Source organism: Bidens hawaiensis, unplaced genomic scaffold, assembly GCF_021521415.1.
Source record: "Bidens hawaiensis isolate Kalapana, Puna unplaced genomic scaffold, B.hawaiensis_p1.1 tig00000602_1, whole genome shotgun sequence".
Classification (NCBI taxonomy): Eukaryota; Viridiplantae; Streptophyta; class Magnoliopsida; order Asterales; family Asteraceae; genus Bidens; species Bidens hawaiensis.
This window is the reverse complement of record NW_027491037.1, coordinates 734,260-806,348: the sequence shown is the minus strand read 5'-3', so window position 1 is coordinate 806,348 and position 72,089 is coordinate 734,260. Positions and strand designations below refer to the sequence as shown.

Here is a 72,089-nt window from a genome sequence, read left to right as displayed (position 1 = left end):
GGGTTTTCGGCTGAGCGCATCGGCTACCACATTAGCCTTACCAGGATGATACCGGATCTCACAATCGTAATCGCTGATGAGTTCGTTCCATCGGCGTTGCCTCATGTTGAGTTCCTTTTGATCAAAGATATGCTGAAGGCTTTTATGGTCGGTGTAGAGGATACACTTAGTACCATAAAGGTAGTGTCTCCAGATCTTCAAGGTGAATACAACTGCGCCTAGTTCGAGGTCGTGAGTTGTATAATTCTTTTCATGAACCTTGAGTTGCCTTGATGCGTAAGCGATAACCTTGCCTCGTTGCATAAGAACACAACCGAGACCTTGGTTGGATGCATCGCAATACACGACAAAATCTTCATTACCCTCAGGTAGCGCAAGAACAGGAGCTTCACACAACAAACGCTTGAGCGTCAGAAAGGCTTCTTCTTGCTTCGTGCCCCAAATATACGGTTTACCTTTGTGCGTTAGAGCTGTTAAAGGCAAAGCGATCTTTGAGAAGTTCGAAATAAATCGCCGGTAGTAACCAGCTAAGCCCAGAAAGGAACGGATCTCGGTAGGAGTGGTCGGCGTAATCCAGTTCTTGATTGCTTCAATCTTGGATGGGTCGACATGAATACCCATCTTGTTTACAACATGACCAAGAAACTGTACTTCATCCGACCAGAATTCACACTTGGAGAGCTTGGCAAAGAGCTGCTCGGCTCTAAGCTTTTGCAACACCAACCGAAGATGTTGCTCATGCTCGGCCTTGGTCTTAGAATAAATCAGAACGTCATCGATAAACACAATCACGAATTTATCCAAGAAAGGCCTACACACCCGATTCATTAGATCCATGAAAACGGCGGGTGCGTTGGTTAAACCGAAGGACATGACCAAGAATTCAAAATGGCCATAACGAGTTCGAAAGGCAGTCTTCGGGACATCTTCATCGCGGATGCGCAACTGGTGATAGCCAGAGCGGAGATCAATCTTGGAGAAACAAGAGGCACCTTGGAGTTGATCAAAGAGGTCGTCAATACGTGGTAAGGGATACCGGTTCTTAATGGTGAGTTTGTTCAACTCGCGGTAATCAATACACATGCGAAACGTACCATCTTTCTTTTTAACGAACAACACCGGAGCACCCCAGGGCGAAGAGCTAGGGCGAATGAATCCTTTAGCGGCCAACTCTTGAAGTTGACTTGCCAATTCTTGCATCTCAGCGGGCGCAAGACGGTAAGGAGATTTAGCTACGGGGGAAGCACCAGGGACAAGATCAATACGGAACTCGACTTCACGAGCGGGAGGGATACCAGGAAGATCATCAGGAAAAACTTCAGGGAAGTCACGCACAACAGGGATATCGCGAAGCTTCTTTCCTTCATCGGGTTTAACCACATGGGCTAAAAATGCAATACACTTTTTCCGCATGAGCCTTCGGGCTTCGGCGCAAGACATAAGTTTAAGACACTGGAGGGTTTCTCGCCATAGATGTGAAGATCACCATTTTCTTGAGGAATGCGAATCAACTTCTTGGCGCAAATAACTTCGGCGCGATTATTCGAGAGCCAGTCCATGCCAATAATAACATCAAAGCTTCCAAGAGGCATGGGGATGAGGTCGATCAGAAAATCGTTTTCGTTAAGGTTAAGTGTGCAATCTTTAATCACTGAGCTAATTAAAACAGTTTCACCATTAGCCAATTCAACAGAAAAATTTTCTTTTAAATCGCTCCGCGGTCGCGCAAGCTTCTGCTCAAACGCGCGAGAAATAAAACTTCGATCGGCGCCAGTATCAAAAAGTACAGAAGCATAAAATCCGTTAAGCAAAAATGTACCATTAACTACGTCATTATTCGCTTGCGCTTGGTGCGCGGTTATGTTAAAAGCTCGGCCACGCGCCACTTGGTTCGAAATCTGGTTCACCGGATTCGCTTGCGTAATCTGAACTTGTAGTCTCGGGCACGCGTTCCGGAAATGACTGGGATCACCGCAGTTAAAGCACGATCTGGGTCGTGGGTTTTGGTAGGTTGGTTGTGGGTTCTGCGGGTAGACTGGTGGTGTTGGCGCAATTGGATTGGCGGGAAGAACTCTACAGTTTTCCGCCATGTGACCAGCGCGGCCACATCGGTGACAAAGTCGACACGGGATTTGGGTTGGGTGGTGAAATCTACAGGTTGGGCAAAAGGGGTGGTTCCCTGTGTAAGGTTTCTTAGTTGGCGGGGCAGGGAGTGCGGGATTGGTTAAGGCATAGTTGTGGACTATAGGAGGTGTTGGGTAAGTTGACAGTGGGTTAGGCGCGTAAACTGGAGGTTGATAGGCGGGTTGCTGGACAATGGGCGGGTTGGTAAGCGCATAGGCTTTGCGCCTGCGCTTGAGGTTGTTACGGTTTGAGGGTTCTGGTTTGGTTTCTGTTGGTTCAGGGGCAGTCTTGGTGGGTTTGGTCTTCTCAGCTCCCCGCAGGAACAGGGTTCCTGCTCTGACATGGTTGTCGCTGAGCACAGCGGCCAACTCAATGGCGTCAGAGAGGGTTGCTGGGTTTCTGGCCCATACAGAATCTTGAATTTCCATGGGGAGACCCCCAAGGAATTTCTCGATGGCTCGGCGGGAAGGGGTAACAAGGTGAGGGACAAGCAGGCTTAGTTCATGGAAGCGCGTCGCGTACTCGCGCGCTTCACCGCTGTATTGCTTAAGATTCCAAAATTCCTCCTCCAGGCGCTTAACTTCGTTGGGAGGGCAGAATTCTCGCGTCAGAATTTCCTTGAATTCCTCCCATGTCATGCTAGAAGCAGCTTCTGCGCCACGCGCATGAGCTACTCCATTCCACCATGTAAGCGCTCTGGATTCCAGGACACTGGAAGCATATAGGGTTCGTCTGTCTGAGGGGCATTGGGTGTGGAGGAAAGTGTTTTCTATCTTCTCGAGCCATTGGAGCATCACGGTGGCTCCTTCAAGACCTGTGAACTTTGGAGGGTTACCCGCGTTAAAGGACTTAATGTTATAACCGGAGGTATTGTTTTGGCTCAAAGCTTGGGCTATTGCGGCGGCCATTTCCTGGGAACGTTGCTGCGAACGTCTGCGCGAGGCTTCTCTCCTCTGATGGCGGCGAGATAGTGGAGGCATTCTATAAAAGTTTTAATTTTTAGTTAATATCTTAGCGCAAAGTTTAATCTTATAAAGCTTGGTTTCGCGGGGTTAGATACCATCAACAGCTAAAATAAAACATGAATTTGAATGCAAACTTAATACAGATAACAAATCTGAATCGAGAATCGACAATTCATGTATCACCATGACTTTCCGAATTCTCAATTTAAAATGACGAGTAAACGAGTATTGGAGATTGACGATTCATGTATCACCATGACTTTTCAATCCTCAATATAAAATATACTAGAAAATGAGTATTGGAGGTTGACAATTCATGTATCACCATGACTTTTCAAGTCTCCAACCTCAGAACATAATCGTAAATGGAAATTGAAAATCAACTATTCATGTATCACCATGACTTTTCGGATTTTAAATCCCAACAAACGAATATGTAAGTAAAATCAATAAAAATCGAAATTCAGCAAAAATCGAAATATCGCGAAATAAATCATAAAATCATATACTGCGTCTGCGCAAGCATATCTATAAATAACGAGTAATTAACAATAAGCGCGCAAACATGAGATTTCTCTCATGCGCGAGAAGGGACTCTTAGGTATTCTAGGCCGTTACGTCTAACCACCTATCCTAAAGTCAACGAGCTCTGATACCAATCTGTAACACCCCGACCAAAGGCGGATTATACATCGGGGCGCCACATATTGTTTCATTACTCGTGACACTATTAGGTGTCAATATTTAATAAATATATTCATTCGCGCACGCGCAACGTAAACACAAGACAACATAAATCAACATAAATCAATATATTATAAAACAAAATATTCGAACAATAGTAACTTGTCTTGATACATTTTAATCTAGGTCCAAAAGTGAAAACGTCCTACGTGTCCACAAGCTCCAAATGTAGCTACAGCAAACCTGAACATGTGTTAAAATAAAACGTCAAACACTTGCGTGTTGGTGAGAAATCAAGTTTAATACAATACATAGATAACAATAAATCTGCGCGCAACATGTGTATGTCTGGTTTTCAACAAGGGTGTAATCCGATCGGGACCAACTCTAAGACTCATAGACTGCCAGTGCTCACAATTGAGCTCACAAACAAGAAAGACTGTGCAAGTGTAAACAAAAGAGAAAATCATAAACGATTGTTCTCCCGTGTTCATCTAATGGTACCATGAGAACTGCGGAATAGACCGACAAGACGGTTAATGATCCACACATACAAATAAACAGCCAAGTCTACGTCCTCAACACATGGGATACTGCGCGACTAAAGTTCATAAACCGTTTAAGACTCTAAGTTTGTATGAACACATGAACATCCCAAAACATTAAAAATAAAAAGGGATTAGGTACGAGATTACTCACTTGATAAACGATGCGGTGTAAGATAAAGCAAGAACCAACTTTAAACAAGCACAAGTTAACCTATAAATAAGATTATTGTTTTAATGATTGGTTTTAAGTCTTGATTATAAGTTAGCATAATTAATAAGTAAATTATTATATATAATATATATTACCGGAAAAGCAGGGCAGAACAGGGAGGAAGACGAAGGCAAAGAGAGAGGAGACGGCAGAGGAAGAACAACGGCAAGAAGAAAGAGAGAACAGGAGAGTTTAAGTGCTTTGTGTGTGTAGTGTTAGGAATTAACATTATTATTTATAGGGAAACCCTAGGGAACACAATCCCTGGAAAAGGGGAAAATATCTCCAAAAAGTAAAAGATTCCAAAAGCAAAAGATATCAAAAAGCATAAGAAAACAAAAGCAAAAGATATGGAAAGATATGGCAGCTGCAGGGGACAAGGAAAAGCTGACAGGTAACAGTAAACAAGCATGGGCGGGTCAGATAAAGGTACTGGTCAAGCATGGAAAAAGCAGATCTCAAAAGATAATGTCAGTCACTTTTTCTGTCAACCAATGGGGTTGGTGCGCATGCTGCGCCGAAAGTAACTTTTCAGACATAAGATAGGTCAGGTCAACAGCACAGAAGATAAGACATCACAAAAGCAAACGGCTAGATTAAACAGAAGAAAACTCAAAGGGTTTAGCGCGAGAAGGCTCGAGCGCACGCGCGAGGGCGAAGGCAGACAGAACAGTCCACAGCGCGCCGCGGGAAGAACTAGAATCCTTAGCGCGTCGCGGGAAGAACTACCATTCTTAGCGCGCTGCGAGAAGAACTACAATTCTTAGCGCGTCGCGGGAAGAACTACCGTTCTTAGCGCGCTGCGGGAAGAACTACAATTCTTAGCGCGTCGCGGGAAGAACTACCGTTCTTAGCGCGCTGCGGGAAGAACTACAATTCTTAGCGCGCTGCGAGAACAGTTCGCCTCGCGTATCGCAGGAACAACTGGTCTTCGCGCAGGCTTCCTTGTAAGGAGTCTGGCGCGTGGAGCTGCGCATACATCCTTAGGCGGGAAGAACCAAAGGACAAGCAAAGAGTTAAGAGAAAAGGAGGTTCAAGGCGTAAGGGCGGAACGACGACAAGAGAGAGAAAGAGGCGGGACGGCAACAAGAGGGAAAAGAAGGCGGAAAGAGAGAAAAAGAGGGACGGGATGGCGGGAAGAAAAAGAGAGGAAGAGGCGGGAAGGAAAATATATTATTATTATTAAAAGTAAAGTATAAGTATAAATAAATATTAAATCATAAAAGAAAGAGATCGGATCGGAGAAACGGGTACCTGGGTCGGGTCGGATCCGGGCAGATGTCACAAGTTGAGTCATGATAAACAACAACCTGCTTACCCGAGTCATCACCACCACTTGCACCTGCACTGGAAGATGAGTCGTGCGCTTGTTTAGGCTCACCTCCTGCATCAGACTCATCAGGATCTTGGTCATCATTCTTAAGTTTCTTCTTTGCACGTTAACTGCAAAATCAGATCCTCCTGTTCTTTAAGTTTCACCCACTAAGACTCAACAATCGCACGAAGCTCCTTTGTCTCTTTTTGACAGAATGAAACATAACTCATCAGCCTTCGTTGATTCTCCATTAGAAGATCTTGATTTTGACGATCAGCGTTCATACAAATGGAGGAGATTCAAAAGCATGTCTGTCTGACGATTCTGTGGCATATTATACAATGAAGGATGAACAGGCTGGATTGGTCCCTGAGGCCGTGTAATTCTCATAAAAGAGACATCACTAGGGGGAGGGGGCTTCATGGACAGTGTTGGAGGAACAATAGACATAGTAGCAGAAGGCATTGGTATTTCAGCTAATGCCATCTGTGGAATCATACCAAGTCTCTCATGAGGTACCATCATCGTTATCAAGGTAAGCGCCAGAGTGCTAGTAGTAAGCGGCACTACCGGGCGTTGAGACATGGTTGTACGAGGCGGTGGAACACCAATAATTACACCAGCTCTAGCTGATACACGTCACTTGGCTGGAATTTCAGATGCCGGTGCTTTACCCTTTCGTTTCCATTCACGTTGAGCTGCAATTGTGGAAACTAACGTGGCATTGACTGCATCTTGTTGTTCTTGAAGAGCTGCATAACCAGCACCACCATTTCCATCATCATTGCCATCATAATCTTCATCGTTCCCACCTTCTCCTCCCTCACGCTCGGAATCCAAGTCATCGTGGATCCATCGATCCTCGGGAGGACATACATAATTAGGGTTAATGATACGACCAATCATACGTTTGTTCCGTGGCCTCTCCTTATGATAGATCGTCATTCTACGCACCGTGTCGGCCTTCATGTGTTCTAAATAAAGGAAATCTCCCACTAATGTTCGGTCAATCACCAAGTTCGGAATCAAGTCTTGAATTATCAATTGCAGAAATCGGGGATACATCAAGAACTTCTTCTTCTAAGCCGTTTGCTGAACTTGTTCTTTTAAATGATCGAAAACCATTTCTGAGTAGTTGAATGGTTTATTGAGAATAAGGGCCACGAATGCGGATTGCAAACTGATACGGCATTCATCAAATCCACCCCGACGACCATCCAAACAATGAATCAGTACGTGTAGAAGATACTTATAAGGTGGGCACAGTCCATTCTTGTTAAACATGGACTCTTCAACATCTCTACCACAACGTACACGTGTAAACAAACCCTTGATTAACTTCTTATCAAACTCACTTGGGTTATTATCATTGTCCCCAAACCGAAGCACCCTCCTAATCACTTCAACATCCACAGTTATGGGAGTTTGATTGATTGAGGCTCGAATGTGATTCTCGGCTTCAACAAACTCAGCAGTATTCTAGAACTGCCTAATAATGCTCAGATAAACAGTAGGTCAAGCAGTTATAGCATAATGTATCACCGAACGTCGTAAAATGCCAATACATCCCCAAACATAGCTACGTCAGCAACATCTGAATCAACATAGCAAATATGTTGTGCTTCTTATCATATGGTAGAAACTGTACATCAGCTTGTTCTTGAGGTTGTTCTTGATCTTGGGGTTGTTCTTGTTCTTGGGGAGCAACGGGTGGGTCTTGATCCATTTGATCGGCCATTTCACTGAATAAATATAGACTAATATAAGTAATGTGAAGGTTTAATATACTTTAGACATTAATATATATTTATCAGGAGATGGTGTATTTAATTTTAGATTTCGTGTGTAATCGATGTATAGACGCGTTTAGACCTTTAGACTAATTTATTAATTACCATATTTAGTTTAAATTCATTAAATAAATGTTGAAATGTCATTCGTTAAAACATCAATCTGATTCGTTAATGAAATATAACGAATCAATTGATTCGCTGTCAAGTAAATAAGTTAACGAAGAAGAAACAGCGAATTAACTATGAAGGATAACGAACTAATTTTTAGTTCGTGTCAAATTGACGAATCCAAATCTGATTCGTTAAATAAGTGATTCGCTGAACTAATTCGTCTGAATCCTTTACGAATTGGACACGAAGAAGTTCCAATTCTCAAAGGGTAACGAATGGTCAAACATAGACTTAATCTTTGACTCTCCTGGTCAAAGTCAAAATTGAATAAGAACACTGAAAGTAAACATGCTGAATCCAGGTTCGATTATTCCATAATAATCATTGAATAACCGAATCAACATTCGTAACAATCTCGGAAACACAATACGAATCAAATGGTGTTGATTTGAGGTTCAATCAATAGGAAATAAGTTAGGTTATTAGGGGTTTTAACAGAGCGTAAACACCTGAAATAACAGACAATCAATTGACCCGGCAATCTAGAATCAAACGCATCATAAAGACTACCAAGGGTTTCGGAATGATATTCCGATCACAATGATATCAAAATAAGATACATTAACACAGTATGATACCGATTATGCAGAGTTTTAAGAGCCGTAAAACCCTTATTACAAAATCTCACAATTAGCCTATCAAATTTGTAACATTTTTGACGAAAATCACAAAGAAGTGATCATCTATACCTTAACAGTACACTGGTATACTCAAAAGGTTAAATTTCGATGATCGATTAATTATGAAAAATTTGGGCAGAGTAACGTTAAGTGTAAGGAAGAAGATGAATAGTATACGACAGTTTGTATACACGCCGTCCTATATACTATGTCCTTACACGTTTCCCAACGCACGAATCAGATCTAATTCGTTTGAAATTTGAACTAACGAATCAACTAATTCGTTATTCAAAATAAACACGTGGTATAGCGAATTAGACTTGATTCGTGACTTGATTCGTTAAATATGCATAACAAACTAGAGGTGTTTCGTTTCAGAGTGCGGAAGCGAATTAAAAGAACGAACTAGAGTGTAGTTTGTTAAAAACACCTAATTCGTTATCCATAATTAACGAATTAGACATTATTTTGATTTTATCTTTTAAATTAAATGAATTTAAATTAAATTAATAAATAAATAAATAAATGAATTAAATAAAGAATTATCAAATTAGCTTAAAAGAATTACCGAGGACCGTTATCTCAATAATCAAATACTTTACACGTTTCACGTTTTTGAAACATAATATAAAGATACAACTTAAATAATATGTAAAATAAACAAATTAAAATGTTTTTGGTATTTTGTAAAAAATTAAAGAATGTATTTCCATAAATATCCAAACTGAAAAACAAATAGACAATCTTTTTGTGTTTTTCTATAATTTTTTCAAAAGCAGTACATATTTTTGTATTTTTGTTGAGTTTCAGCAGAGAATCATATTGACTAAAATGCCCTTCCATCACAGTTTTATATTTCAGCGATATTATGACTGGCGTTAAGTCGGTCATTGATATTGTTGTCCACTTAAATCTTATAACAAGCCTTCGAGCATTTTTGTGATATGATTTACAGTTCAATTAGCGCACAGAATATCAGAAACTATCAGCCCCTAATCTCGGTTCAAGCTTATTTTGATTTTTGCCAAATCACCCCAACTTGACTTAAACCGTTATAGTGTTGATCAAAATTTGAGATTTTTAGAATATTTGAGCAATGCATCAAGTTTCCTTTACTGTGAGTGAGTATGAACGAGTCCATCTCTGGGCTTACATACATTGTATTCCTTGGGGTCCGTTTCTTATTGGTATTGAGACGCGCAAGGGAGGAACAATGTATGACTAACAGCGGATTTTGATCAAGTCAGTAATTTGGATTGAACGAAGTACAACAGTGATCAAGTTTAATGACTTTGGGTTTGCTCTAAAAGCGAATGAAATATTCATGTTTACGAATACCCAGATGATTAAGCCACATAAAGACTCACAGTGTCCATAATCCTAACGCTTGTTATTTGCTTTATTATAATTTTGGGAGATCAACAGCTATAAGGCTTGAGTATGATCGGTTATTACATTTCTGCCATCCTCACCGAGACTTTTGCTAGAGACTAACACCTCTTTCAATTTGGCTTTTCTTTAGGTTTATATCACTTACTTTACTCTAACAGCTTGTTTAAGACCTATCAATGCACCAATGATTAAGCACTCAGTCTTTTAAGCTTATTTCTTTTTGGATTTGGGGTCAAATAATCAATGTACTATCATTTTCTCTTTTTGCTTCAAAAACTCAAAATTTTGAGGAGCATAATAAAATGAATTTAATCGCCTCAGTTACTTTGAGTCTATAGATAAATGGCTATCCTATCCATCTAGAAAATTTTGCTTTAGATCCATCTGTAGGTAGAAGGCTGCCGATACTATGATAATTTTGACCACTGAGTTTGAATACATAAGGAGCATTTCCTCTATTAATTGAAGAATCGATCTTTCCTCCCATGGAAGTAAATGAAAACATGGAGTTATAGCGACGAATGTTCTTCAAGAAGAATTTGCTTTTAGGATCCAAACCATCATAAAGAGACTTATAAGCTTGTGGTGGTTCCTTGATATCAGGAAGCTGAACTTTACCATAACCACAACACACAAAATAACTCGTATGATTGTATATATTTGATTTTCCTCTAGCGGCTTCAGATTGCCATAATTTTGCATATCGTAGTTCACAAATAAAGTTCTGATCACCGTGATCTAGGTAATCTGTATAGTATGAATGTAAAAACCAAAAAACAAACATAATTGTAATAAATATATTGTTAAAGATAAATATCTATTTACTTGAAGAAGTTGTAAAAATTACTAACCTTTTGATACAGTGTAAGGCCCCGTTACCGGTAGCCCTACTTTCGTGTTGGATTTACTCATAAACGCAGTTCTAAATATCAGAGTTAATTAAAACATTCGCAGAACATTAAAAACATTCAAACCATTACATTCCATAACCATAATTCTTGTCTTATCGAGCATTCATAGTCATTTAAAAACAAAACATAGTCTTTTAAAATAAAACATCATAGCAAAATCTTCAGATGCCAGCTTCGTCCAACTCTGCCATGTGTCCTCCTCGAGCTACCTGCCTCGTTCTACTCACCTGCATGCATACTAAAAGTCAGCTACGCTGAGTAAGTTCTAGTTAATCACATAATCATACAATACCTTCTTACATTTCATACTTAACCTCTTAACTTTCTTTCATACACACATAAGTGCATATACTTTCATTCTTACCTTCATACTTTCTTTACATACATAATCATACGTTTTAAAGAGCCTTTCGCCCTATAACCTCACAGATATTATAAGGGTCTGGTCCCTAACATCACAGATATTATAAGGATCTGGTTCCTAACATCACAGATATTATTAGGGTCTGGTCCCTAACATCACAGATATTATAACATCACAGATATTATTAGGGTCTGGTCCCTAACATCACAGATATTATTAGGGTCTGGTCCCTCTTCGTTACCATACAACCATGCCTTTCCTTCGTTTATTAACTTTATCGCATTCATACATATAAGTAAATACATTATACTTACCTTATACGTAACACTACAACCTGACAGTACGTGCAATATCCGAAGATCGTTCACGTACTAACAAGCAATCACTCATACATTTCACATCATTCATATAAGGCATACACTTATCACTTAGGATAAGTGTATTAACAAACATATCGAGTATGCACACAGCCCCGAAAACATAACACAAAAGTGGGGCTAGAAACTCACCTGAAGTTGGTTACGTTCACCGTTAATTGTTATTCCTTTCTTCAGTTGGGCGCGGCTAACTGTATAACAATTACTCGTATTAATTATCTATTACTAGCCATATCACTAGCTTATTTGTAATTAATTCATTCCTTTCTAAGTTCAGGGACCATTCTGTCCTTCTGTTAAACTTCAATTCGTTACTTTGGTCTTAGCGAATTAGACCTTCTAATTCGTTATCTTTGTTAACGAATGGTCTTAAAAAATCAAGGGTAATTCGTTACCCTTTTCCTTAACGAATCGGATAAAGAATCAAGCCTAGTTCGTTAGGCTTCCTTATGCGAGTCAGCTAAAGAATCACCCTCTGGTTCTCTAAGTTCCCTTAGCGAATCATCTAAAGAATCACCCTCTGATTCTCTAAGTTTCCTTAGCGAACTAGCTAAAGAATCACCCTCTAGTTCTCTAAGTTTCCTTAGCGAACTAGCTAAAGAATCACCCTCTAGTTCTCTAAGTTTCCTTAGCGAACTAGCTAAAGAATCACCCTCTAGTTCTCTAAGTTTCCTTAGCGAACTAGGGTTAGGTCAGGGAACATTCCCTGACACCTTTATCTTTTCCGGCGCCGTCATCGTCGGAAAACCGCGGTTTCGCCGGAAAAACGAGATCTCACTCGTTCTTCCACCGTTTTCATCGTTTTTCGTCCCGTTTGATCCAGATTTGAGCTGGGGTGATCCCTAAACTCATCTTAGGTCCGGTTTATACCCGATTCCACCCGGATGTTGTGATTTAAACGGTTTAACGGTGTCGGCTCGTCGTTACGCGACTATAACTAACGTTTTAGGCTCGTACAATATTAAACTAGCATTACCTTGGGTCGGTGCTCGGTTTCCTTCTTGATTTCGGCTAGAGATAAGGAAGAACTAGAGATAAATCTTAAGTGTGTGTTTTGGGTGGTGTATGGAATATGTGTGAATGAGGATTAAATGGATATTAAGGGTTTATATATTTAGGGATCATGGGCTTAAGCCCATGATCTTTCCTTCTTTCTTTCCTAACCCAAGTCCATAACCCATATTCATTTACCCAACACTAGCCCAACTCGTATTCTATTTATCTAAACCGATAACGACCCACTATGAAATAACGAAATTTATTTTTATTATAATAACCGAAAGTAGGATGTTACATACAGATGAATATATGTTTATATGTTGTGCATCATCAAGCTGTTGTGCAGACGAACCAATTGGATTTAACCGATTGAAAGAATTGTTTGTAAATTTTCTCCTCTGTTTAGTTTTGGAATTCACCATATCTTTTTTTGCAACTGAAGTAAATTTATAATTAGAAAAACAATAAAGAGTGGTATAATATTAAATGCTTACCATTATAATTTACAGAAACTGTGACAGCATCATTATTTGGTGAAACATGTTGTATTTGTGAATTAGATAATGGTTTTTGTCTTTTGTTCTCCAAATAAAGCTTCCTTAATAATCGCCTCTGTTTAGCATCGCTGTTTACCATGCCAATATTTAAGCCTGTATAAAATCAATGATTTGAAAAACAAAATTAAAATTGAAGTGTATACATACATCACATGTGTTATAATTAATCATCTTAAAGATATTTAATATCTTAAACACAAAGTGTAAAAACATACCTCTTGTAATGTCAGACAATGGAGTTGCAATCCTTTGACTGGTACTAACTCGAATTGAACATGTATTATAACTTGGACTATTAACGTCTTCTGAAGAATTTACGTGTTTATATCTCTTGTTATCTAAATAAGCTTTTCTTATCTTTCGGTTTTGTTTACAATCGCCAATGGCCATATCTAAATTTGAAAAAAAAAATGAAGTGTTATGAAGAAATTGTCTTCTAAGGTAACATGTTAATCTACTATGAAAGTATCAACAAATTTGTTACCATTGTAATGTGTACGCATTTCAGCAGATTTAAGGCTAGATGTAACACCCACGTTTTTTCCGACCAAAACGTCCTTTTGTCTTTTAGTATCCAAAAAATGTTTCCTCTGTTTTCGCATTTGTTTACTATCATTTTGGTAAATGGAGGAATTTGAAGCTGCAATTAAACATAAAATAATATTAATATAACTTTGAAGATACAAATTATATTAGAAAGCTAAATAAATTAAGGAAGCAATAAATTAGAGTAAAAAAAACAGCTCTAAAAAAAGAAGATTTTGTATCGACTTGTTAATTTCTATTAAATTTAGTTGATAACTTTTTAACATATGATGAAGATACAATTTTCATAAGACAGTAAGATTACATGTTTGTTTCACTTGTATAAAAATTATAAGTTAATTCTTGTAGAATTGATTGTATGCAACAACTTTAATGACAATATGTACAATTAGTACTTAATGTTGAAATAATTGTATCACTAATACTCTGCATTTTAATTGATTTAACACGAAGATTTTGTCATATGAAATAACATCAGTTTATAATAATTATATTATAATCAAATTCAGCTGATAACAATTTGTCAACAATAAACTCCAAACATGATAAAAACTGGAAATAAACCTTCTTCATTAAAAAACACTTGCAAATTAAAACATCCAACTTCAGAAAAACATAAAGATACTAAGTTCAAACAGGAAACAAAGTAAACGAAACTTGGAAAACATCAAACATAGGAAAACATAGTTTTATCAAATCTGCCAAAATGAACTTATTTTTCCAGCTTTGGAGTGAGGAGTCTCTTGACAAATACTTTCGGACCTTGATTGTCTTGACGATGGCCTTTGCTTGACGATTCAGCCGGGGGTTCATCAACATCGTAAGCATCTATCAAATTTCGCTTCAGATTCACTTCAGATTGAGAACCTTTTTCATCATAAGCTTCATTAGTCAAGATGGCCTTTCCAAGATAAGGGGGTGTCATTTTCACTTGCGCTTGAAAAGGTGTCCTTAATAAAAAAATCAAAGTATATTGTCACGATAACCACATGTATTACAAGTATATTAACATATAATAATGTAAAGTTTTGTATATATAAAAAACTTACCTTCATATTAGATGTCTCTTGGGATTGAAAATCAACAGATCTAACAGTGGTTGACTGGGACAGGTCAACCTAAATTGTAAAAAGCAATTGATTTAGTATAAAAAAAAGATGTAGGAATAAAACATATAACATGTAATAGATATATTACCTGATCAACCTCAAACTTTGATTCCAACTTAGATATAATCGAGTAATCATCAGTAAACTTCTTGATGGTAAAAGTGTTGTAGTTGTTAGTGATGTTGTAATCAGTAATATCGATCTTGAAGGCATACTTTTTTCCCACCAAGTGAATCAATTCAGGTGGAATCATGGAAAGACCATCCTTTAGAAAAAGTGAAAGTCATAAAAAGGAAATTAAAATAGGTTTCTTCAAATGAATTTTACATATCTAAAATTGGATCAAATTTTACCTCAATGAAGCTATCAAGTAATTCTCTGGCACACCTTTTCAACATCTTTCGAGCTTCGCGATCAAAAACAGTAAGAGAGGCAACTCCGGTGTTGTCTTGTAGCCTCAATGGAATCTTGAACCTAAAATTTTATAGGAAAAAACATTTTTGATAATTAAAATTAGAAATCATAATATAATATAAGTTAATAATTAACAATAACATATAGTATAAAATTAAGAGTCAACGTATAACCTTGGAATGGTTGACACTGATCTTTTGTTACATGCATCATTAGGACATTTGATCATTTGTTTTGGTTCAACCTTATCCGATGCGTCAACAGGATCACTAACATAAACAGTTTTGACCTTCTTGTTGCAGGTCTTGCATGCATTGTAGTACCAGTCAACACCAGGCATGAAACTTATAATAGTACCTGTTACAACAACAGACTTGACCTGCAATAATTATAATTATACTAATCAGTGATATATTTTACAAAACTAAATTTATTTATTAAAACAATCAATGATATATAACCTCTGCCTTTTTATTCACATCTGCTATAGTGTTGAAAACAGAGTTAGTCAAGAAATCATTTTCCAAACTGCAAGGCAATTCTGATGAAACCAAACGTCGAGTTGAAATAGATTGATGTCCTTCATTTCCAGTCAAACTGTTAATAGAGAGTCAATAAAATCAGTGATAAAATATATATATATATATTCAAAACTTGTAAAACAGAAAACGGAACACACCTGCTTCTGAAAGAAATTAGCTCCTCAATGTTATCATTAATGAACAGATTACTGCCCTGGAAACATGACGACACATAGGCCCTTCCTATATAATGAAAATATAAAATAAGACTTATTAAATATTTAAAAAAACATATCATAACATTTATTAGTATTAAAAGAACTTATGTATGTAAATTTAAAAGTTTGGAAAACAAATCTCTTACCTCCAGAAAAAGTATACTTTCCAAACTGTAGGATGATAACAGCGGTATCATCTTCACGTTTGTTTACCATGAAAGTATTCAATTGCTCAGCGTATGACTCCCACAAAGTAACAAATATGCTACGAGACCTAAATAATATAAAAATAGAAAGAAAAAAAGGTGAATACAGGTATCACATTGAAGAATTCAAATAAATAAATTTAAATTGTAGCATAACTTACTCTAAATCCCTAACTTGAAGGTTCATTTTCTTTTTGATTTTGCCTGCTTGTGTTTTGTAATCATACATGTCAAAGTATGTGTAGACATACCCAATCAAATCTATATAACAAACGAATAAACAATGTTAGCTAAAAGCTATGCTAAACAAAAATATGTTTACAATGTAATACACATTTATAGTTAATAAAAATATAAAAAGTGAAGTCAAAGAAGTTAATATTATTAGTTACCAATAACAGAGTCAGGCAGTACACCATTGTTGCGAAGCACGTCAAAGTCAGCAAGTGTTAAACCATAGAGAGATCCAACTTCCTCGTTACATTTTGTCACAGTTGAATCAAAGGTCAAAAATAGCCTATGAGGATGATTTGTGACATGGTAGGCAGACATATTGTCACCAATATCAAACCTTTGAATAAAAACACATGATTTCTCAACCAAAAACTTTTCATGCTTGATTAGGTAGGTACCATTTATGGTTGCTTGGATTTTTGACCCTATAAACATAATATAGACACATTGTAAGGTTCATACATATATTAACATAGTGAAATAGTTTTAATTGATAATTTGTAAATACCTCTTCATCCATAAGAATTACTTCAATTGCATGTGTACCATTAACGACTCTGTGGGAAGGTAGCCTCCATAGCTTAATAATTCTTACTTTGATTTTGACATTAGTCATTGAAGCATCCAGTCTGCTGAGGTGAGTAATCTCAGAATTGTCTGTTAACCTGTAAGTATTATGAAAAGTTAGTTATAAATAAATCAGAAAATGAGGTAATCACAAGTGCTATTAGAATTATAACATACCTTGAAGTCAGTTTTGAAGTCCCCTGACTCACGACTTTAAACATTACGAAAACAGAAACAAAAAGAATGCAAAATGGTATGTGAGTTACTAAACCCTTGCCACTTATTTATACTTACATACTGTTAAAACTGTCATATAAAACTGCAAAGAACATGTTTCCATGAATGTAGCTGATGAAAAAAAAATAACTGTTTTTATGTATAATTAATCTCAGTCGTATAATAAGGCAGGTAGTTTCTTAGATGAGTTTTTAGGATATATAAGATCACAATCCAAGTGAAACATCTTTCAACCAATAAGAGGCAAATAAATCAACCTACAATATAGGAATGACTGAAAATAACAATATATTTTACATTAATTATAAAACTACGAAAGATTGAGTACAAGTAAGTTGTTTTACTCTATTTTATAAATTCATGTTTTTAAGTAAATTCAAATATTATGTTACATCACCATTAAAAAAAAAGAAAAGAAAAGCATAAACAATCAAAACAATGTGATGTTGTACAAGCGTGTAAAAACTTCACATGAAGTTAACCTTAGCCTTCATAAAATAAGCATGTGTCACCTAATTTAAACACAATATATGTAAAGACAACAATTTAATATATGATCCTAAATCATATATACAAACTGAATAATGAAACTGTACCTGGAATACGTCTCCTGGTTTTAATGGTATGAAGCGGGAAGTCAATCTCCCTAATAATACGACACGGTCGGAGCAGAGATCGGTCAAGATTCTCAATTTTACTTGCGGCCAGGACAGTTTACGTCACCGCTTGAATCAAAACATCCAACTGGTTCAATAATTCCACCATAATTTTCTGAATTTCACGTGCCCACCTAAATGTGCACCATAATATTTGAATTATAAAATTTTAACCCGAATTGTAAGTAAATGGGCCAAAAGCTCATACCTTCTAAAACTTAGGGTTTCTAATTAATCGCCTTCGATAATCGTCGATGGATACAACAATAGCGGCTATCAAGATTCATCGTACGGGAAAACAAATTGAAACGGCGGAGACATTAGGGTTTGATAATTAGGGGTGGTGATATAACCTGCTATTTTAAATAATCTCGATTTTTAGTCGGCATCGTTATTTATTTATTTTATAAACTCAAATCTTTTAAATTTAAATTTAGATTTTAATTATCCACGGTATAAAAAGGAAATCTGTTTAGGCCATAATTGATATGGTTAACACGAAAAAAAGTAAATATTATGTTACATTCAATCTTAAAAAAAATATTAATTGGATTCGATAAAAATAAACGAATTCAAATAAAAAGAGTAATTATTAAAATTGATATTTCACAAAAAGATATATGTAAAATCAAGCTGAGAGTTAGTTGTGTCTTAAACATCAGACCTTAGATTTGGTTATGTTTAACAGTAACAATGATTATCAAATCCTTTATCTCAAAAATGTAATTTCACAAAAAGATATATGTAAAATCAAGCTGAGAGTTAGTTGTGTCTTAAACATCAGACCTTAGATTTGGTTATGTTTAACAGTAACAATGATTATCAAATCCTTTATCTCAAAAATGTAATTTGATAAACAATAACAATTTATTATGTTATAACATTAAAATATTGAAATCAAAACAACTTTCTTTATTTAAGAAATGCAATTTTTAACACGTGACAGTGAATACTAACCATGACAAGACCACTTCTTTTTTGAAACCGTCATACCAAAAACTAACATATCCACAAACAAACCTACAAACCATCAAAACAAAGTTTTCTTTGACATGTTCAACCAAGCAATTAACGCATTAATAACTTCAATAACACACAATACAACAAAGTAGAAACAAAAGTTTTTAATTGAAATAAGATGCAAATCTGAAGAGGTATGTACCCGCCTCAACACCGAGCGAGGCGGGTCAACCCACAAGATATAGACAAGAGGCTTGAAATCAAGACATTATGAAGGTACAAAGCCAATCAAGACATTATGAAGGCACAAAGCCAAAACCTATGCGCATGGCGCATATCACATATGCTCACGCATATCACATATGCTCACGCATATCACATATGCTCATGCATCACATATGCTCAGGCATCACATATGCTCACGCATCACATATGCTCACGCGTATCACATGCTCACGCATATCACATCTGCGCGTGGCGCATCCGCGCGTGGCGCATATCACATGCTTGTGCATATCACATCTGCGCGTGAGAATAAAGAGAAAACCTCGCGCATCCTCAGGATAGGCGCATATCACACATGCACATAATCAACCTCGTCCTTATCCAAATTAGGGTAAGGACAACCTTGATTGTGCACGTCAGACAACCTTCCAGAAGGTATCTTTTTAAGGAATAAGAATATGCTGACGTTGACAGCTGCCAATGAAAGGTGGACAACTCAGCAAAACCCATGTGCAACTAACCAATGAAAAAGCACCAGGTGTCCCAAGGACACGTGGCGCGAAGCAATAGGAGGAGGCCAAAAAGGCCCTAATTGGGTCTGAGCCCAATCATTGGAAACCCTAGCACTATAAATACCACATCAACTCCACAAGGAGAGGTATGCCTTATTACACAGTATTCAGCTATATTAAGCAATACACTCCAATTTCCTTACCCTCAGATTATTATCTTCTCCTACAAACTCTTATTCTCACACCGGAGGGTTACCCCAAAGAGGACCCCTCTGTCCCTTTCTGAGGGGTAAGTTTACGGTGCTGTTCATTTTGTAGGTGGAAGAATCCAGATCCCAGAGAACCATCGGTGAAATAGCATAATCACACCCGAGGAAAGTAGATCGTCTACCAGTGAGTCGATCCACGTTCCTTCATTGGCGCCATCACCTGTTACAACGGCAACAAAATCTTCATCAGTTCTCTAAAAAAAAAAAAAAAAATTCACCATGGTTTCTGGTGTTCGTAACGTCGATCAAGTTCTGGAGGATATTGAGCGTGAGGATGTTAATGGGGGACAGCAGTTTCTGAGGGTGCCGCGTGATTCTACGCGCACCACCAGTAACCATCCCTTCAACACAACTCCTCATAGCCAGACTGAAACTCCTCCAGACGATCTCACGTTCCAAAATCTTGCCGGCGCGAAACAAAAAAGGACCAATGGGTCCAGAAGATGAAACCAATGACCCTAAAGAATGGCTCATAAACGAGCAACGACGTCTAATGGTATGACAAACTGAAAATTTTTTCTTACTTTTTCAGACACTCATCACGACTTGACTCAAATTTTCGGGACGAAAATTCTTTAACACGGGAATGATGTGACAATCGTCAATTTCAGGTTAACTCCGTTAACGCAACTCCGTCAATTTAAACTTTAGATTTATTGAATCTATAACGCAAACTTCATTACATTTAAACTAGGGTTTAAATGACGCTTAACACTTACTACATGTGTAGTAGTCTTTCGGGATTTGCACCGAAACGCAAACGATTGTTGAATAAATGAAACACACTAAAACACTAATGATGTGATAATTATGTGTTAGGATTATGTGTTATGTGATAATATTATTGTCATGTTAATTTAATGTGCAAGTTATGATAGAATGTTCTAGAAAAAGGAAATACTTAATGTTAACTTAAGGTGCAAGTTATGATAGAATGTTCTAGAAAAAGTAATACTTAGGAGTTGAGGGGCCAAGGTGTAACATATTAGTCTATAAATACATGATAAACCTAAACCCTAACTCCCATCCCTTTTCCCTAACCCCAAATCGGCCAGCCATCCCCTCTCCCCTCTCCTTGTGATCGATCAACATACACACACACACACTCAAGATCTTTCAAGTTTGATTGAAGATTAAGGTGCATGGAAGGTATAAACAACTATTCTATGCATCCTCTATGTTTAATTGTTAGTTTTATTGGGTGTAATTGATATGCATGGATATTGTTTATGGAGTCTAGAGTGTTATGTGAATGCATGATAGTTCATAGATTGTTACATTGTTGAGTTTGGATGCAAAAAGTTTCTGGACAGATTGTGTTGTTGATGTTTGAATGACCGTAACGGGATGTTAATGTGGAATTTGATTGAGATAATTGATATTACAGTAAACTAGGTTGAGTCTAGTTTCTAAAGAATATAAATTTGTAATTTTTGGACGTGTGAAAGTTAACTTTTATGATTTTACAAAAACGTGGTGCAAAGCTGAATTTGTTAGACCTGCTGTTAGGTTGTTTTGTAAATGTTATATCTCATAATCTACGAGGCCAATTGGGTTGGTTCCACTTCTGGAAGTTGACTTATTGAGTTAGGAACCTAACCCAAGTGGTCTTGCATTTATTGGATTTTTCGTTTAACGGGAATTGCAAATAACATTCTGTTGCGCATGAATCTGACTGATATGAGTTTGCTGTAGTGTTTTGATCATTATGAGAAATCTATGTGGAATAAAAATAAAATAAAATATGTTCTGGAAACCTAAGACATGTATGCTTCAGTGATGATTTTCGGTGAATTAATTTAGATGTTATGATCGGTGAAATAGTACAATCTTTCAAGTAGAAATTCTGTCTCGATGAAATTAGCTGCTGATTGTTGTGAAATTGCATGAAATATGATAGTTGTTAATTGATTGTCATAAATTGACCAAGATGCCCTTGTGGGGAGTAATTGCTAATTAATTGTCGTATTTTGACTAAATTGCCCTTACGGGGAGTATTTGCTAGTGATGTACATTGTTTATACATGACACGAAAGTAATTGCTCACACACGTATTGTATCACAAGTGTACTTGTTTAAGTCACACACGATCCACAAAACGAAACACGACACATGTTATGTGCATAGGTATTATGTGCCGAGTCTAGAGACTCGTTAAACGTTCCGACACTTAGAAAATCTCTTTGTTAATTTAGAACGCTAGAGAGAGTTCTACGACGCGCATCACTTGGTGATCTAATTTGGGAAATTCTTCGCAAACAGTGAGTTTCACTTACCCCGCTCTTTGAACTGTTTTCAAACGTTTTTCACTTGGGGGAGATAACATACTCCGATAAACGCATTTTCTGAGATAAACGCATATTTAAGATTTTGTTATAAATTATATATCACTTGTAAAGGCTAAGCGGCAAACGTAACATTTGAAGTCCCACACATCGAACCGGTTAATATTTGGAATAGCGAGTCACTGTTGAGTAGTACTACTGGGTTTGACAAACCCCACCCGACGCTAAGCTCAACTGGAAGTTGAGTGGGTGTAATTTTGGCTAACACTTACCATGGTCTGGGTTGACCTGGTGACGGGCACTTGATAAACAGTCAGCTTCGGTCTCGAACCACTTAGCGATACTTGTTGTATAGATTAGCTACCTATCGATATATAATTTGACGTAACACTATCTGGTAATGCAAAACACTTAAACGCCGTAACGTGGTTACGCAACACTTAAACGCCGTAACGTGGTTACGCAACACTTAAACGCCGTAACGTGGTTACGCAACACTTAAACGCCGTAACGTGGTTACGCAACACTTAAACGCCGTAACGTGGTTACGCAACACTTAAACGCCGTAACGTGGTTACGCAACACTGAAACGCCGTAACGAGGTTACGCAAAACGCTAAACGATTTATCTTATATAACTTGTGAACTCACCAACCTTGTGTTGACACTTTTAGTATGTTATTCTCAGGTAGCCGAGGCGGGCGCGCGGTTTAGGAGCATGCATTAAATGAAAACACTTTTATTCTGCAAACTTATTTTTAACAGTTATCTTTGGTTTTAAGTCGTCCTGCGTGACGCAGATTTTGAATTAAGGTTTTTACGCTTCCGCACTTATTTGCATTTAAACGTTTTTATGGTTTGATTATAACTGATGATTCCGATCCTGCCAGTTCACACCCTCTGACGGTAAAACTCCGTTAGTGGATTTTGAGGGTGTGACAGATTGGTATCAGAGCCATTGGTTATAGCGAACTAGAAGCTGCATGCATACTAGACTATAACCGCGACGACCCATTAGTTATAATGATACGCACTGCATAGGTTTGTGTAGTCTTTGTTGTCTTATCTCTTTACCTCTTTCACTCATACGCGCGCATACACGGCATACCTGTAGAGAAGTCGACGCCATCCTCATCATCATCCGATTCGATGACGCATGCTCACGGGAAGGAACCTCAGTTACCTACCGCCTCGCCACCCCGCGTAGTCCCGGAACTCGAAGCTCCCGCACCGAAGAGGTACCGCCTATCCGGAGGCCTTTACGAAAACGACGTTAACTGGGATTGGTACCCTAACATGATCAGACGTATGGTCTATCGCGAACAAGTTCCCCCGTTGCCTCACCCGAACCACCCTGCTTATCCCAACACTCTACCACCCATAACCGAACCTGTGGAGCGAGTTCTCGCAGCTGTTGTTTCTTGTTTGGAGCGTGATGTGGGTTACATGCGCTACACGAGAGAAAATGTTGCCAGACTGTTTAAAGACGGAACCGAGACTCAGGAGGAGATTGCCCGCATGGCAGCGGCAATGAAAGATATGCAAGAGACTAGTGAGCAACAAACGAAGATTATGATGAACATGCAAGCTGAGATGATAGACTTGCAAGAGCAACTCCAAGAAGCAAGGATCCGAACCGAGATAGCTCGAGAGCGTTGCGATGTCTTACAAATGCAAATTGCTCAGAACGCAGCCGAACCTGAGGCAGAGCCTGAGGCCGAGCCTGAGGCAGATCCCGAAGAGGAGCCTGAGGAGGAACCTGAGGAAGATCCCGATGAGGAACCCGAAGAGGAACCGGAGGAAGAACCGGCTGAGCCAGAGGCACACTCAGAGGTGTCCCCAGACGATGTGCAGATGTGCAAATTCTTGGATTGGAACTGGCTAACGCGATGAACTGGGAGGAGTTCAAGAGCATGATGCGAGAGGAGTACTGTCCGAGGGAAGAAATTTCGAAGTTAGAGTCGGAGTTTTGGTCGTTGAAGATGGTGGGTTCGGAAATCGAAACCTACACCACTCGTTCGCACGAGTTGGCTGTGATGTGTCCGCGGATGGTGGATCCGCCGAGCAAGAGAATAGAAATGTACATTGATGGTTTAGCACCGCAAATTCAGGGCATGGTGACGTCTTCCCGACCAGCCACGATCCAACAAGCGATCCGTTTAGCTCACAAACTGACGGATCAGGCTGTGACCCAAGGTGCGTTACCACCTAGGGGTTCGACCACTAAAGCCTGTGACAACCCGAGTAGTGACCACGTCAGCAACAGTAACAGCAACAGCAACCCGAACAGCGGGAAGAGAAAGTTTGACAACACCAGATCTTCATCCTCGAACCTCCCACCGCAACACCACTACCGTAAGCCCGAATTTACTCGGAGCTTTAACACTCAGAATCACAACAACAACACCAACCACAACGGTAGCGGGCAGGTTTCGAGCGGATATGCTGGGAAATATCCAAAGTGCAACAGGTGCAACTTTCATCATGTTGGCTCGTGTGACCGAGTCAAGTGTCTAAAATGCGGAAAGAGGGGTCACCAAGCAAAGGAATGTAGAGGAGACCTTGCGGCAAAGGATGCTCCTAAACCACCTGCGACGACTAAGGGATGTTATGAATGTGGTCAAGAGGGACATTTTAAGAAAGACTGCCCTAAGCTGAAACATAATAACAACAATGGAGGTAATGGAAATGGCAGTGGTGGTGGAAACAATGGGAAAGGATGAGCTTTTGTGATTGGGTCAGGTCAAGCCCGCAATAAGTAGCTTTTGAACTTGTTTAAACTTGTTTAATACCATAAAAACATGTCTTGGTTAATAAAAATCATTCCTTACACGGTAAGGAACCTGTTAAGTTTCCTGTAAACGATTGTTTTGCTTCTGTGTGGTTTGATACTAGAGCTAATAGGAGTTTTGTGTTGAAAGCCTTTAGCCAACTCTTAGACCTAACTCCAACCCCGTTAGACGCTAAGTTTCCTGTTGAACTAGCTAACGGTAAAACTATAGTAACAACTCATGTACTTGCGGGATGTAAGTTAAAACTGTCAGGTCATGTATTTGCCATCGACCTTATTCCTTTTACGCTTAGTAGTTTCGATGTCGTCGTCGGCATGGACTGGTTATCCGAGAACCGAGCGGAGATTATATGCCACGATAAGATAGTCCATATTACCACCCCTTCCGGTGAGAACATTTCGGTCCGAGGCGAGAGAAGCGGCATGACCACCAGCGTCATTACCCTTATGAAGGCGCAAAAGTATCTACGAAAGGGTCATACGGCAATTTTGGCGCATATTACTGAGAAACCCGCGGATGAGAAGCGAATCGAAGATATACCGGTTGTGCGAGATTTTCCGGAAGTTTTCCCGGAGGATTCGCCTGGACTCCCTCCTATTCGTCAAGTCGAATTTCAAATCGAGTTGACACCCGGTGCAGCTCCCATAGCCCGAGCCCCGTATCGGCTAGCACCGGCGGAGCTTCAGGAACTGTCCACGCAGTTGCAAGATTTGTTGGATAAGGGTTTTATCCGACCTAGCTCATCGCCATGGGGAGCCCCTGTCTTGTTTGTCCGAAAGAAGGACGGGACTTTCCGAATGTGTATCGACTACCGGGAGTTGAACAAGGTGACGGTCAAGAACCGTTATCCTTTACCCCGAATCGATGATTTGTTTGACCAGCTTCAAGGATCGAGTTACTACTCGAAGATCGATCTACGATCTGGTTACCATCAGCTAAGAGTGCACGAAGAAGATATCTCTAAGACGGCTTTCCGAACACGGTATGGTCACTACGAGTTTTCGGTTATGCCTTTTGGCCTAACCAACGCACCAGCCATATTTATGGATCTCATGAATCGAGTATGCAAGGCGTACCTCGACAAGTTTGTGATTGTTTTCATCGATGATATTCTCGTCTACTCCAAGAACGAGACTGACCACGAAGAGCACCTAAGGGTAATTCTGGAACTATTGAAGAAGGAACAACTGTATGCTAAACTCTCGAAATGTGAATTTTGGCTTCGCGATGTTCACTTTTTAGGACATGTGATCAACGAGAATGGTATCCATGTTGATCCCGGTAAGGTAGAGGCCATCAAAAACTGGGAAGCACCTAAGACTCTGACTGAGGTGCGGCAATTCCTAGGACTGGCCGGCTACTACCGGCGTTTCATCGAGGGATTTTCAAAGATTGCTCAACCCCTCACTGCTTTGACTCACAAGGGCACTAAGTACAACTGGGGTGACGCGCAAGAATCCGCTTTTCAACTGTTGAAAACCAAGCTTTGTAGCGCCCCTATTTTAGCCCTCCCCGAGGGAACGGAAAATTTTGAGGTACACTGTGACGCATCTATACAAGGTCTCGGTTGTGTGCTGATGCAACTCGAGAAGGTTATAGCCTACGCCTCTAGACAACTACGGGTTCACGAGAAGAACTACACGACCCATGATTTGGAACTCGGAGCTGTGGTGTTTGCCCTTAAGATATGGAGGCATTACTTGTACGGTACCAAGTTTACCATATACACCGACCACAAGAGTCTCCAGCATATCTTCGATCAAAGGGAGCTGAACATGCGACAGCGTCGTTGGGTCGAGTTGCTTAAGGATTATGATTGTGCCATCAAGTACCACCCTGGCAAGGCCAATGTAGTGGCCAACGCCCTCAGTAGAAAAGAAACAGATAAACCCAGACGAGTGCGAGCATTGCAACTCACAATTCATGCTAGCTTACCCGACCAGATTCGCGATGCACAACTTGAAGCTTTGAAAGATGATAATCTTCCATCAGAACTCATGCGGGGCATGGACAAACAACTTGAAACCAAATCGGACGGGGTCCGATATTTTGAGAACCGGATTTGGGTTCCACAATACGGAGAGTTGAGAACTCTAGTGATGGACGAAGCACACAAGTCTCGACATTCTATCCACCCTGGCTCAGATAAAATGTACCACGACATAAATGCACTTTACTGGTGGCCGAACATGAAAGCCGACATCGCCACCTACGTGAGCAAATGCTTGACTTGCGCCCGAGTCAAGATAGAATATCAGAAACCATCTGGTTTGCTGCAACAACCAGAACTTCCCATGTGGAAATGAGAACAAATTTCAATGGATTTTTATCACGGGATTACCTAAGACACCAACGGGGATGGATACCATCTGGGTGATCGTTGACCGGTTGACTAAGTCCGCGCACTTCCTAGCGATTAAGGAATCGGACAAAATGGAAAGACTGACTCGCGTTTACATGAAAGAAGTAGTGTCTAGACACGGAGTGCCTGTCTCAATCATTTCTGATCGAGATTCTCGTTTCACTTCGCACTTTTGGAAGTCACTACAAAGCGCCCTAGGCACACGCCTTGATATGAGCACAGCCTACCATCCTCAGACGGATGGGCAAAGTGAACGAACTATTCAGACCTTAGAGGACATGTTGCGTGCATGCGTGTAGGATTTCGGAAAAAAAGTTGGGAACCCCACTTACCTTTGGTAGAGTTTTCGTATAATAACAGCTACCACGCAAGTATTAAAGCAGCGCCGTTTGAAGCACTGTACGGACGGAAGTGTCGATCACCACTCTGCTGGGCAGAGGTGGGTGACAGCCAAATCACTGGTCCAGAACTGGTACTCGAAACTTCGGAAAAGATTGTTCAAATCCGAAATCGCATGGCAGCAGCACGAGATCGCCAAAAGAGTTACGCTGACAAGCGCCGAAAACCTCTCGAATTTCAAGTAAACGATCGAGTGTTACTCAAAGTCTCACCTTGGAAAGGTGTGGTTCGCTTTGGAAAGCGAAACAAACTCAACCCACGATATGTTGGTCCTTATCGGATAACGGAACGCATTGGTCCAGTGGCGTACCGACTAGACTTACCAGCAGAACTCAGTTGTGTACACAACGTTTTTCACGTATCGAATTTAAAGAAATGCCTATCCGATGAAACTCAAGTAGTCCTTTTGAAGGAACTGCAAGTTGATAAACAGTTACGCTTCATTGAAGAACCAGTTGAGGTTTTGGATTGGGAAACCAAAACGCTCAAGCACAGCAAAATTCCAATTGTTAAAGTTCATTGGAACTCGAGACGTGGACCGGAGTTCACGTGGGAACGCGAGAATCAAATGATGAAAAAGTATCCTCACCTTTTTGAAGGGCTGACCAAACACGGAAAACCGCGAAACCCGGCAAACCGTCAGAAATCACCGGAAGTATGAATTAAATTTCGGGACGAAATTTCTTTCTACTAGGGGATGATATGACAAACTGAAAATTTTTTCTTACTTTTTCAGACACTCATCACGACTTGACTCAAATTTTCGGGACGAAAATTCTTTAACACGGGAATGATGTGACAATCGTCAATTTCAGGTTAACTCCGTTAACGCAACTCCGTCAATTTAAACTTTAGATTTATTGAATCTATAACGCAAACTTCATTACATTTAAACTAGGGTTTAAATGACGCTTAACACTTACTACATGTGTAGTAGTCTTTCGGGATTTGCACCGAAACGCAAACGATTGTTGAATAAATGAAACACACTAAAACACTAATGATGTGATAATTATGTGTTAGGATTATGTGTTATGTGATAATATTATTGTCATGTTAATTTAATGTGCAAGTTATGATAGAATGTTCTAGAAAAAGGAAATACTTAATGTTAACTTAAGGTGCAAGTTATGATAGAATGTTCTAGAAAAAGTAATACTTAGGAGTTGAGGGGCCAAGGTGTAACATATTAGTCTATAAATACATGATAAACCTAAACCCTAACTCCCATCCCTTTTCCCTAACCCCAAATCGGCCAGCCATCCCCTCTCCCCTCTCCTTGTGATCGATCAACATACACACACACACACTCAAGATCTTTCAAGTTTGATTGAAGATTAAGGTGCATGGAAGGTATAAACAACTATTCTATGCATCCTCTATGTTTAATTGTTAGTTTTATTGGGTGTAATTGATATGCATGGATATTGTTTATGGAGTCTAGAGTGTTATGTGAATGCATGATAGTTCATAGATTGTTACATTGTTGAGTTTGGATGCAAAAAGTTTCTGGACAGATTGTGTTGTTGATGTTTGAATGACCGTAACGGGATGTTAATGTGGAATTTGATTGAGATAATTGATATTACAGTAAACTAGGTTGAGTCTAGTTTCTAAAGAATATAAATTTGTAATTTTTGGACGTGTGAAAGTTAACTTTTATGATTTTACAAAAACGTGGTGCAAAGCTGAATTTGTTAGACCTGCTGTTAGGTTGTTTTGTAAATGTTATATCTCATAATCTACGAGGCCAATTGGGTTGGTTCCACTTCTGGAAGTTGACTTATTGAGTTAGGAACCTAACCCAAGTGGTCTTGCATTTATTGGATTTTTCGTTTAACGGGAATTGCAAATAACATTCTGTTGCGCATGAATCTGACTGATATGAGTTTGCTGTAGTGTTTTGATCATTATGAGAAATCTATGTGGAATAAAAATAAAATAAAATATGTTCTGGAAACCTAAGACATGTATGCTTCAGTGATGATTTTCGGTGAATTAATTGAGATGTTATGATCGGTGAAATAGTACAATCTTTCAAGTAGAAATTCTGTCTCGATGAAATTAGCTGCTGATTGTTGTGAAATTGCATGAAATATGATAGTTGTTAATTGATTGTCATAAATTGACCAAGATGCCCTTGTGGGGAGTAATTGCTAATTAATTGTCGTATTTTGACTAAATTGCCCTTACGGGGAGTATTTGCTAGTGATGTACATTGTTTATACATGACACGAAAGTAATTGCTCACACACGTATTGTATCACAAGTGTACTTGTTTAAGTCACACACGATCCACAAAACGAAACACGACACATGTTATGTGCATAGGTATTATGTGCCGAGTCTAGAGACTCGTTAAACGTTCCGACACTTAGAAAATCTCTTTGTTAATTTAGAACGCTAGAGAGAGTTCTACGACGCGCATCACTTGGTGATCTAATTTGGGAAATTCTTCGCAAACAGTGAGTTTCACTTACCCCGCTCTTTGAACTGTTTTCAAACGTTTTTCACTTGGGGGAGATAACATACTCCGATAAACGCATTTTCTGAGATAAACGCATATTTAAGATTTTGTTATAAATTATATATCACTTGTAAAGGCTAAGCGGCAAACGTAACATTTGAAGTCCCACACATCGAACCGGTTAATATTTGGAATAGCGAGTCACTGTTGAGTAGTACTACTGGGTTTGACAAACCCCACCCGACGCTAAGCTCAACTGGAAGTTGAGTGGGTGTAATTTTGGCTAACACTTACCATGGTCTGGGTTGACCTGGTGACGGGCACTTGATAAACAGTCAGCTTCGGTCTCGAACCACTTAGCGATACTTGTTGTATAGATTAGCTACCTATCGATATATAATTTGACGTAACACTATCTGGTAATGCAAAACACTTAAACGCCGTAACGTGGTTACGCAACACTTAAACGCCGTAACGTGGTTACGCAACACTTAAACGCCGTAACGTGGTTACGCAACACTTAAACGCCGTAACGTGGTTACGCAACACTTAAACGCCGTAACGTGGTTACGCAACACTTAAACGCCGTAACGTGGTTACGCAACACTGAAACGCCGTAACGAGGTTACGCAAAACGCTAAACGATTTATCTTATATAACTTGTGAACTCACCAACCTTGTGTTGACACTTTTAGTATGTTATTCTCAGGTAGCCGAGGCGGGCGCGCGGTTTAGGAGCATGCATTAAATGAAAACACTTTTATTCTGCAAACTTATTTTTAACAGTTATCTTTGGTTTTAAGTCGTCCTGCGTGACGCAGATTTTGAATTAAGGTTTTTACGCTTCCGCACTTATTTGCATTTAAACGTTTTTATGGTTTGATTATAACTGATGATTCCGATCCTGCCAGTTCACACCCTCTGACGGTAAAACTCCGTTAGTGGATTTTGAGGGTGTGACAAATGGACAAGTACAATGAGCTGGTCAAACACAAAAAGTCAGCCGACTTAACACAAAGGCAGGCGTTTGATAAGCAAACCGTTCATGGAACAAAAAGGGCGCGCGCGCCGGAAGATGGTCACTCTGTTCACACTGAACACGCTGAGTTTAGTGATGAAGAAGTGCACAGCATGAGGAAGACGCGAGATACTCATGCAGGAGGCTCACAGCTCCGCGCGCACATGAACGTGACGCCTGGAGCCAAAGCCGACATGGATCTGCACATACCGTACAGCCCACCAGTGAGAGGGCAAGTGGACGTAACCACACCGTACAGGCCAGCCATCTTGGTGAAACATTCAAAATTCACTGAGCGCATCGCGAAGGCTCCCATTCAGCACAAAACCAAGATGCCAAGTGGTTTGGGCAAATATGACGGCACAACAGATCCAGATGATTTCTTACAAGGTTTTTACAACACTGGAAACCTAGAAAGCTGGACGATGCCAACATGGTGTCACATGTTTGCTCGCTGCCTCACGGGCGCGGCGCGTGTCTGGTTCGAGAGCTTGCCGACTGGGCAGATCGATGGGTTCGAGTAACTATTGGAAAAGTTCCAAGCTCACTTCGTACAGCAGCGCAGACACACGCGCGACCCTGATGACATCATGCACTGCGTGCGCAGGAATGATGAAACGATTGAAGACTACATAACTCGTTTCAATCAGGAATCTCTGGCAATCGGAGGTATCACTGAGCAACTCTTGCGCGTGGCCTTTATACAAGGCGCGCGCAGTGATCAACTCCGCCGAGCTCTGGTAAGCAGAGATGGCATGCCAACCACTTGGGCCAAGCTAATGGAAGCATCGCGAGTCTTCGCGAGAAATGAAAAACAAATTGCCCAAGATAGGGCAAGAGAAAGAGGGCATCAAGCTGAGACACCGCGCAGTAACGAAAGAAGGGGCAAACAGAACTCTGTATGGTCCAGGTTGCAACCAACCAGTTTTTCTCCCGCAGAAAAGCAGGCGCAACCAAGCTCACCCCAGCCCCAAAAAGACGTTCGTAATCGCGGGGAGGGTGACAAGAGGGAAGGCGGCAGAGATCCTAACAGACCTCTGCAAAGAATATGGACTCCCCTCACTAAAACGCCTTCACAAGTGTTAAGCACTGAGAATGTCCAGTTCAAAAGCCCCAAGCCACTACACTACAAGGGACCATCAAACAGTGGCAAGTACTGTGAGTTTCACAAGTCCACAGGACACAACACTGATGCATGCCACCACTTGAAGGATGCAATTGAAAAAGATGTGAAATCAGGCAAGCTGGCTCACCTGGTAAAAAACTCAAGACCAGAAAATGAACAACCAGAAGGAGCCTCTGCCAGCAAAAGGTTCAAAAGAATCTGTGTAGCCGAGGGAGGAAGGCAAGGGCAAAATTCAAGAAAGAGAAGCGCGCAAATCCAAGGAGATTGGCGCGAGCAACAAGTAATCTTCCCAAGAATCAGGGGAGGCCCTTCTATCAGCAGTCCTCTTGTCATCACTACACACATTGCTCATTATGAAGTGTCAAAAGTCCTGGTGGACACTGGCAGCGAATCAGACATCATGTATGAGCAATGTTTCAGGAAACTGGATCCGGCAGACCAAGCAAGGCTTGAAATTGTGAATGCACCAATCTCTGGTGTTTCAAATGAAATCATTCATCCCCTAGGTCAAATACAATTTGAACTAACCATGGGGGATGAGAAACACAAGCGAGCCGAAGTTGTCAACTTCTTGGTCTTGCCCACCACTTCATGCCACAATATGATCTTGGGTAGGGGAACGATTGCCCAATTCAACGCCATACCGTCGCCAGCGCACGGCGCGTTGGGGTTCCCAACACCAACAGGTGTAACTTTTGTATACCGAGATCATTTGTGTGCAGTGACAAGTACACCACGGGAAGGGAGAATGAAACTTCCAATGGCAGACAACGCGCCAGAGGAATGGATTCTCAACCCAAAATTCCCGGAGCAGACAATCACAATTGGCGCTACGATATCAGACGACACGAGGTTGAGAATGAAAAGATTGCTCACAGCATATATGTCGGTCTTCGCGTGGCAACACTCTGATATGACTGGGGTTCCGCGAGACCTGGCGCAACATTCTCTCAACACGTTCAAGTCTGTAGAGCCAATTGTTCAAAAGAAGAGAGTCATGGGGGATGAGAAGGCGAGGGCCATGAATGAGCAAGTTGAGGATCTACTGCGCGCAAACATCATCCGCCCGATACGATACCAGACATGGGTAGCCAATCCTGTGATGGTAAAGAAAAGTAATGGGTCGTGGAGGATGTGCATTGACTTCAAGGACCTCAACAAAGCATGCCCAAAAGATTGTTACCCCCTCCCAAACATCGACGCAAAGGTGGACTCCGTGGCGCCATTCAAGCTCAAATGCTTCCTGGATGCCTACAAGGGCTATCACCAGATTCAAATGGCACCACAAGACGAGGACAAGACCGCCTTCAGAACCGACAAGGGTGTTTTTTGTTACACAAAAATGCCCTTTGGTTTGAAGAATGCGGGAGCCACCTACCAAAGACTTATGGATGCTGTTTTCAACGAGCAAATTGGAAGAAACCTAGAAGTCTACGTGGATGATTTGGTGATCAAAAGCAGGGAGGAAAAACAAATGCTCAAAGACATCGAAGAAACCCTTGGGCGCCTAAAGGAAGTTAACATGAAGCTCAATCCGAGCAAATGCACTTTCGGCGTACAAGAGGGAAAATTTCTAGGTGTAATGGTCACCAAGGATGGTTTCAAGGTGAACCAAGAAAAGGTGGAGGCCATCCTTGACATGCCCTCGCCATCCACCATGAAAGAAGTCCAGAAGCTGAATGGTAGATTGGTATCAATCAACAGGTTCCTAGCGAACCATGCAAGCAAATCTACCCCATTTGTCAACACATTGAGAAATTGCTTAAAGAAAAGCCAATTCAAATGGACTCCTGAGGCCGAGCAAGCTTTCAGTGAGATAAAAGAATGTTTGATAAATCTGCCCGCCCTCACAGCTCCGCTTCCTGGTGAAACTTTGACATTGTACTTATCAGCAGGAGAGCGCGCCATCGGCGCAGTATTGTTGGTGGATCGCAAGGGAATCCAAACGCCAATATACTATGTGAGTCGGGTGCTGACAGACCCTGAGACGCGCTACTCCATCATGGAAAAGTTAGTTCTGTCACTAACACACGCGTCGCGCAAGCTTCATAGATATTTCAATGGTCATCCTATTGAAGTTCTGACTGGTTACAACATCCAGCAAGTCTTGCGGCGCCCCGCGCTCTCAGGAAGGCTGACAAAATGGGCGCTGGAATTAGGAGAACACACGATCGCCTATAAGCCCCGTCCAGCAATAAAGGGACAAGTCTTAGCTGATTTCATCGCAGAAATCCCCGAAGGAAAAATTGAAGAGGCTCAACGCGAGGTAGACCCTCCGCGAGCCAATGATGAAGAAAATGTTTGGAGATTGTTCACTGACGGAGCTTCAAACAACGAAGGATCCGGCGCAGGCCTCAAACTGGTGGATCCAGAAAATCATGAATATACTTACGCCATCAGGTTGGACTTCAAGAGCACCAACAATGAAGCTGAGTATGAAGCCCTGCTGGCTGGCCTGCGCATCGCGCACAAATTTGGAGTTAAAAAGCTAGAGGCCCATGTTGATTCATACTTGGTAGCAGCACAGGTCAACGGCCTTTATGATGCCAAGGAGAACACCATGCCTCTGTATCTAGAGCAGGCGAAAAAGCTCATCGAGCAATTTGACTGCTTCAGAATCATTCATATTCCGCGCAGTGAAAACAAGTCTGCTGACGCGCTGAGTAAGATGGCATCAACCAGCTTCGATCACTTTGGCAAAGATGTAAGGGTGGAAGTAATGAGCAACCCGTCGGTGGGAGCGAAATCTGTCCTTGTAACTCATACAACCCCTTCATCATGGATAACTCCAATAATGGAATTCTTGATGGAGGGAAATGTACCAGACAATCGCGCACAGGCGAGGAAGATAAGACACAAGTCGCAGAACTATGAACTGCTTGATGGTACATTATATCGACGCTCTTATCTTGGACCGCTCATGAAATGCCTAGATGCAGAGGAAGCAAGCTATGTGATCAGAGAGATACACGAAGGAATCTGTGGAATACATGCTGGCCCGCGCATGGTGGTTGCCAAGGCAATGAGCGCAGGTTACTATTGGCCAGGCATGTACTTGGACGCTTTAAAAGAGATCCAAAAATGCAAACCATGTCAGAGCTATGCGCCAAACATCATGCGGCCAAAGAACAACTTGATTCCGGTGACCTCTGCATGGCCTTTCCACAAATGGGCAATCGATATTGTGGGTCCCCTACCGCAAGCGCAAGGGCGAGTAAAATTTTTGGTAGTGGCAGTAGACTATTTCACAAAATGGGTCGAAGCCAAGCCACTAGCAAAAATCACAGCCGAGGCGATGAAGCAGTTTATTTGGAGCCACATCATATGCCGTTTTGGCTTGCCCATGGAAATTGTGAGCGACAATGGCAAACAATTCACAGACAAAAAGATATCCAGCTGGCTCAAGGAATTGCGCATCAACCAAATCTTCACTTCAGTATACCACCCTCAGGGGAATGGCCAAGTGGAGTGCGCGAACCAAAGCTTGCTAAATGGGCTGAAGAAAAGGTTGGAGGGAGAATCCCATTCTTGGGTCGAAGAGCTACCTAATGTCCTGTGGGCGCACAGGACATTAAGCAAAACCAGCAATGGCGAATCCCCGTTCAGCCTAACCTATGGAACGGAGGCTATGATTCCAGCAGAAATTGGATGCCCATCCCATAGAGTGCTCATGATGAGCAAGATTGATAACGAGCGCGAAAGGAGGTTGGATCTGAACTTACTTGAAGGGCGCAGAGAGGCGGCTATCATCAGTGAGGCCAAATACAAGAAAAAACTGGAAAAATATTACAATCAGCGCGTGAAAGAATGCCACTTCAAGAAAAATGATTTTGTCCTTCGAAACAATGAAGCTAGCCGCGCGATACCCCCGGGAAAAATGTCCCCCAATTGGGAGGGACCTTATCAAGTCTCCGAAGAATTGGGAAAAGGCGCATACGCTTTAAAAGATTTGAATGGAAAGAAGATCCCGCGCGCATGGAACGCGGCACAGCTTAGAAAATGTTTCATGTAAAAATTGTCAAGTTTGTAATCAAGGCTTTTTAAGCCATTATGAATAATGATACGCGCTATCTTCTCTTAATGTGGATTCTATTACCTTTTGCATACATGTTTCACACTTCCCTTTATTAATTTTTAGCAATATGACAACATTGTATTGACATCAAAACAAAATAAAACGAAGTAAAACATACATGCGCGAGCTTCAAGCTCAAACGCGTTAATGAGTCTTAACTCTAAAACGTCAGGGCCTTAGCCCAATAATATGAGCCTTAGCTCAGGGCCTTAGCCCAATAATGTGAGCCTTAGCTCAAATCACTCACAACATCCATCCTACATGCTGCGCAGCCTGACCATAAAAATACCTAAGCACAACTAAGGCAAAGCACATGCCAAAACATAGTTGTTAAGGTCTCAGGTCGAGGTCGCGCATGAAATTGTAATGGATATCTGAGTAACACATACTGACACGTAAAGGCTAAAAAACTCATAATTCCTTATAATAAATGCGCGATAACGTCGCGCAAAAGAGGAATAATGAAATGCCAAAGCACGTGTCAACATAGTCAGGATATTGCAAAATCACTTACAATATGACAAGGATTAAGTAAAATAATTTCCTTACAACCTTGTTCTTATTTCAACGTGCAAGCATATCTTATATTCAACAAGCAAACATGCAATATAAAGAGATGATTCGGGAATGCGCAAGATGCGAATAAGGGAAAAACAAAATTTCATTCCAAAGCATTGAAATTTACAAGTTTACAAGATGATGAGATACAAACTACAAATAAAAAAAAAACATGAAGGGCTTCTCAAGTCTCCACGTCGACGTCAGCCTCTTCATCGTCCTCATCACCGCCCTCAGCATCTGGCGCAGCCCGCTCCTCGTCATCTCCAAACTGACCATAGTCAAGTTGTTCGTCCTGAATGGAGTCTTCTATCACAATAGTGTCAGGAGCGGGTCCTTTGGCCACGCCAGAGCCGCTAGCAGGGGCAGCATTCCCCGCGCCATCATCGCCGCCACCAGCCCCTTCGCACTCGTCAAGTAATTTCTTTAGCGCGCCGAGATCGGGCTGGTCAGCAAGCGCGGATATCTGCAAATCATAAGGAAAAATATGAGTACAAAAAGACTTGGAAAATAAGTCAAGGTAATCTCATTAAGGTTAAAATACCTGCGCAAGGATGGGAATGGGAGTATTCAAATACTTCTCCTCCATCTCGGCCATGTCCGCGCAGGCAACGTCGAGCTGATAAGGGTAATCGGATGGGTTCTTCTTCAGCATGCTATATTCACAGCCATCCTTAAACCCTTCAGCTCGTCCCACTAAGCGCGCGGCAGCGTTGCAATCCATCACAAGGGCCTGAAACTCGTCTGAGTATTTCATCGCGTAAGCGCAACGAGTCATACCCTGTGAGATTAGCCATTGGCGATCCTGCGCGAGGGAAGAAACAGACGTCTCGAGAGCAAGAATCTGAGAGTTTAACAACTCAACAGTTTCCTTAGTCTGTTTCAGCTCCTCTTTGTCGGCCGCTGCTGCCGCCAAGGCTTCTTCCTTTTCCGCTCGCGCAACATCGAGGGCTTCCTGGCTAGACGCTGCCGTCGCCAAGGCTTCATCTTTCTCGGCCCGCGCGGCCGCCAGCTCCTTCTTCAGGCGCGCAACCTCACTCTCCAAGGATGATTTGTCAGTTATAGACTGGACAAGAGCTTGGTCACGCGCCTCCGCATCCAGCTCCAAGTCGCGCACTCTACGCGCGTACTTGGCTGAGTCCGCCTCGGCCGCCTGTAGCTTCTCCCGCGCAGCCTGTAGCTCATGCCCGCGCTTCACGAAGGCGGTGTTGGCACTTGCTCTGTTCTCGCTGAGCTCTGCTTGGAGTTTCTCAGCTCTCTCTCGAGCATCAGAGAGATGCCAAGCAGACACTTTAGCCTCTTGCTTGGCTTCCGCAAGAGCATCACGTACCTTTACGTAATCATAGCGAAGCTCTTGGGAGGCAGCAAAGAAAGCCGACCCAGCAAACAGATGATCGTTGAGCAAGTCATCGCGAGCGCGGCCCTCCTGAAACCTCCTTTCAGCTGGAGGCACAGAATGAGCCCAGAAGTCCTCACACACACCCATGGACTGAAATGAGCTGTCTTCAGTAATATTCCATCTCGGGCGGTAAATGTGATCGGCTTCCTGCAAACACAAAGTAATGATCTAAGTCATCAAAACACTAATATGGAAGTCCGCGCAGCGGAGAAAAAACGAACCTATACCTGCGGGGATGAAGCAGAAAAGTCAGCGCCAGCCCCACGAGAAGACTGCGCCGCGAAATCTCGTGGCGCTGCAGGGCTGGCGCGGCCGCTGTCGGAGCCTTCAACTTGAACCTCCTCATCCTCTGAAACAGGCCTTTTCTCCTGCGACCTAGAAGAAACAAAATCAGTCTCGCGAGGAGGGCTGCGCGCAGGAGGAGGTGAGGGAGGTCTCGACGCCGCCAGATCGGCGCGTAAAACGGCCTCCTGCTCCTTAGTAATCCCGATGAGGGGAGATTCAGCGCTTGCAGGAGCAGGAGCAGAACCAACGGCGCTGGCACCGGCGCCAGCAGTGCCGCCAGCAGCTTGAACGCCAGCTATGACTCCTATGAAAAATCAACAAAAAACAAATGGTTCATGACTTGATCTAAAAGAAAAAAGTCAGAAAATAAAAGCGCAATACATACCTTGGCGCAACGCCGTTCGCGAGTTAAACATCGCCATGAAGTCCATTCTCCCCTTTGAGGGTAAAACAGGGGACTTCGAAGCGACCTCCGGCGCAGCCTCGGCACCTTGTTGCGCCTGAGGTTGATCCACCAAGATCGCCGGCTCTACAAACATTTGAGTGAGCAAAGATTCATTAGTAATTCTATCAGAATCGCGCTCATAGAACCATAAAGGATAAGCAAAGTATACCTGTCGAAGAGGAAACGGCAGGCGCAACGCCGCTCCCCTTTTCCGCCGCGCCAACGGAGGAGGTAGCGGCACCATACCTCGTGTGGACAGGAGGTCTGCCCACTTTTTGAGGCAGGGAAGACAAGGAAAACGTGGAGGTAAACTCCTGGGTTTTCTCAAGTCCCCTCGCCTGAGTAGGAGGATCCTGAGCAACATGGGCAACATCTTTCTTCTGTTTCTTACTGGCCCCTGCGCCAGTTTTCCCCTTAGCTTTACGCTTTAGTTGGGGCAACTCAACCTCCTCCTCCTCCTCCTCTTCCGCGAGCTCCAGCTCGTAGTTCTCAAGCGCGTCTACAATACGTGCAACAGAAGTGTTAGCCAAATTTGGTATTATAAAGGCAAATGCATAAGTACAAAGGCTTACCAGGCGCATCGCTGTCAAAGAGAAATCCCAGATCAACAGGGATGAACATGTCATCGAAGCGATCGGGGAAGCCAACCTCCCCAGCGCCCAGCGCGACGGAGCCACCCTCCATATGCTCATCATAGGCGGCGTGGACATACTCCTTGCTGACTGCACAAAACAAGTCAAATGATATCAGCAAAACGAATTATATTCGCGCAGAAGTAATGCATTGAGTTAACTTACACAAGCCGTCAACTTGGATAACGGGCTCAGTCGCGCTGTCGGCCCACCTCCTGCTCATACCAACCCCCACCAGCGCCTCCTCACAAATGTTCTTGGCGGGGGATGGTTCGGCAGTCAACTTTTTAACCCAGGCGCCAGTTGGGTTCTTGAAGACACCCACATCCGCAGGCGCAGAAGAGATCGCGCGCATGGTCATGCGGATGGGGATCACACCAGCCTTAATGTAAAAAAATCTCTCAGACCAGTCATGAAGGCTCTTGAAGGAAACAGTGCAGCACTTGACCTTCTGACTGCGAGGAATAAATGAGAACCAAGAATCTTGGATAAGGGCTTATAAAAAACTGAAAGCGCCGAGGGGTGGGCTCCTCGCGCTGAGATTTGCACATGAACTCAAAATGAGTCATGCGCACGAGTCCAAACGGATGGACTTGGGATATATGAATCCCATAAAACCTAAGCAGCGCACCCAACAAACCTTGTCATCGGGAGACGAAGGTTGCAGTGGGTGAAAAAATGGCAATAAAGGGATATATAGCCGGTGGGCGGGTCCGCCGCCGTTTGCCCGGCCGCCGGCAACATGCAGCCATACTCAGGGAGAAAACCCTGAGAGGCGATAAGGCTGTCAAAATCGGACTGTCTCAGTTTACAGGGGATCTCATCCCACTTCTTCACTGCCTTGGTTTTCGCTACCTCCTCCGATGAGGTCTCAGCAGCCCTCTTCCCCTTGCCGGTCTTCTTCAACGTAGACATTACTAACGATTTCACACGGCGATGGCTGGGGGAGATTGTGTTGTCTGAGCTATCAGACATACAACTGTAAAATCGGACAAAGGATGCTTCTGAAGAACAGAGATCTGGAAGCAGAAGACAGGCAATCGGAATAGAATGAAAGGAAAAAGCTCGGAATAAACAACAAAGAAGATGAAGGATAAAAAACTCAAAAGGGCTTGCTTTTATAGGCCCAGGAGAGAGAAAAATTGATACTGATCGGACTTCACGCGCCCCCACTCGCAGGTGTAAGCCAACGCGAGCGCGACACGTGTCCCTGACACTATGTGAGGGGACATGAAAAGAAACGATACAGGTGCTGCCAGAGTTCACGCGCCACCACTCGCAGGTATGGACCAACGCGAGCACGACACGTGTTCCTGACACTATATGAGGGGACATGAAAGGCAACTGTAGCACCTCGAGCACAAGAAAAGTCTGACACGTCTCCATCACTGACGCATGTTAGCAACAACCAACCACGTACAGGGACGATTCGTTTCAACCAAAAGGATAGAATTTCGCGCAACGATGAGTAATAAGAAGAAAAAGACAAAACCCTACTAAAAGAGCAAACTATTAAGTCTAATATCTATCTTACCTCGCTCGCGCGAGACAAGACACACATTAGACTGGGGGCTTGAAGAGGTATGTACCCGCCTCAACACCGAGCGAGGCGGGTCAACCCACAAGATATAGACAAGAGGCTTGAAATCAAGACATTATGAAGGCACAAAGCCAATCAAGACATTATGAAGGCACAAAGCCAAAACCTATGCGCATGACGCATATCACATATGCTCACGCATATCACATATGCTCACGCATCACATATGCTCACGCATCACATATGCTCACGCATCACATATGCTCACGCGTATCACATGCTCACGCATATCACATCTGCGCGTGGCGCATCCGCGCGTGGCGCATATCACATGCTTGTGCATATCACATCTGCGCGTGAGAATAAAGAGAAGACCTCGCGCATCCTCAGGATAGGCGCATATCACACATGCACATAATCAACCTCGTCCTTATCCAAATTAGGGTAAGGACAACCTTGATTGTGCACGTCAGACAACCTTCCAGAAGGTATCTTTTTAAGGAATAAGAATATGCTGACGTTGACAGCTGCCAATGAAAGGTGGACAACTCAGCAAAACCCATGTGCAACTAACCAATGAAAAAGCACCAGGTGTCCCAAGGACACGTGGCGCGAAGCTATAGGAGGAGGCCAAAAAGGCCCTATTTGGGTCTGAGCCCAATCATTGGAAACCCTAGCACTATAAATACCACATCAACTCTACAAGGAGAGGTATGCCCTATTACACAGTATTCAGCTATATTAAGCAATACACTCCAATTTCCTTACCCTCAGATTATTATCTTCTCCTACAAACTCTTATTCTCACACCGGAGGGTTACCCCAAAGAGGACCCCTCTGTCCCTTTCTGAGGGGTAAGTTTACGGTGCTGTTCATTTTGTAGGTGGAAGAATCCAGATCCCAGAGAACCATCGGTGAAATAGCATAATCACACCCGAGGAAAGTAGATCGTCTACCAGTGAGTCGATCCACGTTCCTTCAAAATCCAAACAGCATACTTCAGCAACACATAAACATACAAACTTAGAAACATCAAACTAAATAGTACTTGACAAACAACATAAGAACATTTAAGTTTTTCCAAACATCTTCAAACGACAAGCTTGTTGTCAACTGCTTTCATGCCTTCATTGTGTTCATCAGGCAGGGCCTTCATTGGGTTCATCAGGGGCTTCGAATGCAGGTTCATCAGCAGGTTCATCGTCAACTTCAACAACATCATTGTGTATCAAAACCTAGAATAGCAACATAACATTAACACTATTATTTAACAAATGCATTACAAAATGTGATGTTAACAAAGTTATGTTTGAGAATTCAGAAATAAAATGTGATGTTACCTGATTGGGTTCAAAGTTTGTTTCCAGCTCAGAAATGATTGAAGCATCGTCAGAGTATTTGGTGATCGGGAAGCACATGTGGTGGTATGTGATATTAAAAACCGGTTCAAACCGGCCGGTTGAACCGGTCAAACCAGATTTTGAGTCCGGTATTTTTGACCGGTTTGCTAGAACATCATACCGGCGGTTTTTGTCTAAAATACCGGTTTTTACCGGCAAACCGGTTTTAAGCCCGAGAAATTTTTTATATTTACGGCCCATATTTTTTCAAAATTACTTTTAATCCAACATTTAACATTCAAACGTGCAAACTTTATAATTACTTTTTTAAAATTGAGTACTTTTGCGTTATTTTTTTAATATGGATTAACTTTAAGATTATTTTTTGCTATAGGAATCATTTAGTTTTTGGTTATTTTTTTATTGAAGTTACATTTATAGGAAACTATAAGGTAAACTATTCAACCGGTTGAACCTCCCGGTATAACCCGGTTCAACCGGTTATACCATTTTTTTTGTCTAATCCAGTACAAGTAAAATACCGGTTTTTAAAACATTGGGCTTATGTATGATGACAGGTGTTAAAAAACCCTGTTTTATTATAATAGTAGATATAATACGTGGGATTATTAAGAGGCGTCAGCAAAGGTGTACAACTTAAACAGACGGCCTGTAGCCAAAAGTAATCCATTATTTTTGACACCTTCCCCAAGTCGCCGAGAAAACCCTAGCACAGGTATATCATTTTTACCACTTTTCGTTGCTTAATTTCCAACAAATTTTAACACTGTATCCATTATTTTTGACACCTTCCCCAAGTCGCCGAGAAAACCCTAGCACAGGTATATCATTTTTACCACTTTTCGTTGCTTAATTTCCAACAAATTTTAACACTGTATCTGATGATGATTTCGGGTTTTTTCATCATGTAGACTGAAGCCAAACCCAAATCGCATGTTTTTTCAGGTTTCGAATACGTAACAATTTTTTTTATTTTAAGTAAAAAGCTACAATTCTAAAATTAAAGCAACATATTTATTACAGTTGCTACTATCCATAAATCGAAAACGTATATGAACAATAAACCGTCAGTCAACCATAACAGGTGGAATGGGAATTTGTGGAACGTGTTGAGTTTTCTGTGTTGACCCGAAACCCAGAAATCAGCCCCGAGAACCAACCCGTTACTTCGGTGGTTGAATTAGTTTGTTTTGGGTCAGGTTTTGATTAAAAGTGACAACCCTACTCAGGTGCTTCATTAGCTTCAAATATCATGGAATTTGATGTCTATTTGTTCACTTGAGTAACTTTGCTAATTTGATAATGTGTATATGATGTCTGCAAATCTTTTGAACAACTATGTGTTAGATACAGGCTGTCTGTCTGTCTGTCTTATAGTCCATGTGCTTGTTTGTGTTCATTGCAATCGTTTGATTGGTATAGAGTAATGATAATTTACTTTGCAAGGTATACATTATCAGCTTAGTATGGTTTTGAGACAAATTAGTTTTTTTTTAACACATAGCTGTTATTTCTGTTAATCAAGTTATGTATATGTTTATCATTCTTTTGATAGCATTTAGCCTTTCTTGTTGCATATTATTATTTGAAGAGGGAAAAAATGGACTAACATGAGCTCATGGAACTTTTGGCTTATTCAGAATCACTAGAAATACAGCAATGAAGCGAAAACGTGCAGTTGGGAGGCCTAAACGTGAAACAACCACTGCCAAGGATAAACTTCAAAATGATGTGATGAACGATGAAGCAGGAGCTCCTGAAACCAACATGAGCAGGCCATCCTTCGGTAAATCTTTACCTAACGAGAGAACAGATGCAACTGCCACGTCACTTATTGAGAAGTACCCGGCCGCATTGCGTGAGATGATTGTTTCAATTATTAAAGAGATTTCCCAGGAGCACGGCGGGTTAGCTAGCTTGTCAACGAGCCTGGTTGATAACAACCCAGTCAGCCATGGACAGGTGGCGCAACCGCATGCTGACATGGCTCTTGAGGGACACAAAAGCCCGTTACATCGAAACATAGAATACAACCATCAGGAGTTAAATGCTGCCCAATCAGTATGACTCGTTATATTTATAATATACATTGACAATCTTTGTAAAATTTATGCATTTAACATTTGTGGTTGCTATTTTTTTTTATCGTAGGTGATTATAAAGACCATGCGTTTGGATGCAGCTGATCCATTTAACAGACCTGTCGATCCCGTTGCACTGGAAATACCTGTAACTTTATTACTTTTGTTAACATGTGGAAAGTCTTGTTTCTTGAATCACACAATGATTATACATCATGAATATGGCAGGATTACTTTGATGTTATCGATACACCAATGGATTTTGGTACCATATTCAACAATATTGAGAATGGTGTCAAGTACATGAATGCAGCAGATGTGTTTAAGGATGTACAATATATTTGGTATAATTGTATCAAATATAATAAGAAAGGTGATTACATTTTGGAGCTCATGAATCGGGTCCAAGCATTCTTCATGAAGCATTGGATAGCAGCAGGATTGGACACCGAACAATCGGCATCTTTTGTTGGTATTTGTAACACGTGATACTCTTATTATTAATTATATTATTATTGTATTATCATCTTATAACTAATACATGCAATTTCCGACAGAACCGAGCCCTGTTACTCCTATTGCTGGTAAAATTCAGCCAAACCAAGTAGCAGAAGATTATCCCATGCCTGTACACATGCTAGTTGGTCCACCCCAGCCGAGCTCTAGTCAACTAGAGTCTTCACCAGAACAGGATGAGCCTACTGCTGGTACTCCTCATTAACCATAATGGGCTTTTAAGGGTTTACGGTTTACCACCATGGTTATAAAAAGCGCGTTAGGGGTCTCATGCACATCCATGGTTTAAAAAGGCGTTCCGAGGCGCGCCTCGAGGTATACGCCTCGGCAGCCTCGGTGGAAAAACGCCTTAGTGGCTTAGCCTCATAAGGGTATACTGAAACCTAAGCCTCGACCTTTGTGAGGCGGTTCGAGGCGGTGAGGCGTCGAGGCGAGGCGGTGAGGCTTAAGCCTCACTAGAAGTTGTAAAATATGCCAATTTTTTTTTTATTTTTTGGACTTTTGTTGTTGAATATGGTATTAATAGAGCTACAAGGCACTTCTTGACTTCCGACGGCTAATTCTGGCGCCTGAAGCATGCGGGAAACCTACCGGAAATTAAAAAGAGTGGCTGCAGGAATAAGTAGAAGCTGTGTGAAGAAGCGTTTTAGCCTTTTAGTTTTAATAAAGTATCGGTATTTTAAAATTTAACCTTCTATCTAACACAAGTTTACATTTAGTCCCTAAAAGTTGTAAGCTTTTACATAAAAAGAGTAAAATTAGTGTGTGTACCTTAACATTTAACCCGTTTATCTTCACTAGTTTATATTCGATCCATAAACTTATAAACTTTTACATAAAATTTATATAAGTAACATTATTTATATAGATTATATATACATTTTTAATTTTTTAATCTTAAAAGTGTGATTTTTATAGATTATATATATACTTTTATTTTTTTGTTGAATATGGTCCGCCTCAAGGCTTACGCCTCGAGAGTCTAACAGAAAACGCCTCGAGGCTCGTTTCCGCCTTTTTAAACCTTGTGCACATCCACGCCAAAGATGGCCAAATTTGGTCAAAGTCAGGGTGTGTAAGAGGCTTATATGAAAAAAACTACCAAAAGATGAAGAAATTATGAAAAAAGGCTGATATTTAAAAGAGATCAGCTTCTGATTGTATATTGCGTCTCGCTTTTTAAAAACCATGTTTGGTACTACATGGGAAATAAACAGTATATCTGACTTGGTTAAACCATGACTGTCTAAAAAGCAGATTCAACAAATATTCAAAAGAAGCGCCATCGAGGGCCCACACGTTGTCTCAAAGTATTTAACACAGTTGGACGGATAAAAATCGTCACTAATGATCTGGGCCAGCCTATAGGTCCCGAGGCGCCTCTATTAACCAGCTTTTTGGGCCTGACGACCCGTGATGGAAATTTGGCTCCCCTTACTTTTCCTACTTGGAGTAAAGTGCCAGAAGAGAACAAGGAGAAAATGTGGCAAAAAGTCCTGGTATCGGAAAAATAATCAATTATAATTTGGCTCATGATTTATTTTCTTCTATATATGATATATAAATACTGTTTACACAACAGACAAAGTTTGATGTTGACCCATGTTGTCGAAATTGGGTGCTGATGTCACTTGGAACTAAATGGAGAAATTTCAAGGCACTTCTTAAATCTACTCGTTATGATACTCATGAGACGGATGAGGAGCGACTTGCTGACTGTGATAAACGGGTTCTTCCCGATCAGTGGTCGTTTCTTGTTTCTCACTGGAGCTCTGAACAATGGCAGGTTTGTTTCTAATCGAATTTTTATTTGGGAAATTGGAATTTGATTAATATTTATATATTTTTCTGTAATATTGCAGCATATTAGTGCCAAAAATAAGGCTAATCGTGCAAAACAAAAGTTTATTCACACCTCGGGCAAAAAAAGCTTTGCCAGAATACGTGAGGAGGAGGTACATTATACTTTGTTAGTTTGTTAGTATTTGATTTAATTACAAGGACCGTTCCTGTCGTATGTCCATATTGCAACTTTAGTCAGGTTTCAAAACGTACAACTTTTACACCCTTGCACGGATGTAACACTGCTGGTCCCTGAAATGGACGGAGGTTAACTACTCTGCTAAATTTTTTTAAAGATGATCAAAATATCCCTTAATACGTTTTTGTTTGTTGGTATCAAAGGGTGTTTTTGTCATTTTATAAAAAATCTGACATAATAGTTAATCTCCCTTCATTTCAGGGACCAGCAGTGTTACGTTCGTGCATACAATCGAAGTGAAGTTGTAATTCTTGAAACTTGGGGACTAAACTTGCAATACGGAAGTACAACAGGGGCTATCCATGTAATTATTTCTTAATGTTTCCTAATAATACTAGAAACCAGCAGAATAATCTATGAACGGTTATTTTTAACTTTGACAGAAGGCAAAAAGGCCTGATGGAAAAGAACCCTCAAAAGCTGAACTTTTCATATTGACCCGCACACGCAAAAATGGTCAGCCTTTGAATGAAGAAACGGCTGCTGTTATTGTATGAACCTTATCGCTTATCATATTATACAAATAAACCTTAAGAAACTGTTTAAAATTTAAATTCTATGACATTGCAGTCTCAACTTCGTGAATCAGAAACTAACAAGGAACAAACACCGGTTAACAAAAACAAGCCTGAAGATGAAGTGTTAAATCGTGTAATCGGAGTGAATAGGAGAGGCTCGGTGGGCCTACTTGGATTAAATGCTACATCTTCGCGTGCCTGGTCTGAGACTCCGACACGCGCCCAGGCTTTAAGGATGGTTAGTGAGAAGAATGCAGAGGTTGTTGAAATGAAGGAGAAACTTGCATCAATGGAAGAAACATGCTCGCAAATGGCAGCTCAGATGTCTGCCATGATGTCAATGATGGCAGACATGCATAAGGATTCCAATAAACATAATGAAGTAAGTTTGTAATTGTCTCAGTTTTGGAACCTTAATATAAAATTTTAAGGTTAATATCATAAAAATCCATTATAGTTTCTTCTTTTTCACGAAATAGTCCTTCAACTTAATTTTGTTATTTAACAAAAGCCCTTCAACTTGCAAAAGATACCAATAAAAGTCGGTTAATTGTGCTTATCTTGATTGTATATAAAGGCTGTTTAGTTGTACATAGAGATTTTTAAGTGTATATCTGTTTAAATATCTTATTATTAATGTTTATAAGTTAACAAGTTAAAATGCCATATATAAATAATTTATTAGTATTTGTTTTCTATACCAAATGCCTCGAGCACGTGAACCCCTTGATTTGTTCCTCAACTTTGGGAAATAAACGTCTCGAGCTTTTTAAAACCAAGTCCCTAAACTTGTCTAAATTGCACATGTTTGTGAATTTCTCTTAATATTGTGACTTGTTAACTTTTAAATTGATCAAAATTTTATAAGGTGATATGCAGCATTCTAATAAATTTAAGACTTAACAAGTCATTATTTTGAAAAGAAAATCTTCAAAAGTTAGTCCGTTAGGACTTCAATATGCAACAATTAATTTAATTATTATTTCATATAGTTTTTACAAGTTGAGGGTCTTACTAAAATAAAGTTCAGGGACTATTTCATAAAAAAATAAGAAATTATAGTGGTTATGCAGTGCTTCTAATATAGATTCGTTTGTCTTCTAATATCAGTCAGAACCTATCTCTATATATAATCACGATGGTCCTTCAAAACAGGTGCATTTTATTTAATTTTGTTATTTTTTAATCCCAAATGCGTAATATGTTGTTAATACCATCATATATTAATGAACATTGATTTGTGTTGCAGACTCGTGGAAGGAAAAAAAGAGCGTAGAAAAACCTGCAAGGTAAATGATTCCTATACTATTTAAGTCAAGTATCATTTGAATTTTCTGAATTTTTATTTTAGTTTTTATTTTTTTATTGTGAGCAGGTGATTTCAAGCGTTCAAGCAAAGGCCGTATCTACGGGTAACATAACTCTAAGTTTGTTGTAAGATATGATAAAAGATTTTCTTAATGAATTTGTTATGTAGTTGGCTAGTAGGGATATTTGACGTTGCTTAGGAATCAAAAGGATGTTTCTACCATCTTTAAACAAAAGTTTAGATTTATATGTTTACATGCCGCTTAAGTGTGTATGGGTGTAAAACTTTTGGCATAATATATATTTGGAGGAAAATCTGTTTCGAGAGCGAATGTTAGCTGTTTGTGTTTTTTCCCTTTGTTTCGTAAAATCTCATTTGACCCATTTGCATCTGTTGCGACTAGATAATAACTAGAAAATGCCTCAAATGCCCTTTCGAAACCACTTTGACCTGAAACCAATATTTCCCTTCTGATTTGTAACACACTGTCCTGACCCCCTACCTAGAGGTGCAAAAAAAAAAAACCTGAACCCGGAACCGGTTTTTCTTATACTCGGGTTTTTAATACCCAAACCCGTACCCAACAATACCCGTAGGGTACGCATAGGGTATGCATTTCGGCACTAAAACTCGAATCCGAACCGGACCCAATTTATACCCGGTAATACCTGAATCCCCGAGACCAGGTAACTCAAATACCCGCTCTGTACCTGAAAAATACCTTAAAAATATTTGAAAAATACCCCTAAAATGTACCTCTTAAAAAATCCAATCTATATCCGAAAAATACCCCGAAAAGACCCAGAAAATAGCGTTTTTTCAATACCCGAAAATAGGGTATTCAAATACTTGGTTTTAGAATACCCGGTTCTATACCCGACTCGAACACGATGCATAGGGTATGGTTTTTAGAGACCATACCCGGACCCGAAACCGATCCCGACCCGGGTATTACCAATACCCGATTTCCAGTACCCGATCATACCCAAACCCTGTTCCATACCCGGAACCGGGTATCTGAAAAATCCGATTTGTGCACCTCTACCCCTACCTAGAGGTGCATAAAAATCCCGAACCCGGAACCGGACCCGAAAAAAAAACCCGAAACCCGGTTTTTTAATACCTGAACCCGTACCCGACCTTACCTTACCCGTAGGGTACATATAGGGTATGCATTTTAGTACCAAAACCCGTACCCGAACCGAACGCGATTTGTACCCGGTGTATGCATATCTGTTCCATACCCGAAACCGGGTTTTTCCAATACCCGAAACCGGGTTTTTCAAATACCTGATCTATACCTGAAAAATAACCGAAAAATACCCCTAAAAAGTGTAACCCCTAAAAAATTCCAATTCATACAAAAAAAAACTCGACCCCGAAAATATGGTTTTTTCAATACTCGAAAATAGGGTATTCAAATACCCAGTTCTATACCCGACCAGAACCCGATACATAGGGTTTGGTTTTTAGAGGCAATATCTGGACCCGAACCCAACCCACGCCAATACCCGATTTTTCAATACCCGATCATACCCGAACCCAAGATTTTCTAATACCCGATTTGTGTACCTTTACCCCTACCTCTCTATCTAAGTGGCCCCGTAACAACGATTTGGACTAAAATATAACTTTTGACCTGAAACAATTTTATGCGAAATTTTCTGTGACCTGCACATTAAATTGTAATCTACTATTTTTTTAATTCCCAGTTTTACCCCTGGTGCAGAATGATCCACCCACCATCACCGCTGCCCACCACCGCCATTGCCACCACCTCCACCGTTACCGTCATCACCCATCCCCACCACCACCACCCACCTCCCAGCCACCATTATCTCTCGTCGCCCACCGCCAACCACCATCACCGTCCCCACCAATGCCACGACCGTCACTCACTACCATTTTAATTTTATTGTTTCTTTTTTTTTTCTATCTACCAAATAACGCATTGGAATGGTAATAACCCATTCCATTCATTTGTACATTCCATTACCACGTTCATTCCATTCTGTCGTCAATTCCATTACTTCATATTAAACAGACCCTTGGGTAGAATTTGGTAGGCAAGGATGAGGGGGGAATGGAATGAGTCTTTTCGAGATAATGAATTTAGGGGTGTTTAGTTAGTCATTGGAATTAAATCAACGATTACACAAGGAATCTCATCCATCAAATTCATTCCTTCCCAACTCCCCTCCTTTTTTTCACTCAATTCCTCTTCCACTTTACTCTCTAGATAACACCATCTGACCACGACCGCCGCCACATGACCACGACCGACGCCACCATCACCTCCACCACATGAGCACCACCGTCGCCGCCACCAACACCGTCACCGACATACCATCACTATCGCTGCCTAACCACCACCATCGCTGCCGTGGCCACCACCATCATCGTCACCATCACCATCACCGTTGCTGGCGCCACTATCACCATTGCATTTATTTATTTATTTTTATTTTTTTAGTATTGAGATATGAGTATTTTTATCAATTCTGTTTCATTCATACGTTTTATTATTATTATTATTATTATTATTATTATTATTATTATTATCATTTTCTCTAACAAACAACATAAAATAATAATTTATTTCGTTTCTATAGGTTAACCAAACATGAAAAATAAACGGTAATGAGCCATTTTATTTATTTATCCACTCCATTCTTTTTTTTCCATTCCATTCATCATCCATTCCATTACCCCAATCAAAGGGTTTACGGTTTTAAAATTACACTTTCCCTAATTTGAAACCTTTAGGAATTTTGAACAATGAACCGGATAAAATGGGTTTTATGCTCAACTATGGGAATTAAAAGTGTGAAAACCCCCCATCTAAGTGTGGTTAATCAACAAAAATGAGTAAAATAATGATATGACTTTTCAAATTCTGTGACTCACAAAAACTATAGAGTATGGTGCACTTCCCTTAATCTCCATCATTCGTCACATCAATGTGTAATATTCTGAAATTTCTATGAATAATATTTAATATATTATTTATGTTGAAAGGATTAATTTGAGTTAGTAGAAAAATAATAATAAGAATAATATGTTGACAGGCTAAAATAGATGGAATTAATTATGGACTAATATGAAGACGGGCCTAAGGTACATGAGCTTAGGGAGTATAAATACCCATTAAACCCTAAATAATTTCCATCTCCATCATTCTACACCTTAGGCTACACCATAAAAAACACACACTTAAGCCAAACACTCTCTACTCTTTTTTTCTATTCAACAATCCAAGACCAACCGAAGGTAAGAAATCATTTATCTCAGCTGACCCAACATTTTAAAAACTCGACACCGCAGCCCTAGGATGCCGAATGAGCCATTTGAATGTAGATCTAGCTTATTTCGGGTGTTTAATCAAAAACGAGCTTAAAGGCTACCTTAGCTCATATCTGGACACCCAGAAGCTACCTAGGTTATAAACAATCAAAATCCGGCCAACCATGGTGGTTAACGATGGCTGACGACGCCAGAATTAAAGAAAAACCCAAAAAACGCGAAGTAGAAAGCTGAACAGAATATATAAGGCGTATAAGTGTATACGCCGTATAAGTATTAGTAGCGTATAAGTATGTAACGTATATGTATATATGCCTTGTATGTATGTATGTCGTGTATGTATGTATGTCGTATATGTATCGTATATGTATGTGTAACGTATATGTATGTACGCCGTATATGTATGTATGTCGTGTATGTTTGGATGCCGTATGTGTATGTAGGACGTATATGCATGTATATTTGCATGACTTATGCTCTAGAACGACTTACATGTTGGAAATAACTTACAAGCCCTAAAACTTATACGGGCGATTTTCTAAATAAACGAAAGTATACGGCGTATACGTACGTAAACGATAGATATGGTCTTATATGATATATAAGCTTTGAATATAAAAATAATTAGTAACGAAAGGTAACGTTTAAAACAGAAATGACCTAGAAAGAAAGACCGAACTTCAGTTTTCTGATAAGGTTTTTAGTAAAGACTTATTAATGAAAATAAATTTTTTCCAATCTGACCTGGCAGCTTGACCCTAGCCAAGGGCTCTGTCCCTTGAAACATGTTAGGGGCTACCGCCCCTAGACCCCGCTGCCAGGGGTGCTGCCCCCGGAATCCCGTTAGCTAGGGGTTAGATAAGCATAGAAGTATGATCTAGTTAGGGCTAGTTAATTGATACTTGTAATTCTTATACAGTTAGATGAGCCCCTGTTAAGAAAATGAGTTACCATTACCTCTGAAAGGAATCGGACCCAGGTGAGTTTCTAGCCCCATTTCCTTGTTATGTTTTCGGGGCTGTGTGCATACTCGATGTGATTAGTTAATACACTTACCTTAAGTGGTAAGTGTATGATATGTGATTGTTTTACGTATGATGTTTGATTGATATATGAATGCCATAGAAGAGATTAGGAGTATGTACGAAAATATACATATACATATGTGTGTATATATATATATATAGGGGTGGGTTAACGTACAATAATGGCTTATCATACATTAGGTAGCGACATTCCAGAACGTTTGATTAAAAAACGTGCGGTGGCAATTTCGTAAATAACCCAACAGTAGTTCGCGATCAAAATTCGTCGATTACAAATCAACTCTGATCCAAATTCGGAACTGGTCGCCCAATCTAATCCAATTTCTAAACTCTAATCAAAGCTTACAGTATGAAATCTCAAAAGTCAAAAACCAAAATTGAAATAGAACGTCACTGAACATTAAAAATCTTCAAATTGATCAAAAATTGATGATTTAATCAATCGAATTGATGTGTAAGAGGCTTTAGAATCATCAATCAATTATGAAAATACAGATTAACACACTTAATTGAGCTATGATTAGGGTTCACGTTTAAACATTCTACTCAAAGTTTATACGTTCTGACCAAAATAAACACCAAAATGATGATTTTAATCAATCGAATTGATGTGTAGAAGTATTTAGAATCATCAATTGATTATGGGATTGCAGAAATAAAGCACTCAATTGAGCTCTTATTAGGGTTCAAAATGTTATGTTTAAACGTTCTGAAACAAAAGTGAAGACCTATAAACGTTCTGATAAGTTCTGGGTGTTAAAAACAATGAACATCTTTAAACGTTCTAATACTTTCAATGAAATTCTGGGTGTTCAAAAATCATGAACATCTTTAAACGTTCTAAGAAGTTCTGGGTGTTCAAAAAAGTTTAGAAGTTCTGAACTTCTAAACAGAACTTCTAAACTAACATTAAAAATTAAACACCTGAAGTTCAGAACTTCTAAACAGAACTTCTAAACTAACAAATGTTAAATGTTGTGTTTTTTCAAATGTTAAACCTTTAAACGTTCAGGCAAAAAAGTTTAAACGTTCAGGCATAACCCACTAAAAATTAAAAAAATTAATCGACCGAATCTTCAAATTGATGATTAATTAGATCAATTTAAAGGTTAATTGATGAATTAGGTTCATCAATTTCAATTTCAATTTTATCAAAATATTAACAAACCTGTGAACAAATAATAGACGACGATGTATGATGATTGTGGATGGTGGCTTCGACAATGGACGAAATCGTTGTACGATGAAGATTGCTGAATGGTGACGATGAAGGTGGACGAAATCGATGGGAGCAGTGGATCAGATTTGACGAAAATTACAAAACTGCCATCGCGTTAAATTGAAGATCGACGGGTATACGAGTCGCGTACGTATTGTAGGATAAACCATTATTGTATTGGATCCTTTATCTATATATATATATATATATATAAAGGTATGTTACAGAAGAAGGTAACCGGACCCTAATAATATTCGAGTCAGAAGGGAACCTGACCCTAATAATACTCGAGTAAGAAGGGAACCAGACCCTAATAATACTCGAGTAAGAAGGGAACCAGACCCTAAGAATACTCGAGTAAGAAGGGAACCAGACCCTAAGAATATCTGACGCGGAAAGGGAACCGAACCCTAATAATACTCGAGGAAGTATGGCGTAATGCTCTTTAAAACGTATAAGTATGTAAAGTAAGATTAAATATGAAAGTAACAAAGAAAGAATGAAAGAAAGACGGTATATATTTATGTATGTACGAAAGAAAGATAAACATGTTAAGTAAGTAATACGTATCTTCGGATACGTATGAGTAAGTATGTGAATGTATTGTATGTTATTTGATTAACTAGAACTCACTCAGCGTAGCTGACTTTTAGTATGCACACAGAAGAATAGGTTGAGGCAGCTCGCTTGAATAAGGACACATTACATGATCTGAAGAGGCTGACATCTGAAGAAGAATTGTCATGATGTTTTAGTACGATGTTTTATGTTATGTTTAAAGACAAAATTTGAATTTTTTGTATTAAACAGTTGAAGTTTTATATTTCGCGAATGTTTTTAATTAACTATGATATTTAAAACTGTGTTTATGAGTAAATCCAACGTTCAAGTAGGGCACCGGAAACGGAGCCTTACACAATGTAACGTCGGTTTTTTCCCTGTCACTCAACCACATAATTAAATTTATGTTATACATCATTATCCATTATCCTACACCATTCCATTTATTTATATTATTTAAAAACCAAAAGTAATGAAAAAAAGGGATTGCGCAAAAAGAAGAGGGAGTCTCCGTGATGTGCGTGAATGTTGTCAGACCCATCACATCACTAGTGAAGTGAAGGAGAGGAGGTGGTGTTGAGTGAGATTGTTCTCATCATTTTTGTCCATGTAGCCAGCACATCATTTGCCATCCTCCGTTAACCACACCCCATAATCTAACTATGAGTAGATGAAAATTTTTCTAAGGATGAGCTCCCACTAAACATAAAAGTGTGTTAAGAAACACGTACGAGTGCTATGTCTAAGTGCGAGAGATGATGGAAATAGTCTAAGAGCTTTCTCACTCGACATACACATGTTCAATCCCTTATATTCAAATTACTATGAGTCGATCATTACGTGTGAGTTGAATTTCTTTTAAACCAATATACATGTATGTGGGGCACACATGTACGAGTAAGAAAAAAACAAGTACGAGTAACATTTATTTTTATAGATTATAACAATGGTAAAAACAACACTTTAAGACAAGAATTTAACGTACAATGGGAAAAACAACACTTTAAGACAAGGATTTAAGAAACTTGATTATGAAAATATAGAAGAAATTAAACTATTTTTTATACATTATTTCAAATTTGCATCACATTGCTTTCATATATATATATGTGAGAAATTTTTATAGATATTTTACATTAAATCATTCACACATTACATTTGTCATTAAGAATAAGTAATTATGGGATCATACAGTTGTGCTTCCCCATGCATGGGCGCCTATCCAACCGTCGGGGACAAAGCTGTCGTGAAGGACGTTAGTGACCAAAGACGGCGGAACATGTCAGGGTGCAACGGATTGCCCATGAACACAAAATACTATTAAAGTGACAATATTTAATCAACTCATTAATTTTATTCAATCACAAAAGTAACACATCTCGTTCACACAAATAAACACCAAATACAAGAAATAAATATTGTTCATTCTTCTAATAACCTAGCGGTATCAAATAGAATGGCGTCTTCAAACTCTAAGTCAAGTAATAATCAAACCTGTAACAATGCATAAAATAATATTTGTCAACATGTATGTTGGTGAGCAATTTCATAGTTTTGAGTATATATAATATGAGCGGAATCCGCAAACGTATATGAGACTATAAATAAAAGCATCAACCGTGGTATATAAAACATATGTAAATGAGGATCCTTTCTAATCAGTAACAACCGACATACTCGGATAATGATGCCCTATGCTACTTGCACAAGGCTAAGTAGTCAGGGGTGCGTATGATCATACTTATTGCGTTCCACAACAACATAAAAATAAACACTCGTGCACGTAAAGCATATGAAACGTATAACACAAAATAGAGCAAGTATTCTAAGTATCATACACCCTAGAGTTTGTGGTTTGAAGATAGAGTATTATAAATCGTTCTTGTTTTGGATAAGTATGCATGTTACCCCCAAAGTATAAAAAGGAAAACGGGGGATGAAATGTACTCACATGAAATAAGTAACTTGAAGGATTGTTTGCGATAAAACGGGGGAAGGGTAAGTTCGACGGGTAAGAGCTAGATTAAAAGGGTCTTGAGTTAGTAAAAGGTTTTGAAAGCTTTAAAATTAAATAACTTGACAAGTAACATAAATAATTAAAGTTTGAAGGCTAAAATGTAAACACATAAGGAATTAAAGCAATGATTTTTAAAAAGTAAGTTTACTCGAAGTCGGGTCTCGGTATTCTATTTATTAGTTTTTACTTAAACTTTGTTAAGTAAATATTTGGGTATATTGCAATATTGCAAAGTTAAATAAATACCAAAACGAGACTTTACTACTGTCCGGATTTGTCGGTTCGAGTCTTGATAATTGATCAAGCTCAAAGCCGAGATTCCAAAATGTTATGAGATAACTCAATGAAATCAAAAGAAGCTTAACCAAGTGTGTAGTTATATTAAGAAGAACCTCGACGTCCGTTAAGCGAGTGTTTGGTTCTGTCGGTTCAAACTTGTTATAAGATCAAGTTAGATCCAACATACCAAGTGTTTTGAAAAAACAATTTAAAATTAGTTTATAAATTAGTTTTAGAGAAAATATGAGATTCGGTGGCTCAAAACACACTAGTGTGTCTTAAGCGAGTGAACTCGGTTTAGTTCGGTCTTGGTTCGGTCCTTGACTCGAGATAAGACCGAGGATGGTTGCCACATACCCAATACCATAGAACTTATTAAAATGAACTTTGAAATTATAATACATAAATTTTGCTTGTAACATATTAATAGATCATTTTAAATATAAAGTATTTAAACAAGAGTTCGGTTTTGGTTCGGCTCTTGACTCGGAATGAAACCAAAAATGGTGGCCACATATCCAATACCATAGAACTCATTAAAACAAACTTAAAAATAAAAAATACTCAAATCTTTCATACAATATGTTAACAGTAAAGTATTAATTAAAAGTTCGGTTTTGGTTCGGCTCTTGACTCGGGATGAAACCGAAAATGGTGGCCACATACCAAATACCATTGAACTATTAAAAATGATTTAGAAACTAAAAGTAATTAGAAACTAAACAACAATAGTAAACTTGCATAAATTAAAGCATAAGTTAAAGTATATATCAAGGACTATAATAGTCCTCCATGTAGCCTTGCCTTGTAGCACAACACTTCAACCGACCGTGACCAGAGAAGTGAAAGCCGAAGGAAACAAGGCGTGAATATTATATATATGTTACAACATCAAGCTTTAAGTAACAAAAATTAGTTAGAACAAGGTTTGCATTAGTTTGACCTTAAGTAATCAAAATAATAAGAGGTTGAAGATGAACACTTGGATCTTAGATTGGGAGAGAGTTTGGAGAAGAAAGAGCAACCAAAAATGAGTGTGTTGGCCTTGTTTAAATAGGGAAAGAGTAAAGGATTGGTAATAAGGTTGCTTTTGAGGTTTGCATGCAAATGGGTATGCTTATAATGGTCAAACAAAGAACAATATAACAAGAATAAACGAGCTGGTCTACAGGTCTGGCTAGGCGTCACGTGGCCTCAAAGAAAAAAGTGGTCGCGCGACGCGGCGCTCTTTGTGGGGGTTGTTCCGGATTTTGATAATTGACGATTTAGGCCCCCGAAGTTCGTTTTAAGTTGTTTTTAGTCATAAAGAGGTGTTTTAACGCACCGAAAAAGATGTTTTCTTAATCCGACACTTGTGTAACATAAACGAACATAAAACCCAATATTTTATAATAACGACGAATCCGAAAGATCAAAACGGGTCGAGTTTTTGATACAATACAAATACAAGTTAATCCGAAAATGACAAATGCTACAGTCAGGGTGCATACTGGTGATCAGACACAAGGACAAGCAAAACAATGCCTAACTAAGCACGACGGTGGTTGGCTAGGTACGGCCGTGCTCTTTTGATGAATTTGCCCGATAAAAGAGGGCCCCTTCCACCATATTCACTATCTAATTTTCTCGCACTTAACATTTGTTTTCTCAAATTGGGTTTGTGAATGACCCTTGGAGCTTGGGATCACTCTAAAAACATTCAAAAATTGGATTTTATAAAAGAGATAAGATAAATAGCTTAACTATTCATCCAAGTATAGCCTTTAGAGGCTAAGTTAGTTGTATAAAAGTTTGTAAATTAATGGTTTATTATTAGTAAAAGTCTTATGTTCTTGGTAAGTTTTTTAATTACTTTATTTTGTTGATGAAACACTGAATTTGATAATTTGTCTTTCGTCGTGTGAGTGTCTTGGTAGAAAGTGATGCGAAGCTTTTTAGTGTACCAGTGGAGTGTGCGCACACTACAAAAAAACAGCTTTAGTGGCGACAAAATCTGTGACATCCGTGGCAAAACCGAGTACACCTTAGTATTTACAAACTCGAATAAACGTTTAACCGCTTATTGCGTAACGAACAAACAAATAACCAAACGGGTCTGGTTATGGTCCGGATATCCCAGGGTGCCATCTATAAGTGATATATGATCTACGCAAGCTAAAATATTAGTAATATGGCCTTAGTTCGATAGCAAACAAAACGAGGTACACTATATTCATTACGTAACAAGTAAACGATAAATCGGTTAATTCGTAGTGCTTAAACGAGTAACCGACCGATACTAATTATGACCCGTATACATACTGAGGGGTCATATACGAGTCATATATATGTTATAGAGGCTAACATGTTGATATTTAGGCCCCAGTACGTTTAAAACTCTTTGAACGAAAAAGGTTTCGTTTATCGATACGCTATAAGCTTAAACGCAATCGTTAATATCAAAACAAGCATTGTAGCATCCGTTAAGCCGAAAAAGATTTATAAAACACTTATATGACATGTTCTAAGCAATCCGTGAAAATATTTTGGAATTTTACAACGAGTCAGTACGTTTTTCTTATTTTACAAAAATAAGCTGAAAAACACTCGTTTTTACGCTATTTCTTACACCCGAATTAATTTTCTTGCAAAAAACCGGACCCGAACTAAATTTGAAATGGGCTTTTCATGTTTGGGCTTGTATGGATAGTTTAATGGGCCAAAACAGCCCATTATGGGCCTTTAATAATTCCGATCGGAACTATTGTTCCCACCAAACATCACACCTTTTTATAAACTTACATCCTAAGCTTTTTCATTCATTCTAATTTACAACATATTTTGAAGTCCAAGCAGCTCTACCCCTGTTCTCTCAACTCCCTTTCAAAAACCCTAAGGTAAGATCAAAGTTTATAAAGATTTAACCAAGTTTGATGCATATAATTAACATATAAACATGTTTTAGTTAGTTTTAAATATGTTTAACCATCCAAAAACCCTAAAAATCAAGTAAAATTACGTTTTGATGTTAAACATGTTTACAAACCAGGAACATATACTTTTTTGGTCAAAAACGCGGATTAGAACATGAATACAACGTTTTTACGGTTAGAAAGTTCGGTTTGAACCCAAAACCGAAACCCTAATTATCAAGGCTGTTACATGGATGATTTATGCTTGGTTTGATGTTATATGATATGTAGATATACTGAGTTTGCAACCCGAGACCCGGAAAGTCGTTTAAGCTAGCAAAATTCATCGGAAACCGACAAGGTAAACCCGTAATACTCCATTAGGGGCTGTTTAGTATTAGGTTGTGACGTGCTTGTTGTTAGCTTGTGAAAATTTGCAGGGACATTAGGGATCATATAAATGAGTCCCTGTTCAAATTTGGTAATTTTTCGATAAACGGAGAATATTTGGTGAATTTATTCCCGTTTATGAGCGTTTATTTGGGAAAAATAGCTAAACATATTGAAAAATTATGAAACTTGGTTTTGGAGTTTAATATGTGATGGTAATATCACTGGTAAAGTTTGGGAATCATTGTAAATGTCTAAGTATGGTTTATGCAATCATGGCTTAACCGAATTTTAACAGCCGAAAAACGCACAAAAAGGCATTTTGTCAAAAGATTTAGGTTCTGGAAATTTTGCAGGGACTATGTAATAACATTGAGGCCATTTGTAAAAATTATCGGATTTTTTGGAGGTCGTTTGATATAAACGGGCCATTTATTACACGATTATAACCTATTAAATGAATTTTTATAAATAAATAAATAATCATAAAATTTCTGAAAATATTTTTATAAAATTCTCCATGTCTTAATGTATTTTTACAAAAATTTACATAATTTATCTATAAGTACATATTTAGTTATGATTAATCAAAGATTTAAATTATAATTGTTTTAACGAAACCGGCAGTTTTGTGTTTAACGGACTGACTGGTATGTCAAAATGTCAAAAGTGGTCAAATATCATGTTTTTGAATGATATTGATAAAAACGAACTTTTTACGAGAATTCCGGAAAATTCGGGTGAATTATGCGCGTTTTGTATAATCAAACCCGTATGAAAATGGAAACAAACCTTGCGATCAAACCAGACACCGAAACCTTAAAATTCTTTCATAAATCAAATTATTTTATCAATCAATATATTTACTTAAGTTTTGTGTGATCTTACCTAATCCCGAAACGTATAAACGATCAACTGAGCTAGGCTCAGGAAACGGTGAAACTGAGCCAAATCCAGTTTTAAACATTTCATAGTATACAACGTCACAATCTAAGACTATGGTCATGTTCTGGGCTTAACAGCTATACCCAGATTATCTATACGGCCCGACTTAGCTTAAACACTGTACTAGTATTAACGATACGATACCGTTTATAGGAATCAGGCTATAAACGAGGCATCTGACTTACTGATACGTAATTTCTGTACGAACTACGATAAGGTGAGTTTCATGACCCCACTCTTTAAACTATTTTACGAACTTTTGGGGTGGAAAGCATGGTTACACACGTTATCTATCTGAAAACGGTTCAGGATATAAAATATCTGAACATTTATATATGAAAAGTCCCTACAAACATAATGATTGACTACGTGCTGATGAAAGATGATTATTATCGTTGATTGATATATTGAACGGAGATAATACGAATTGCAAAACATAATGAAATTACACGTGACAACATGTTTATACAAACACATTATGTAATGTTAAACATAACCAATTTGGGAAACAACATGGTCTATAATGGTCATGGGGATAACGTGGTCTATGATATTTATGGGGCTATTGTGGGCGGAAGGGTGGCCACAATAGTAACAAACTAAAGTTGAGTATGGCCTATGAGCCAAGTACTGCTGCAACTTATAAACTAAAGTTGAGTATGGCCTATGAGCCAAGTTCTGCTGCAACTTATAAACTAAAGTTGAGTATGGCCTATGAGCCAAGTTCTGCTGCAACTTACTAAACTAAAGTTGAGTATGGCCTATGAGCCAAGTTCTGCTGCAACTTATAAACTAAAGTTGAGTATGGCCAATGAGCCAAGTTCTGCTGCAACTTATTAAACGAACTAACTTGATTATGACATGAATGTTAAGAAAATAACGTGATTATGCGTATTGTGGGCGGATGGGGAGCTACAGTATTTGGTGATACGTGATAAATACTATATATGTATATGTGTCTATATACATGCTACGTAATTAGCCGTAGGAAATACTATGTGTAGAATATACTAATTATTTGCGTGTACACTATATAATGTTTGAGTTTACGTGGAATCGTTGTGGGCAGAAGGGGGCCATAGTGGTTGAGTTTATGTGGAACCGTTGTGGGAGGAAGGGGGTCCACAGTGGTTGGTTAAACACAGAAATTGGAAACAGGTAATACGAACAAACAACCACGATTTTACCAAAATTTCAAATTTATATTATAAATTTACATGTGTGCATATGCACACACAAGGATATGGCTGTACATATTTATACAAACGTAAACACATATTTTTACATACGCGCGTACATACAAACTATGATTGTGTGGTACGCAGAACTGATTTCGTTAAACTTATGAAACTCACCAACTATTCGTAGTTGACCTATTTTAACATGCTTTTCAGGTAATCAGATATGAGAAGTAATTTCCTGTGCGTTACGTGTCTGATTAGTGAATGATGTCATGGGCATTTGAGTCAGAAGTAAAGTAATTGAAGAACCGGTTTGATTGTATCACCTAGTTTGTAAAAGATGTTAGAACGATATAATATATTGTAAACTAGTTAGTAATGTTTCTTTATGAACAATGTATTTGATACCAGTTGTATCTGTTGCATTTCCGTTTTACGCTTCCGCAATTCGCTTAACGGGGTGTGACAAAATCCGCTGCTAATACACCCAAACGTGAAAGGTATTAGCGGTGACATGTCACCGCTATTACGTCGCCGCTAGTTGCATGCGGCGGAGCTGAAGTGTTGCCGAGTTGCTGGTGCGACACGGTGTTGGCTAGTTGTAAGTGGTGTCGAGGTGTTGGCCGATTGCAGGTACGCCACGGTGGTTGTCGTTTGTAGGTGGAACAAGATGGAAAAATGGTGGTCGTTTGTGTTGAAGGTGGGTTTGTGTGTTAGGGTGGGTGGATTTGTGCGTGGAGGATTGGGTTAATTTGCAGGATATGGTGGTGTGTTTGTTTGGATTGTTTGTGGCCTTTAGATCAGGATCTTATTAAAGGTCAGGAAGACTTGTAGATGGAGCACATGATCAGGAGATTTAGCGATGACGCCAATAGTGGAGACACATGCCATTAGCGACGACATCTAAGGCCGTCACCCGGTAGGCGGTGCCACTACTGGCGTCGCCGCTAAAGCTTGAATTTCTTGTAAAGGCACCAACCTTTTCCCATGTGTAGAGATTAGTTCATTTGTGCTCTACACGATATGTGATTAGTCATTGTCTACCAAACTCCAGTTAGGGCATGCACTGTCTATATGCTAGGCCCGGGTGTTAATCCAACACTTGACTCACGACATCGCATGCATGGTCTATATGGCTTTTGCGTGAGCCAAGCATTGGTGAACTCATGTTAGGAGCATATGATACACACACACACACACACACACACACACACACACACACACACACATAGGGGGTGGTTAATGTACACTAATATACTATCGTACGTTAGGTACGCGAGGATCTGGAGCGTAAAATAGAACGTGGTGGCAAACTTGTAAATAAAATGAAATTGACAATATACCAGCAAGTCCGTTCAAATTATATTTCAATTTGTCCTCCCCTTTCACGAATCAGTTTCCCAAATTCCCCCAAATCAGTTTCCATAAACCCCCAATTCCGTTCGTCAATACGTTTTTCCAGTAAACAGAGTACCTCGAAACACCATTAAAACAAATGGAGTTAAATGCGAGCTCGGCCTGAAATTCTAATTCAACGAAGCTGATTGTTAAGGATAAAGAACGAAGGTCGAAAGCGATAAACGACAGGCATCAAAACGTACAAAAATCAGGTAATACATTTCTAATTTGTTACCCTAGAACGTATATTGTATTAGGTTTGAAGTTGTTAGTTGTTTTTATTTGTAACAACAAACAGATTAGCATAAGCTGTTACTAAGACTTTTTGATTTGAAACAGAACGTGCTAATGTTAATTTTTGTTTAGTAAAAAGAGGGTGGGTAAATTAGAATTATCAATAGAACGTGTTAGAATGTTTAAAATTTTTAGGTGTTTTTAGGTTGGAATAATAGAGGTAGAAATCATGAGAACATATTACAAAATGTATTAGACAACACTGATCATATTTTTTTGTATGAAGATGTTGAAAAGATAAAAAGAATTGCCGAACCAACTGAGGAAAAGGAGCATGAACCTATAAATAAGAAAGTTAAAACAAAACAAGCCGAAGAAAGAAATTCCGACTCCGACTTTGAAACACCAATCAAATCATTGAAATTCAAAAATAAAAAGGTGGAACACAAGAAACATGATAACAAGAAAAAAAAGGGGAAAATCAGAAGCCGAGTTACACAATTCTGATTTAGACTTTGAAACACCGAACAAAAAAGCCAAACCCTCAAACAACACATTGTAGAAAACCCTTTCAAGCATATATAGATACAAAGATTTGGATGAGGTGTGCACCTGGTAATATTTTTGAAGCAATTAAAGTGATGAATGAAAAAGAAAAAAAATGGGTTGAAGAAATGGGACTTGGGTCATTGTTAATAATGAAGATGGCATATTGGTTGGTTATGAATTATGATCCTGATTTGAATGAATTAAATATTGGAAACCATATTGTTAAGATAACACCACAATTAGTTCATGAGGCTTTTGGGATACCAATTGGTGGAGAAACAGTGGTAGAAAAAAACTGACCAAGATTAGGCTCAAGCATTTGTGCAGATATGTTTAGAAATCAATTTGAACATTCAAGGATAAGTATTCAAAACGTCTTGGATAGAATGAAAAAACATAATGGAAAAAGAGAAGAGTTTAAACTGAATTTCCTTGTGTTGTTCAACACATGCATTGGGTTGATAACGAAATCTACAATAGTCAATTTAATGTTCGTCACATCGATTGATGACTTTTCAAAAATTTCAAATATGAATTGGTGCAGGTACATGATTCATAATTTGAAGAGATCAAAAATGACTGTAAATGTATAAAAGAAAATGGAAAACAAGAACAATTCAATGGTCCGACAACATTGCTTGCAGGGATTTACACACACGAGTATCAGAAACGTCATGGAGCATTTGAGAAGCCAATCAGAACACCAACAATTATCTACATTACCTCACCAACTCTTGTGAGCATGGATAGCTACTTGTATAATAATGGTCCATTAACTGATACCGAGGAGGAAAATGAAGACTCAAGTAAGTAACTATTACTTTCTAATGTTAAAATTATGACTACTAATGCTATAATAGTTTTATCTTTGAAAATACCTAAACAGTGAATTATGGTCCTTCAAATATTAAACCAACTGAAAAGGGTAAGTTTCTGATGATCACTGCATCCTGCAATGAAAAAGAAATAAACAATGAACAAGTAAGTGAACATAGAACAAGCCATGTTCAATTAGTGCAAAAAAAATGTGATTGAATTGGATAATGCTATAATTAACACTACTGTTGGAAAGGAGAATGAAATAGTGGAAATTGATCATGGTAAGTAACAAATTACTTTATAATGTTAAATATATGACTACTGATGCTAATATTAATTTTATTATTGAAAATACCAAAAACAGTGAACGATGGTCCTTCAAATATTGAACCAACTGAAAAAGGTAAGGCTCTGATGATCACTGGAGCTTGCAATGAAAAAAAAATAAACAATGATCAATAGAGTGAACATGCAACAAGCAGTGTTCAAATAGGGGAAAAAGATGTGACTGAAGATGATAATGGTATGTTGAACACTACTGATGATAATGAAAAAGTGAAAATTCATCATGGTGAAGAAGGAAAAAATGAATCTGCCAAAGAAAAAGAACAAAATGAAAAAAAATTTTGAATATAATTTTCAAATGCCTATAGGGACAACAACTCAAGAAATAATAGACTACTACAATACCCAACCAGAGTTGTCTGGATTGTCTGCATATCTGCCAAAAGAACCTTTCACCAAAGAGGAAGATGTAACAGTTCTAAACATACAAAACATTTTTTTTGTAAAAATATTACCAAAAATATTTATTGCAGAATTGGAACAAAGAAATGGACAACAAGTTAGAGGAATTTGATAAAATTTTCTCTGAAATCAATGAGTTGGTAAAGAGAGGTAAAGAAAAACATGGAACAAACATATGGTTATTTAAGAGGTGTTGTGCTTGGGAAGCTAAATTCTATCAAAAAGGTTGCTCAAAAGAAACACCATTTGGATCTCAATCTGATGGAGGAGGTCTAAATGAATTAGGTAAACACCATTTTTTTATTTTATTGTATAATACAATACCTAACCAACCCCCCATGTATAAAATTATAGTTGCAGTAGTTGATCTTTCAATAAATCAAAACAACTTTGGTGTGGATTCATGGTATGCTAACAAGGAAGACAATGAAGGTAAAACTAGTACGTTCTAGTACATTCTAATACAGCTGTAAAAATTATAACATGTTCTAATACATTCTAATGTAAAAAGATGATATGAAAGAAGATCGTGAGAAGCATAAAGATATGGAAAATCAGCGGGAAGAAAAAAATGAGAAAGAGCAAAATAAAGGTAAAACATCTGTTGGATACGTTCTAATACGTTTTAGACCTTTAAATTTTAATTTTTTTATTTATTATGTAATTATATCAAAAAGATGATGTGAGTAAAGATGATGTGAGCCAAGACCATGAGGTAGAAAAAGATATTGAGAATCAAGTTGGAGTAACCAAGGAGCAAGGAGTAATTCAAGGTTAAAACCATCTCCTTTATATGTTCTTATACGTTCTGCTCCTCTACATTTTAAATTTTTATATTTATTATGTGTGTAAATGAAAAAGATGATATGAGCAACGAAAATATGAGCCTAGACCATGAGAAACAAAAATATGTTGAGAATCAAGTTGGAGTCACCAAGGAGCAAAAAATAGATCAAGGTAAAGACCATCTCATTTATACTAAAAAAGATGATGTAACCAAAGATGATAAAGATGTTCATAATTAAGGGAGAGTAACAAATGAAAAGGAAAAAAACCATGGTAAAAAACCTGCTTTATACGTTCTTATACTTCTATACCTCTACAGTTAATTTTTTATTTATTTATTAGGTATTTTAAATGATAAAGATGATGTGAGCAAAGAAGACGTGAGCGAAGACCATGAGAATCCAAGAACCTTAGCCAATGAGGTTGAAAAAGATGTTCAGAATCAAGTTGAAGTAACCAAGGAGCAAGGGGTAATTCAAGGTAAAAAAACCATCTCCTTTATACGTTCTTATACGTTTTACTACCCTACATTTTAAAATTTTTTATTTATTATGTATGTAAATGACAAAGATAATGTGAGCAAAAAAGATGTGAGCCATGAGAATCCAAAAAACTTAACAAAAGAAGTAGAAAAGGACGTTGAGAATCAAGTGGGGGTTACCAATGAACAAAGAAAAAAACAAGGTAAAAATCATCTCCTTTATACGTTCTATGAAGTTCTAAGATAGTAATTTTATTTTGTTAGATTATTAAATCTCGTTTCATTTGATATTAGAAAATCCTTTAGACACAAAAAAATTATTTGAAGTTGATGTGAACCAAAGTCACGAGGGATTTGAAGACGGGAAAGATCAAAGTCAAGGTAAGAAAAAGGTATATTATTATCAGACTTCTAATACGTTCGAATACGTTATCTCATAATAATAAGGTCTATTATTATCAGTTTTCTAACATTTTGTTTCTTGAATTGATTGAAGATGATATCAAAAAAGATACATTGACTAATGAAATAAAAAGAGCAGATCCCAGGATCATTGTTTTGATGGGACACGGATTAGAGTTTGACAAATTCGCTATGTTGACTGATGAAGAACTGGATTCTATGCTGGAAAATAAAAGAGAAGAGATAAGAAAGGTGACAGAGAAAAGAGACAAATTTACACAAACGTTTCGTAAATATATCAGGGTGAACAAATTCTCTGCGAAACAACTGAATCACATGAACTTTGAAGATCTAGAAAGCATGTACAAGACTACACATGAAGAGATTCAAGAAAAAAGAGAAGCAAAGGATGAAATTAAAGTTTACTGATGATCAGGAACGAACCGCTGAATATTATAAAAGATTTGGTGGGAAGTGTGGCTTCTTGATTAATCATGGAGTAAACTATGAGATTGTTGATTCCATGAGCAAAAAGGAAGTGGAAGAGAATTTCAAGAAAATTTCAAAGAAAATAATAGGTGGTAAAACGTTCTAATACTTTCTAAGATTATCTCCTATTTTTTATATGTTTTTTTATGAACAAAAACCTAATACGTTCTTATACGTTCTAATATAAAAACAATATTTCAAATGCAGAAAAAGATCCATTGACTGATGTTGTTGACAAGGGAATTGAGAATGACGATGGCATAAGACAAACATCTGATATAATTCAAGGTAATTTTGTTAAAAAAGCTATTGATTATTAGTACACTAAAAAGTAGAAAAAATATTACTAAAAAAAATTGCAGTGACAGAAGTTGAAGAATTGAATGAAGAAAAGAGATGTAGTCAAGGTACACACATTTTTATTTATGAGTCAATAGCAATATTTGTTTATTTAAACGTTCAAAATTTTGATAATCTTTATTGAAGGAGATGAGAAAGTAGGTAATGATACACTTGATTTTGAGAATAGAGGTACATCAACACAAGAATATGCCGAAAGACAAACGGGAGAACCCATTCGAGGTAATCAATTAAAAAACCTGTTTGTTTTAAAATAGTATTTTGATAATATACTAGCAAAAACAAAATTTAAAAAAAAATGGTATGCAGTTAAAGAAGTGGAAGAATTAAATGCAGAAATTGGTGACAAACAAAGCATCAACAACTCTACTCAAGGTATTAAAAAGTTTTATATATACAATCACAAAAACACACACAAAAAATGTATATTATAACTTAGTCGTATTATAGGGCTGGTTGATGTTAATATTGAAGAAAATTATGAATACGACAGTGAAGATTTGGATTCAGTGATAATGAAAACTCCATTTTTCAATCAATCAGCAGAATTTAGAACTCCTGAATCTAAATGAAAAAAATTGTCCATTGTTGCTACATCTCCTACACCAGCTGCAAATTATCATAAAATAGATAAACTACAGCGAGAAGAAAGAGAAAAAGACTGGCACCAGCCTTGAAATCACCTTAGGGAAATTGGAATGACTGAAAAATAACAATTTGATGAGCAGATTGTTTCGCAATTTGTTATTGGTGATCTTTCTGATAAACATAAATTGGAAGTGATTTACAAGTCAGAATTCGTCACTGCTTTCAAGTTTGTGTTTGAATGCTTTTGTCCGGATATATGCATCTCGGCTGGTGCTATGGACATTTACATAGAGTTGTTGAATCATGAAGAGAAGAAGAGAGATGAAAAATTATCCCCGTTAAGGTTTTTTGCTTCATCAACAATTATAGTAAGTATTACACCTTTATTTATACGTTAACAAAAATGTATACACATATTAATTATATCAAATTTTCTTTTTGATACATGAAGCCAAGTGATTACTATTTAAAGGAAGCTAACGCCAGCAATTATAAAATACTAGAAGTTTTCACAGACAACCTTGACAAGATAATGACTTTACATAAATACAAGTCACTCGAATCAGTTATGATGTTTGTTGTGCTAGTACTTTATGAATACCATTTCTAAGTGGTTGTTTTCAATTTGAAAACAGGTACAATCGTGCTGATTGACAACATGGCTAACGGTGATATATCCAAAACGGCTCGCTATAAATCAGCTCAAGAAAAAATAGATGTTACAAAAAAAGCTTTGGAAGTAAGATTCAAGGGTGTCCTAGAAAAACTGGTAAACATTTAAACATTCTGTAAACCGATTTAAAGAATATATAAAAAAAATTAAATACGTTGATTGCCCGCAGAGAGATATTTTTTGTATGTACTTATTGAGAAAGAAGCACCTGATTGCGCCAAGGTTGGAGATATCAGAGATCAAGAGGCTGCAGATGGATTGGAGAACAAAAAGCAACGAACTCGATTGTGGTGTCTTCGCTATAAGACACATGAAAAATTACAAAGGGAAGTATCCATAGACATGCAGATTTTATCAGGAGTGTCCAAGGCAGAAACGAAAAATAAACAATTTGAGGATAAAATACTTGTCAAAGATGTTACTATCCTCAACAAAGCCAAATCAGATTTAGTTAGACTGACAAAGGAATATGATGCATTATTTGACAAAAAACTGTTCAGTAGCAAGATTTTAACTGCTAAAATTGATGAGAGACAAGGTGAATAAAACTGACCTTTATTATGTTTGTATGGAAATGACCATAATTCTGCTAATACGTTCTAGTTATCATATATTGTTCACTCATATGGATCTATCTCAGATCTAAGGATTATAATAACTATAATACGGATCTAGCTCATGATGATATATATATATCGATTATACGTTAATGTTAAGTATATGTATTAATTGTATATATGTGTATGTATAATATTAAGATGAAGATTGAGAGAAAACGTTTTGGATAGAGGTTCGATAATATAAACTCAATCCTTAAATTAAACAGTGTATGAAACACTATATATAGAAGATGGGTCTATTTCATTACACATTCCGTAACGAACTAGCCACCCACTTCGTTACGTACAATTAATAAAGTAAACTTAACGAATCACCCCCTGATTCGTTAAACATCCTTAACGAATCAGGAGGGAGCATAACTTAAGTCTAGTTTGCCAAACATCCTTAACGAACTAGATGACTATATTAACGAACTAACTTCATATCTTTATAATTATTACATTAATTAAATGATAAATACATTAACGATAATTACAAAGACTCGAGACGCAAAACCGTGTACTAACAGACACCCCCTCGTCTTGAGCTCTTTGTCTTTAAATTACTTGAAGCGCTTGCTTTGCCAATCTCTGCAATTGTGAATACCATGCTCATGACACACACGAACAACACGCTGAAACTGCATTGCTCGGTCTTAGTCTTCACGATGCTCAAATAAAATCTTATTCTTTAAAAGCACGTCTTTATCGGTCTCTGTCAAGTTCACGAGCCACATCAGATCGATGATCTTTATCAGCTCGATCTTTAACCCCTTACCCAAGACAATAACGGCCTCAACAGTTCGGTTGTCGTAGTACCAACGGTTGAATGATAAATACATGTGTTGATTCAACGTCTTCACCGGCACACGCTTCATCGTCTTTGGCGATTTTACTTTAAGAACTAGCTTTCTCCAACCTGTCCTTGGAAATCTCATCGATACGCTTTTGGGTTGGGAACTGTGGTTTGAAAAATTTAAATCCATGGTTGACTTCGAACAGTAGATGTTGATGAAATCAATCTGCGATTCGATCACCCCCACGGTTTATAAACGGCCAACACACGCGGGTACGAACATCCCAACGCGGTAAAGAGAGAACATCAGTGATCTTTTCATAATATTGGATACCGTTCTCCCATTTGACAATACATACTTTCAAATCAGAGTCATAAAGCCATGAAACGATGTCACCTCGTACTTTAGATACAGTCTTGAAA

At 38.8% G+C, this 72,089-nt stretch overlaps 2 protein-coding genes and 1 long non-coding RNA gene across 9 annotated transcripts; 2 read left to right on the top strand and 1 right to left on the bottom strand.

Annotated features, from left to right (window-relative positions):
* Window positions 1-14,487: 14,487 nt before the first annotated feature.
* LOC143637179 (replication protein A 70 kDa DNA-binding subunit A-like) lies at window positions 14,488-42,520 on the bottom strand. 6 transcript variants are annotated; one of them, XM_077104651.1, is made up of 9 exons: window positions 42,428-42,520; window positions 16,438-17,057; window positions 16,207-16,306; window positions 15,986-16,113; window positions 15,780-15,864; window positions 15,562-15,697; window positions 14,775-15,479; window positions 14,627-14,695; window positions 14,488-14,527 (listed from the first exon to the last, which is right to left on the bottom strand). In XM_077104651.1, exons 2-7 carry the CDS (start codon window positions 16,712-16,714, stop codon window positions 15,255-15,257), a joined length of 951 nt encoding a protein of 316 aa, XP_076960766.1. In that variant the 5' UTR covers window positions 16,715-17,057; window positions 42,428-42,520; the 3' UTR covers window positions 14,488-14,527; window positions 14,627-14,695; window positions 14,775-15,254. The 6 variants fall into 6 exon arrangements, with proteins under 6 accessions (XP_076960766.1, XP_076960772.1, XP_076960755.1 ...); XM_077104657.1 differs by lacking the exon at window positions 42,428-42,520 and having other exon boundaries at window positions 16,438-16,704; window positions 16,788-18,281; XM_077104640.1 differs by lacking the exon at window positions 42,428-42,520 and having other exon boundaries at window positions 16,438-16,944; window positions 17,024-18,281.
* LOC143637218 (uncharacterized) lies at window positions 18,694-42,422 on the top strand. The gene is made up of 3 exons (XR_013154391.1): window positions 18,694-18,893; window positions 42,091-42,246; window positions 42,283-42,422. It is a non-coding gene; the product is annotated as an uncharacterized LOC143637218 (long non-coding RNA).
* A 702-nt stretch (window positions 42,521-43,222) lies between the features above and the next one.
* LOC143637163 (uncharacterized) lies at window positions 43,223-49,268 on the top strand. Of its 2 annotated transcripts, none has more exons than XM_077104616.1 (12): window positions 43,223-43,269; window positions 44,089-44,509; window positions 44,600-44,677; window positions 44,758-45,001; window positions 45,087-45,236; window positions 46,300-46,544; window positions 46,628-46,831; window positions 46,908-47,000; window positions 47,470-47,577; window positions 47,657-47,986; window positions 48,715-48,759; window positions 48,854-49,268. In XM_077104616.1, the coding sequence occupies exons 2-12, from the start codon at window positions 44,108-44,110 to the stop codon at window positions 48,878-48,880; spliced, it is 1,926 nt and encodes a 641-aa protein (XP_076960731.1). In that variant the 5' UTR covers window positions 43,223-43,269; window positions 44,089-44,107; the 3' UTR covers window positions 48,881-49,268. The 2 variants fall into 2 exon arrangements, with proteins under 2 accessions (XP_076960731.1, XP_076960738.1); XM_077104623.1 differs by having other exon boundaries at window positions 46,303-46,544; window positions 48,854-49,267.
* The last annotated feature ends 22,821 nt before the right edge of the window (window positions 49,269-72,089 follow it).

Bases quoted from the DNA above. Each gene is read 5' to 3' on its own strand.
- LOC143637163 (XM_077104616.1), top strand. From the start codon at position 44,108: ATGAAGCGAAAACGTGCAGTTGGGAGGCCTAAACGTGAAACAACCACT. The intron at 45,237-46,299 runs GTACTCCTCATT...CTGTCTAAAAAG, and splicing joins ACAGGATGAGCCTACTGCTG to CAGATTCAACAAATATTCAA. The intron at 46,832-46,907 runs GTTTGTTTCTAA...GTAATATTGCAG, and splicing joins GGAGCTCTGAACAATGGCAG to CATATTAGTGCCAAAAATAA.
- LOC143637179 (XM_077104651.1), bottom strand. From the start codon at position 16,714: ATGTTTATAGGGTCAAAAATCCAAGCAACCATAAATGGTACCTACCTA. The intron at 16,307-16,437 runs GTAACTAATAAT...TTTGTTATATAG, and splicing joins ACTGCCTGACTCTGTTATTG to ATTTGATTGGGTATGTCTAC. The intron at 15,865-15,985 runs GTAAGAGATTTG...TTCATTATATAG, and splicing joins AAAGTATACTTTTTCTGGAG to GAAGGGCCTATGTGTCGTCA.